General features: G+C 46.3%; 4 protein-coding genes and 1 long non-coding RNA gene across 6 annotated transcripts in view; 1 reads left to right on the forward strand and 4 right to left on the reverse strand.

Moving 5' to 3' along the window:
* The first annotated feature begins 2,842 nt into the window (after positions 1-2,842).
* Positions 2,843-12,023, forward strand: ica1 (islet cell autoantigen 1). The gene is made up of 12 exons (XM_056444220.1): positions 2,843-2,903; positions 4,535-4,826; positions 6,625-6,697; positions 6,806-6,929; positions 7,002-7,200; positions 8,767-8,892; positions 9,073-9,171; positions 9,283-9,365; positions 9,492-9,526; positions 9,958-10,182; positions 11,557-11,628; positions 11,812-12,023. The coding sequence occupies exons 2-12, from the start codon at positions 4,614-4,616 to the stop codon at positions 11,931-11,933; spliced, it is 1,371 nt and encodes a 456-aa protein (XP_056300195.1). The 5' UTR covers positions 2,843-2,903; positions 4,535-4,613; the 3' UTR covers positions 11,934-12,023.
* A 1,766-nt stretch (positions 12,024-13,789) lies between these two features.
* On the reverse strand, positions 13,790-35,625 carry LOC130212916 (glucocorticoid-induced transcript 1 protein). 2 transcript variants are annotated; one of them, XM_056444218.1, is made up of 9 exons: positions 35,498-35,625; positions 34,938-35,321; positions 29,512-29,660; positions 23,336-23,425; positions 20,042-20,161; positions 19,121-19,261; positions 16,913-17,099; positions 15,877-15,997; positions 13,790-15,664 (listed from the first exon to the last, which is right to left on the reverse strand). In XM_056444218.1, the coding sequence occupies exons 2-9, from the start codon at positions 35,260-35,262 to the stop codon at positions 15,415-15,417; spliced, it is 1,383 nt and encodes a 460-aa protein (XP_056300193.1). In that variant the 5' UTR covers positions 35,263-35,321; positions 35,498-35,625; the 3' UTR covers positions 13,790-15,414. The 2 variants fall into 2 exon arrangements, with proteins under 2 accessions (XP_056300193.1, XP_056300192.1); XM_056444217.1 differs by having other exon boundaries at positions 20,042-20,164.
* Positions 35,626-36,597: 972 nt separating this feature from the next.
* Positions 36,598-52,199, reverse strand: mios (missing oocyte, meiosis regulator, homolog (Drosophila)). The gene is given in 13 exon segments (XM_056444203.1): positions 36,598-38,165; positions 39,945-40,074; positions 40,296-40,500; positions 41,219-41,371; positions 42,496-42,654; positions 43,114-43,179; positions 43,431-43,540; positions 43,543-43,599; positions 46,577-46,831; positions 46,997-47,091; positions 47,937-48,430; positions 49,732-50,592; positions 52,109-52,199. Coding segments are annotated over 12 exon segments (2,634 nt in total). The 5' UTR covers positions 50,551-50,592; positions 52,109-52,199; the 3' UTR covers positions 36,598-38,074.
* Positions 52,200-61,750: 9,551 nt separating this feature from the next.
* Positions 61,751-63,910, reverse strand: LOC130212929 (uncharacterized). Its single transcript, XR_008835426.1, has 2 exons — positions 62,854-63,910; positions 61,751-62,367 (listed from the first exon to the last, which is right to left on the reverse strand). It is a non-coding gene; the product is annotated as an uncharacterized LOC130212929 (long non-coding RNA).
* Positions 63,911-65,708: 1,798 nt separating this feature from the next.
* The window catches only part of si:dkey-256h2.1 (uncharacterized protein LOC337520 homolog), a 7,343-nt gene continuing 1,496 nt past the window's right edge, over positions 65,709-71,555 (reverse strand). Inside the window, exons 2-12 of the mRNA XM_056444212.1 lie at positions 71,313-71,452; positions 70,540-70,715; positions 69,735-69,895; positions 69,310-69,450; positions 68,506-68,627; positions 67,625-67,793; positions 67,362-67,507; positions 66,986-67,110; positions 66,752-66,878; positions 66,539-66,672; positions 65,709-66,444 (exon numbers count right to left, since the gene is read on the reverse strand). Of these exons, the coding sequence (XP_056300187.1) occupies positions 66,319-66,444; positions 66,539-66,672; positions 66,752-66,878; positions 66,986-67,110; positions 67,362-67,507; positions 67,625-67,793; positions 68,506-68,627; positions 69,310-69,450; positions 69,735-69,895; positions 70,540-70,715; positions 71,313-71,452 (1,567 nt within the window). The 3' untranslated portion in view covers positions 65,709-66,318. The remainder of the gene's footprint in view (positions 66,445-66,538; positions 66,673-66,751; positions 66,879-66,985; positions 67,111-67,361; positions 67,508-67,624; positions 67,794-68,505; positions 68,628-69,309; positions 69,451-69,734; positions 69,896-70,539; positions 70,716-71,312; positions 71,453-71,555) is intronic.

A 71,555-nucleotide genomic window follows, 5' to 3' on the forward strand; every position in this document is an offset into this window, starting at 1 on the left:
CTTTACATATTTCTTACTCATGCAGATTTGCTAAATTAAGGGACTACATTTTATTTACGCTTTTTTAATAAAAGCACTAAAGGCCTCGGAGGAAATCCTTTATTGAGAAACGCTGTGCGGCTGCCCGAGTCCCACCAAAGTACCCACGTGTTCAGCATATGTCTTCTGGGCCATCACGGTTAGAGCCATAAAACAGTTACCGGGGCACGAGGACCGACTGAAGTAGCGCGAATACATTAGAAATAAAAATGCATAGTTTCAGATTAGAATTTCCCGGGTGCAGAAGCTATCTGCGAGGTATATAACTTATTTCATAAATCTAAACTTCCTTCCACTTCATCGAGACGTGTCGTCCATCTATCTCGGGGCCTCCGGCTGCAGCAGTCTGCTGCTGCTGCTGTATTTCAGCATGTTGAAGTGCATGGAAAATTCTCCATGAAGGAGAAGGGATTATGGATTTTGGCCCTCTAAGCTGCCCGGATGCCCAAGTGAGGATGTGTCTGTGAGAGAGTGGTAATCTTCAAACACCAACGCAGAGTGATGAGTGGGCACTGAGGAGTTCTACTCAGGATCTAAATGTGTTCCAGCAAGTTACTGGGGATGGAGGGATGAGTAGGGGGGTGGGGGGAGAGAGAGAGCGAGAGAGAGAAAAACACCATTTTGGTGCAGAAATGGAAAGGATCGATTCAGTGCCTCCTTGAGGCGAGAGACACTTTTTGATCCCGCAACCCCGTTTTGAGCTTCGGTCTGTGTCGGAAATAAAAAATGTTGGCGGCGAGCAAGAAGGGATGTAAATGTCACGGTTCCCCGTCGCCACACATAACTGCGAATTGAGCAATTTTTGAGGTCAAGTCGGGCGCTCTCGGAGGGAGACTTTCATGAGTCTGGTTGAGACTGTGTCCCCGGAAAGATGCGCCTCAAAGTGTTCCGGGGGAATATGAACAAAAAGTGTCTCTGAAGTGCAAAGAAAAGAAAGAAAAGCTCTCGAACGAGGAGCTGGAGTACGGAAATGTATCGCAGAGGAAATCAATGGTGACGCACGACCCCGATCAATATCAGAAAGGAATTTCTCCGACTCTATCCTGATTTAATTAACCCCCCCCCAACAGAATCACTTCATTTAAGGCCCTGATTGTTTTCCTCTCTTACTTAAGTGAACTCAAATTGCTTCGATACCATCTCGGATGCGGAGATAAGGTGGGCGAGTGCAGCAGGAGGAGGAGGAGGATCTGATGAGGTGAAGGACGCCAGTCGTTATGGAGATGATATCCTCTCTCCCCATCTGTCTGCCCCGTATCGCACAAGCCTTGGAGACGCCATCAGAGGTCAGGGGTTTTCGGGGGAAAAAAGGGGGGCGCCGAGGCCCCCGCCGGAGGACCTGCTTTCGGTAATCGGACCGCGTCGACGATGCCGACGATGCAACCACAACGCGCCCGCTTCCATATTTCACGAGTGAGCTGCATTGTGCGGATCGTGACCCGAGGTTCAGGGATCAAAGGGTTCCCCTGTTCCTTTGGTGATAATCAAATTACGTCTGCAAAGCTCCACAGAAATAAATTTAAAAAAAACACTTTCCAAATATAAATCCACAATCCCCACCCCCCTTCACCCCAGTTTAAAAAAAAGGTACTCCGGCGTGTGCTGCTCACTCTGCTCGTGACGGTGCAGCTCAAACACCTGTCCGACAAACAGGTACATCCATTTGGAGCGTGGCCCAGGAGTTCCCCTCGGGGGACAACAACATGTACATGCTATTAGATCAGCTGCAGTACAGTGTGATGAAATAAATGGAAGCCGAGCGGATGGAAGCTCCAGGGGCCACAAGCAGGAGAGAGGAGACTGTGAAGAGGTGCACGGCTCTGTGTGGTTGTGTTACACTGCCATCCTTTGGACCAGTACAGAACTGAGAGAACGGGGACAATGAACACATCGTTTGGATCGCATGGATCGAGTCGGGCTGCAACTCGTGATCGCGACTTCTCTGATTAATCAGTTCATCACTTTATTGCATAAAACAGTGAGAAACATGGCAGTTCAGTCCTTTTCAAAACAAATATTTTTTATTTTATTTTTAGAATAAGGAAACATCCAGCTAACAGATATTTAATTTAATATTTATATCTTCTGTAGACTTAAACATACAAGGTCTGTGGTTTCGTATTTTGTATTTATATTATTTTGATTGTCTAACTGTATAAGAAAAAAAGTTCTGGATGATAGAGATCATTATTTTATCCATAAAACAATGTGAAAAATGGCAGTTGTCCTTTCAACAAAAAATATTTTACAATAAGGAAACAACCAGACAACAGAAGAATGTAATCAAAACATTTAGTTTAGAGATAGTCCTGGTCATATTATGTATATTTATATAGTAAAACACCAAAAGAAACACTTACAAGGTCTGTAGTTTTGTGTTTGCAAAAAAGTTCTGGATGATAAAGATTATTATATAATATTATTTTATCCATAAAACTATGAGAAAAATGGCAGTTTAGTCCTTTAAAAAATGATATTATTATTATTTTATTTTTTTTACAATAAGGAAACACTTACAAGGTCTGTACTTTTGCATTTTGTATTGTTTTGATTGTCTTTTTGTTTTTGCAAAATAGCTTCTGGATTATAAAGATTTTTGTTATTTTTACTTTTGCTACTATTATGATCGATATAAACATCACCACGGACGTCATCATCATCATTGTTGTCGTAGACATTAATGTTGACTTTTCGTTATTGTTCTTTAGCCTCTACAATGAACCGCACGAGACTCGACGTCCGAGCGTGGGTGCGCGTCAATGACGTCAGCCGCGTTGCGTGAGGGAGCAGCTGTGTGTACCGACGGGCCGACAGCTGCAGCACCGACGGGAGGACCACCGGCAGCGCGTTGCTCATGCTAGCAGGTGCGTGCGACGCCGTTTTGTCCTTTCATATTTTTGATATTCTCTCATTTATATATCGTGATTATCGCGCGACGCTCGTCTTTACGCGCGGCGCGACGACCGCGGCGTTGTGTTCGCCTTGTGCGACGCTCGCGCGGCGCGGCGTTGTGTTCGTCGCGACGCGTCGCGGTTCAGATTCATATTTAGTGAATATTTGGGCTGCTTTATTCACACGTCAGTGCGCGTTCATCGCGATGCGTGTATCTCCGTTATTGAGGTGCATAAATAAATAATAAATAATAAATAAATAACCCATCGCTTGAAAACGAGCCGTGACGCGCGAGCTGTAAATCATGATTATTTATGTATTTATGTATTCATGCGGTCCGTGATGGACACCACGTGATGCTGCGTTTCTGAGAAAAAAAAAACATGTGGTGTTAAATTAATATAACAACAACCTTCCATGAGAAGCAGCGAAGGCAGCTGGGAGGGGAAAGACCTACGTCACAGCTCATTAGCATAACAGATGTCACATCTGTACAGATCAAGTTTTTAAGAACTTGACTTTGTATTTTCCTTTTTAAGATACTTGTATTTCTACTCTTTGTTGTACTCCGTACTCCATATGTACGTTTATTTCACAACATTATTTATTGGTTAATTCTCAGCTTTATGAATACTAAATATGAATCAATTAAATGAAATATTATATTAAACTATAAATTGATGTTAGCTTGGCCTTAACGAGCTGCACCGTTAAACACGTCATTGAATCAACTATTATAATCCGCTATCATATCATGATTCTGATATAATGAGTACTTTTACTTTTGGTACTTATGGTATATTTTTATGGTAATAGTTTTAAACTCAAGGGTGTGAATGTAGGAAGGTAGTTTTACACTTTATTATTATTCTTTTACTTCTATAAAATAAATCTAAATACTTCCTCCCCCACTGAAGGAGTTTCTGATAGTTATTCTTCAGTTATCATACAGTTTTTATTGTTTTACAGAAATTAAAATACATACAAATTAGGATTGAAGTTTATTTTTTTTACATTTCAAAATTATTCATATAATAAAAGTTAATTATATAGAAGATTAAATAAAAGAAACGTACAATTGTAAATAAACACAAGGGAGGTGTTTGGAAAATAAAAGCAACACGTAGTTATTAGTTTTTCAAGGGAACATTTAACATTTTATTGTATGTTCTTTATACATTTATAATAATAATATTAGTTAAATATTGATTTTAACTCGCAGCTCGAATCAGGTCGTTTTCTCATTTTTTTATTAAATAAATTGGGTGCAGATGAGAAAAGTGATCTGAGGTTTGCTTCCAGTGGAAAGTGTTCAAACTATAACTAATCAGAATTACTCGACTGCTAAACGGGTTCTAGTTAAAAGAATCATACGGAAAAATTCAACATGAATAGGCATCATAAAAAGTAAACGCTAGAACTGACAAAAGTTTTCCGTAACACAGGTTTTTTTACACACAGAAGACGTGTCGATGCAATTTAAGAAACACACGTGTTGTTCTGACTAAAATAAAAATTCTAAAAATTAAATAGTGCTACACCGGTTCCCAGACCTCCTCCATAAATTCTCTTTCTGTTCTCACTTTGTCTGCTTCCTCCACAGGTCATCTAAAAAAATGGAGGGAGGAAACTTGGGAGTACACCTCACCGTGTTCACAACCAATCAATGAGTTCTTCCCAGAATGCACCAGCCTCACAGTGCGTCTGCCATGACCAGCGGCTACCCCCAAGACTACCTGGACCGCTTCCTCCAGAGCCAGGACCAGGACTCCTCGGTGGTCAACAAGTTCCAGCGCCGCTACTGGAAGACCAAGCAGACGCTCATCAAGGCCACCGGGAAGAAGGAGGACGAGCACGTGGTGGCGTCGGACGCCGACCTGGACGGCAAGCTGGAGGTGAGGAGGAGGATGAGGAGGAGGAGGGGGAGGGTGTTGGGGGGGGATATTAAGATGCTCTGGAGATGCGTTTCCCTTCAGGCGGAGACTAAAATGGCTTTTTGATTCACCGATGCCAGCCACCGCTCGAGGCTCACAGCGTGCATTCGGCCGCCTCCATCCCTCCATCCCTCCAACCCGGGAGCCAAGTGGAGTTAATGGCAGGAATCAATACCTCATAGGAGGCGGGAACCTCATCCCAAATTAATTTAGGGCCTCGAGAAGCGTCGAGATTAAAACTGGGAATTAACGTGATCACAAGCTCGCGTTTCGAGAAAAAAAAAAGCTTTGACGTGACATTTTGACGCTTCTATTTTTATATATATGTATATAATAAGTTTTTTGTATCTGGAATACAAACAGATTAGCACCTCAGCGGCTCATACTTCTGGGAACTGTTCTGTCTCCCTTCCTCTTCACCCTGTACACCAGTGACTTCCAGTACAACACGGAGTCATGCCATCTGCAGAAGTACTCTGATGACTCTGCAGTGGTCGGGTGTATTAGGGATGGACGGGAGGAGGAGTACAGGGCAGTGGTGAGTGACTTTGTAAAGTGGGCCGATGAGAACCACCTGCGGCTGAACGTGGCCAAGACCAGAGAGATGGTGGTGGACTTCAGGAGGAAGGCGACAGCTCCTCCACCTCTGAGTGTCCTGGGAGTGGACGTGGACATGGTGGAGGAGTACAAGTACCTGGGCGTCTCCATCGACAGCCGACTGAACTGGAAGGCCAACATCAACGCTGTGTACAAGAAGGGGATGAGTCGACTCTTTTTCCTGAGAAAGCTTCGATCCTTCAACGTGTGCAGCAAGATGCTGGAGTTATTCTACCAGTCGGTTGTGGCCAGTGTGCTGCACTTTGCCATTGTCTGCTGGGGGAGCAGCATCAGAGCCGGTGACACCAGCCGTCTTAACAAACTGGTTAGGAAGGCTGGCTCCATCATCGGCTGCCAGCTGGAGCACCTGGAACAGGTGGTGGAGAGGAGGACGTTGAAGAAACTTGTGTCCATATTGGACCACCCTCTCCACCCGGACCACCCGGACCACCCGGACCACCCTCTCCACCACCTCCTACAGGGACAGAGGAGGACTTTCTCCAGACGTCTCCTCACGCTCCGCTGCCACAAGGACAGATACAGGAGAACATTCCTGCCGACGGCTATGAGGCTCTATAACAAATCACCTCTTGCCAGATCATAGTGCAATAACTGAATACTTACACTATGTTGATCTGCACTTCACACATCTCATTTGTTTGCACTACACACATACACACACATTTCATTTCATTTGCTCTGCACTCATACACACACTTTGCTTTGCACTCTGTCTATATTTAATATTTTTGTATTTGATTTGTCAGTGTTGTTGTGTGTTGTGTATGCATGTGTGTTGTATATTTACATATATATTTTGTTTTGTATTTTACTTTTATCTTACTTGTATACTTCTATATCTTTCATCCCTGTTTCTTATATTTTGTGTTTTGTTTTTTATTCTTGTGTGTTGCTGCTACTGTCTCGACAAATTTCCCCTTGGGGATTAATAAAGTATATATCTATCTATCTATCTATTTTTGGAGTTTGGCTTTCTTGATTCTTGGTATTCTGAGTTTGTTCTCGTGGTTGAATTCACTTCCTGTAAATCTCTTTTGGTTAAAAGTGTCTGCTAGATGACATGTGATGTTATGTCATTTATTAAAAACAACTCGTCGTATTCAGGTCTTATTTACCTCCTTTTTCACCGTCTCCCCTGCAGGTCTTCCACTCCGTCCAGAGGACATGCATGGAGCTGCTGAAGGTCATCGAGCAGTACCAGAGGAGGATCTGCTGTGAGTATAAAAATTAAAAAAACGGAGCCATAACTAATCGAGGTGCATGAGGGTTCATGTTCATCCCCTAAAACGAGAGTCCGTCCCTCCGTCTCTCCGGTCGTACAGACCTCTCCCAGGAGGAGAACGAACTGGGTCGCTTCCTGCGCTCTCAGGGCTCGCAGGATAAAACCAGAGCTGGAAAGATCATGCAGGCCACGGGGAAGGCCCTCTGCTTCTCGTCCCAGCAAAGGTAGACGCCACATACCAGAGATTCTTTCCTCAGGAGGGACACAGCAAAACCCTAACCCCCCCCACCCCTCAGACTGGCCCTGAGGAACCCTCTGTGCCGCCTGTACCAGGAGGTGGAGACCTTCCGCTACCGAGCCATCTCGGACACGTGGCTGACGGTGAACCGGATGGAGCAGTCCAGGACGGAGTACCGCGGGGCGCTGCTGTGGATGAAGGACGTGTCCCACGAGCTCGATCCAGACACCCACAAGCAGATGGACAAGTTTCGCAAGGTTGTACGACTCGCTCTTACGTCAGTGTGTGCACGATATATATATATATTCATATATATCTAATATATAAATATATATTCATATATATATATTCATATATATATATATTCATATTTATCTAATATATAAATATATATTCATATATATATATATTCATATATATTATATATTCATATATATATAATATATATATTACATAATATATAAATAAATATATATAATATATATATATCATATATATATAGAGATATATATTATATCATATCTATATATATGATATGATATAATATATTATATCATATATATATATATATATATATAAATAAAGCAGCAGTTTGATAATTATTTTTTGGGGTTGCTTTTTGTTCATTTATGTCAATCGCTGCCGGTCTCTCATAGAAACAGAAACCTGGCAGCACGATGTGGGAGAGAAGGGCAACATGATAACATATGTTCTAACACGCTATCTGCTATTTCTTTTATTAATTTATACGTCAATGTTGGAGAAATAACAGGAAATGGTGGAAAATGTCCATCAGAAGCGCCGAGAGCCCTGAGGAGGCGTCTTATTGCTTCACACACAAAGAGATGTGAACATGTTCTGAATATCATTAACTAAATGAGTCATTGACAAATTGTTTCATCCAATATTTGATGGAATACCTGAGGCCAAACAAAGCAGGAAAACATAGGGTTTTTCTCTCAAATAATGCCACTAGAGGGCAGAACACTCCATCAGATGTGGGTCCATTGATTTAAAATATAATGTAAGAACACAGCATGCTCTTTTCTTAACCTTTATACATATTTAATATATATAAATATATATATATGTTATGTACATTTAATTGTATATATATTTTTTTAAATATACAATTAAATGTACATTATATATATATTTTATTTACATATGTTAAATATATATAAAGAAATTCTAAAATATATATATACAGGACTGTCTCAGAAAATTAGAATATTGTGATGAAGTTCTTTATTTTCTGTAATGCAATTAAAAAAACAAAAATGTCATGCATTCTGTATTCATTACAAATCAACTGAAATATTGCAAGCCTTTTATTCTGATTTATTGCTGATTATGGCTTACAGCTTAAGAAAACTCAAATATCCTATCTCTAAATATTAGAATATCATGAAAAAGTATACTAGTAGGGTATTAAACAAATCACTTGAATTGTCTAATTAACTCGAAACACCTGCAAGGGTTTCCTGAGCCTTGACAAACACTCAGCTGTTATAAATCTTTTTTTTTACTTGGTCTGAGGAAATATTAAAATTTTATGAGATAGGATTTTAGAGTTTTCTTAAGCTGTAAACCATAATCAGCAATATTAAAAGAATAAAAGGCTTGCAATATTTCAGTTGATTTGTAATGAATCCAGAATGCATGACATTTTTGTTTTTTTAATTGCATTACAGAAAATAAAGAACTTTATCACAATATTCTAATTTTCTGAGACAGTCCTGTATATAAATACATTTAAAAAGAATATATATGTCAAAAAGTATGTATATAACAATTAAAATATCTATATATCTCGCTCTCAGGTTCAGGCCCAGGTGCGCACGACCAAAACCAGCTTTGACAAGCTGAAGACTGACGTGTGCCAGAAGGTGGACCTGCTGGGAGCCAGTCGCTGCAACCTGCTCTCTCACGTTTTAACCACATATCAGGTACCACGCACCCCACCTGTTCACACACACACACACACACTTATTGACCTTCAAAAGAGAGGCTGTTTTCCCCATATGTGGTTATTAAGCCAGATAAGACACGGCACGGAGACTTTAACTGATGACACACTCACCATGACCGGCTCACCGCGTGGCCTCCGCTTGCTCCGCCCACTACAGACGACGCTGCTGCACTTCTGGGAGAAGACGTCGCACACCATGGCGGCCATTCACGAGAGCTTCAAGGGCAGTCAGCATCACGAGGCCTCCGCTCTCAAGGTCAGAGAGGGCTCTCGACCTGCAGGGGGCGAGATGTAGAGGGGTTTCTACGGCGGCTTTGAGAGTCGGGCCGTCGACCGTAACCGTGGTTACTCTGTGCGATTCTTTTAGACCTTGCACGGGAAGAGGAAAGGGAAGAAGAAAATCAAAGCCAAGGCCGGAGACGGAGAGAAAGCCGAGACCACGGACGACCAGTGAGTTTACCGTCACACACACACACACACACACACACGCGCACGCGGTGTGAACGATGCTTCTACACAGCTGCTGCTTTGTGTTTGCGTAACGACGGGAATGAACCCTGTTTGTCATCTTTACAGACTCATCTCACTCGTGACTGAACCCACCAGAGAAGGTAAAAACATCAACACGGCGTTATTATAGTGTTCATATAATGTGTCAATGAACTGCAACTAACACATTTCTTTCATAAATCAAACGGTCCGCCCGATTATTTTCTTCATCAAGTGATCCGTGTCTAAACAATAAAAAGCAAAAAAGGTTTCTAGAGCCCCAAAAACCCAAAGATATTATATTTCACAATCACAGAAGACTAAGAAAATGAGCCAATATTAACATTTGAGAAGTTGGAACCAGTGATTTTTAAAAATGTTAAATAGTTCATCTAGAAATTACTTTAACAACTGGACTGATTCACAAAAAGCAACAAAAAAAGTAGAATGACGAACATAAGCTCTGAAAAATCAGATCATGATATTATTATTATTATTATGATAGAATTACTTCCCCTCGATAAATCTGAAGAGCGCCTCTCCGCCCTTCCAGAGCTGGAGGCCGACGAGGAGACGGACGGCGTGGCCTTCCTGAACGAGATCCTGGGCGGCGCGTCCGTGGACGAGGGCGACTTCTCGCGGGAGTGGACGGAGGTGTTCGGAGAACCCGACGACGGCGCGGCGTGGGGTCCGCCGGCGGAGGGCCGGCGACCAGAAAGCTCCTTCTTCCTCCCGTCGCACCTGTTGGACCAGAACGGGCAGCAGTCGTCCCTCTCAGGTCAGAACGTGCACAAAACCCCCCCAAAAAACTTTTGTTGTCAGGACATGAAGCTTTACGTGTCAGAACGAGTCCACTTGAGGCTTCCCACCACTAAAAACATCTAAATAAAACACCATGATACTAATTTAATTACTCCTGTAGTACTCGGGTGAAGTCAGTATGCCCGTTACATTGTTTTTCCATGAATGAGTTCCATAGACAATAAAAGGAGCTTTTTCCTCGGCCACTAAAGAGAGAAAAGTGGCTTCAGAACCGTTTATGAAACCCACGACTGTCCCGGCAGCAGGAGGCCGTAACAACGCGGACATCACGTCACCACGGAGGTGATCGCCAAATACCTTCCATTTCCTCCGGGCCTGGGCACTCGCTGCCACACCCTCATCTGGGTTTTGAGGATTTTCTCTGTTTCCAGCTCGGATGGAGGGCTGAGTGGCTCCAGGATAATAAATACATATAAAACGAGGTTTCAGGGCAGTAGAATCGGTCTGAGGAGGACAAATCACAACAAAGCCCTGAAAGAGTATAAATATTAAAATAACACCTGCTGATCTAGAGTTGATTTTGCGCTCAAGAGGCTTTTATCAAAAGTTTCTTGCGAGAGAAATCACCTGGAGACAGAGAGACGCTCACCACCTCGATTTGGACCTGACATTTAAACTGAAAACAATGGAGAAGATTAAGAAAACAGCTAGAAACATCTAAATAAACATCTAAATAAAGATCTTAATAAACATCAGGACTTGCAGAACATGTGATCGGGGCTTTGAGCAGAACTCTGCGTTGTGGCATGCATACATTTAATGACATTGATGCGTTTTCTAAATGCACAAAAGTAATAAAAGCAACAACAAAATTCCCACAAACCCAAATCACAAAAGTTGCAATCACTCGATTATCGCTCAATTTGATTATTGCTTATTTAGATTATTGCTCTTTTCCATTATTGATTATTGCTCGTTTTGATTGTTTATTTAGATTATTGCTCTTTACCATTATTGATTATTGCTCGTTTTGATTATTGTTTATTTAGATTATTGCTCTTTTCCATTATTGATTATTGCTCGTTTTGATTATTGTTTATTTAGATTATTGCTCGTTTTCATTATTGATTATTGCTCGTTTTGATTATTGTTTATTTAGATTATTGCTCTTTTCCATTATTGATTATTGCTCGTTTTGATTTTTGTTTATTTAGATTATTGCTCGTTTTCATTATTGATTATCACTCATTTTTATTTTTCTTTCATTTTGGTTTTTGCTCGTTTTGATCATCGCTCATTTGGCGGCTCAGTCTTCTTCCACAGCAGCGAGAGATGATTTAATCTGTCGCATCACGCCATTAATCAAAAGAATCCGCGTCCTACGTTTCAGACCCGCCCGCCGCCGCCCCGGCGCAGGACGGCTCATCTGGAGCCAATCAGAAGCCGTGTGCCGCAGCCAGAGGTACAGTAGGTCCAAACGGGTCCAGCAGGCGACACGTAGCCCTCTGGCTTCATGGGTTCTGTCAAAGAACCGGCGGGTTGTTTCCATTCATGATTCTGCATGTCAGCCATGTGCATGCAGACTCTTCAGGAGGAGACCTTTAGCGGCGCGTCGTCAGTGAAATCTTCTCGACTTCCTCTGCAGAGAATGCGGCGACGTCCAAAGACCTCTCGGCGTGGTTCAACCTGTTTGCCGATCTGGACCCGCTCTCCAACCCCGACGCCGTCGGCAAAACAGACGGAGAGCACGAACTGCACAACGCCTAGCCCCCCCTCACAGGGCTGGGCTGGAAGGGGAACCATGGAGGGGTGGTGGGGGTCTGGAAGGGGCACCTTGATGGGGTGGTGGTAGTCTGGAATGGGGCACCTTGATGGGGTGGTGGTAGTCTGGAATGGGGCACCTTGATGGGGTGGTGGTAGTCTGGAATGGGGCACCTTGATGGGGTGGTGGTAGTCTGGAAAGAGCAACTTGAGGGGTGGTGGTAGTCGGGAATGGGGCACCTTGAGGGGTGGTGGTAGTCTGGAAGGGGCACCTTGATGGGGTGGTGGTAGTCTGGAAGGGGCACCTTGATGGGGTGGTGGTAGTCTGGAAGGGGCACCTTGAGGGGTGGTGGTAGTCTGGAAGGGGCACCTTGATGGGTGGTGGTAGTCTGGAAGGGGCACCTTGAGGGGTGGTGGTAGTCTGGAAGGGGCACCTTGATGGGGTGGTGGTAGTCTGGAAGGGGCACCTTGAGGGGTGGTGGTAGTCTGGAAGGGGCACCTTGATGGGGTGGTGGTAGTCTGGAAGGGGCACCTTGAGGGGTGGTGGTAGTCTGGAAGGGGCACCTTGAGGGGTGGTGGTAGTCTGGAAAGAGCACCTTGAGGGGTGGTGGTAGTCTGGAAAGAGCACCTTGAGGGGTGGTGGTAGTCTGGAAGGGGTACCTTGAGGGGTGGTGGTAGTCTGGAAGGGGTACCTTGAGGGGTGGTGGTAGTCTGGAAAGAGCACCTTGAGGGGTGGTGGTAGTCTGGAAGGGGTACCTTGAGGGAGGGGGGAGGGGGGGTCTGGAAGGGGCACCTTGAAGAGGGGGGGCAGCCGATTATAGCTTCGAGCTGAAACAGTCAGTCGATATAATCTTCAGGTTGTGGACGCAGGTCAGAAAATAATAGAAAGAACATAAAGTTAATTTAATAGACAAAACAACTTATTATCATACTGGAAATCTTGTTATAACAAATATACGTGGTAAATGTCTTATTATATTGACACACGATGCCATAATATCTTATTATAAACAGTGTTGTGATAGTAAGATTGTACTACAATGACTTATTGAAGTATATTATAATAAGACAAATATATTGTTACGAGAAAAGTTCCCCGTATTACATGAAAGTCGATTAATCTGCTGAAACATTGATAAAATCAGACGTGTGACACTCAGCCTGGAGGAGAAGCCTCGACGGCAGCTGCCTTCAAGGTCTGGAGTCGAAGCGCATTCATTTTCTATTAATGATAATGATAATATAAATATAAAAAACTAAACTGAAATATATAAATATTTCTGCCATCGATCCGTTAGACTTTAAAGCACTGATCTACTACTCTACAAGTCCTGCTTTTAAAATGAGTTTTACATGCTGTATTTTTTAAATATGGTCCAGAAAAAACCCCAAAGCGCATTAATTTATGACTGCATGTTGCATGTTATCCAGTAAAAGTGAGATTGAATGAGAAACGCATTTATAACCAAGTGTGACATTTTTTAAATCAGTGCGTTATATTTATTTTGTCTCATTTATTTAGCTGTTTTTGGGCTTTCATGGGAAATATTCAGCATTTTCCAGCTTGTTTTGGGAGATTTGGATCCGATTTGACTACAATGCTGCATAAATGTAAGATATAAAATCAGAGTAAACGCCTTAAACTAAATCACAACTCTAGACTATAGAACCTCATAATAATTTGATTCATTATAAAGTGTATTTATTGTGAATGTATCTTGTTTATGTTCAAGCCATGTGACATTTGTTCATATTTAAAAATCATATCCAAATACATGAATTGCCTTACTGTGACTCCTATTTGATTACTGGTATAAAAGATTTGAAAAGATGATATATATACACACCAATCAAAAAAAAAATTGTTGTTGTTGTTTTCTTTATTGAAAAAGAAAAAGAAACACACAAAGATCTACATAAAAATGCGGAATACACAGAAGTGAATCGTCGCTGCCGGACGTGGCGACGGCTCCTCGACGAGCTCGTGAATAAAAACCAGAATCGGTGCGACTGAAGCTCCTCAAAGAGCCGCGAGCGGAGGAGAGTTCCTCATCGTGTGGAATGTGTTGCATGTGGTTCTTCTTACCGGCCGCGGCTCGAGACACCAAAAGCTTTGGAATGAAGCCGTGTAGTAGTTTAATCTGAGTACATGTGAATAATATCCGCGCGGTACGTCTGGTTGCATATGAATATTGAGCACAAAAAAAAAAAGTTAGTGTAGCTTTACTCCAGAAAAAATAAATCAATGATGCCTTTCTGATTGTTTTAACTTAGAAATTGGTCTAAAAATAAGAAATCGTGATTATCATCTCACTTCCAAGTAAGTGCTTCGGTTTGGTTGAATGATTATCGCCCGTGTCTGAAACACACGGCGCTCAACTGTTGATAAACCAAAACAAAAAAGGCAGATAAACATCCTGCTCCTCAATAACATGGCGCCTCCCCCTGAGTCCGAAATACGCGATGGGCCGGGCATTGTTTTTGCAATTTGATTTGGTACTCATTCAAAACCGACGACGTCGTCTCCGTCTCGGTTTGGTAGGCCGCGGTCGGCCTCTGGAATGTGTCGTAGCGCCTGAAACTCCGACCTGAACAGGTCTACGCGAGAAAAAGAAGAAAAAAAAGGGTCACGAGGCGCAACGGCCAATCGGTGGAGTCGGTCACCTCCCCCGCTCCGAGGGGGAAATACAAATACGTGTCATTTCTTCAGTGGACGTGGAAAGTGTTTCCGGAGAAGGCAACGTCGTCCGAGGCAAGTACACTCCACATGACCTGAGTTATGGTTCTCTGTAGTGTGGGGCATCGCAGCAAGGCATTGTGGGAGAGAGAGAGGGGGGTTGTTGTTTTTTTGGTGACTTAAAAACAGCTGGCATTTTTTTGCTTTTTAATAGTGATCAGACTAGAAAAAGCAGATCTGAAGCACTCGAGCCACTGCGGGTGTTCACCGAGACATAGAGCTACGAGCACTTTGAAATAAACTCTTAAAATGGGGCAACGTATTCTGACTATGACGTCCTGCTATGCTAAACACATGAAACGGGGCATTTCCCCGATCCTGTCAATAAAAAGCGTATGTATATGTATTTCAGATGTTAGCGCGCTGAATAAGCCGGTTAGATAACACGAGCGGTCGATGTTTCTCTGGTGAAAGACTTTTCTTTCATTTCATCGTGATAAAACTGCCGGTGTCACATAAGATTATTTAAGCAGTCCTTTTTCTTTTTCTTTGCGCTATGGGTGTTTCTCGCGGTACAGAGGAGAAGCCTAGCGATGGGTGGCAGGAGGCGGGTGTGCAGCAGCCGGTACCGTTAGCGTACGTTTGTCCTCTCTGGACCCGGGGCTCCACCTGCTGGCTGACGTTAACATTTAACGGAGTGCAAGGACCTTTTTTGTTGTTGTTGTTTTTGTTGTCGTCGTCGTCGTCCTGAAGCCGTACCGCCGCGACTTCGGGGCCGTCGGTGGTTTTTGGTTTGCGAATACCTGAGGACTAGCTGGTGAGGAGGAGGACTCGTGGCGAGCCGCCGTCTTTCCCCGCGTCGGCGTCGTCGTCTTCGTCGGCGGCGCCGGAGGCCGGAGAGATGGCGGGCGGCGGCGGCGGCGTGGTGGCGGGAGAGATGGGGGAGAACAGGGTGGAGCAGAGGAGTTTGACGGGGCAGAAGGCGGAGCCTCTGGGGATGAAGTTCACCTTGTTCTTGTCGGGGCACGAGAAGAGAGGGAAGCCTTTTGATCGGCCGGACCTGGAGACATAAAAAAAAAAAGCTCAATACGGATGCCCGTTAACCATTAAGCATTTAATCAAAACAGTCATAGAAATGCAAAATGTTTATCCCACACCAGGATCTTAGAGTATATGAAATAGAACAGGAAACTGTATCTATTGTTTTTCTTTTTAATGATCAGTGCACATTTAAAATAAAACCACCATAAAAACACGTTTAAATCTACTTACACCAGCTCCTCGAACACTTTGACCCGCTCGCAGCCCTCTGGAGGCTCCCGTTTGAACATGTAGCTGTTGTTGGGTTTGGGCGATGTGGCAAACTTGGGAAGAGGAGAGCTGCACAAACCGTCTGGAAATGCAGGAAAGAATCAAATTAAAAACTTGATTACTAAAAAACAAAAAAAAACCATCGTCTGCTCGGTCCAGGAGAGAAGTTAGGATGCTGTGAATGTCGTGTTCTACAAGCCTTGGTTGAGGTTTTCAAAATGACTCTTGGACTGTGTCATCATGTTTTATGACATCATCACCCCCCCAAAAGAAAGGTGAAAAACATGTGATATTGTATATAAATCTAGTTTGCGGTGATATAAAAAAGATAATCATGGAACATGCTGTGTAGTAGTCACACAAAGTCTTCTCACAGTAATGTTTAAACTTTCTGCAGTTTATAAAAAAAAGAAAAGAGGGTGAACCTTTTACCGTAAATAATTAATGGCTCTTTTAATTCCAGCACGAGTAACCGTAATAGGTCGACATTCAAATGGAAACAATAGGTACTATAACCATAAAGTACTCGATACCCTGTGGAAGCTTTTAGTCTGCATATTGTTGTCCGTGTCTCTTTGTCATTGTTCTTTAAGCCCAGCGTACAGCCTTTAAATAACAATTGAACAATAACACACCAATACTAAAATGAGTTCAAGTCACAGCAGCAAAAAATTTAAGAAACTTGTACTGCTTACATTGTTGTGTCTTAGGAGTTCTCCATTGTACTCATGTTTGAATTAGTTAGTTTTATTCCACACATTCTTCTTTCTTTTTAAACATTGTGCCTACATTACCCACAATGCAACTCTGGGCAGAGACTCAGGCGTGTTATGCTCGTAGCTAAGGCAGAAATGAGGAGCGGTCTTATAGTCTTCAGGCCTCACCAACGTCGACTCGAGTGACATCACTCGAGTCAATTTAAGGCTTCATACAAGTAAAGCAGCTTTGATGTACAGAACTCCCTCTAAAGTGTGTGTACACACACACACATACACACCTTTGTCGATCTCCTCTGCAGAGCATGGGCTCCCATCACCAGAGTGGGCGGGGTCAGAGCTGCAGGGGCGTGGCGACGGGCTGGAGTCGCCGCTCGAGGGCGCCTGCGTGTCCGTGTCGCGCGTGTCCCCGCTGCCGTAGTGGTGCGGCGGGAAGGGGGCGCGGCGGCCGTCCACCACGTCCATGGCCTGTGAGGTCAGAGGAGAGGCGGCGTGTTAACGCACATGGGTCCCAAGATGTCAGAGTGGTGGGGCGTAGCGCTCAGTGTCCTGAGAAACACTGTTGACGCGCTTCTGATGTCACTCTGGGTTCAGAGCATCAGCTAAAATGTCCTCAATTTAAGAACGACTGCAACTGAAGAGTCTCTGGTGTGTGTGTGTGTGTGTGTGTGTGTCCAAAAGGGCATTTGCAGAAGCAAGCACCACACGGTGACATGAACAGTGTGATGTGGCAGAACGGATGCAAATGGTCGAGCAGGAAAGTAAAACACAGCACGTTGTAAATCTGTAGTGGTGCGTATCTTTAAACGTGCATTCAAACTGTGTGTGTGTGTGTGTGTGTGTCCAAGAGGGGAGTTTTAAATACCTGCCAAGGTTCACTTCCCAACATCAGAAAAGATTTACGAGCGTCCTCGCCTCATGGCAGTTTAATTTAGTGAGGGCGAGAATATAATTCTGTGTGTGTGTGTGTGTGTGTGTGTCTTACTGTCAGACTGTAGGCACCATGCTGCAACTGTATTTACAAGAATGTGTTTGTGCATGCGATACATTTTAAGCACCGCCATCAGCAGGCTGAAATACGTTTCGCTGTTGGCCGAGCCAACGCTGGATACCGATTGGCTGCCGGGTCGATGCTCTCGTCTGCTTCTCCTCATGAAACACTTCAGAAACAACCACACCATCCCGTAAAGTAATCCAACGTCAACTTAGACGCCTGCTTTACTCCTTTATCAACCAACACGAGTCATTTAAAGTCTGCATGTATGTATGATGTCATGTATGTCTGTATGATGTCATGTACGTATGATGTCATATATGTCTGTATGATGTCATGTCTGTATGATGTCATGTCTGTATGATGTCATGTATGTCTGTATGATGTCATGTCTGTATGATGTCATGTCTGTATGATGTCATGTATGTCTGTATGATGTCATGTCTGTATGATGTCATGTATGTCTGTATGTCATGTCTGTATGATGTCATGTATGTCATGTCTGTATGATGTCATGTATGTATGATGTCATGTATGTATGATGTCATGTCTGTATGATGTCATGGATGTATGATGTCATATATGTCTGTGTGATGTCATGTATGTATGATGTCATGCATGTCTGTATGATGTCATGTCTGTATGATGTCATGTCTGTATGTCATGTCTGTATGATGTCATGTATGTCATGTCTGTATAATAATAATATACACTTTTATTAATCCCCAAGGGGAAATTAGTTCTCTGCATTTAACCCATCCTTAGTTATTAAGGAGCAGTGGGCTGCGGTGAAGCGCCCGGGAAGCAACTGGGGGTTCAGTGCCTTGCTCAAGGACACTTCGACTTGCAACTAATGGGGAGAGCGGGGATCGAACCCACAACCTTGCGGTTGCAGGACGGCCCTCTTACCCCACTGAGCTACAGCCGCCCCATGTATGATGTCATGTATGTATGATGTCATGTATGATGTCATGTCTGTATGATGTCATGTCTGTATGATGTCATGTATTGTTTCATCAGGTGACAGCTACTCTCTTTAGCGTGTCCACTGAGCAAAATGTGATGCTTTCCTGGAGAGTTGATGAATAAACCCCCTTTAATGTAAACTCACAATAATACACACTCATCCCATATTAGACGTTTTCTATTGCTTTACATCGAGTAGCAATTTCACGTTAACCCGATAACCTTTTAGACGACATATGTGTCGCTCATTTTTATATTAGCTGCACTTTGCAGACAATCATGCAGTCATCGTCGTCGTCAACACAGAAGGTATGTGACCCCGCTCAGAGGTCAGTCGACACCAACGACCTTTCCCCTCTCGGCTGCTCGTGTTTACAGTCGGAGTCTGACATTCAACCAACCGGAAATAAATGAGGTAGTGTTAGTTTAGATAGGCAAACTAAACAGACACATTTACAGTTCAACAAACACAGAAGCAGCGTGACCCCGTTCCTGGTGTGTGTGTGTGTGTGTGTGTACACATCCCTACCTTTATCCCCTGCTCCCAGTTCTCTCTGATAAACACGTTCTCCAGCTCGTGGCTGATGCCCTCCACGCTGCTCGGCACTCGGCAGATGAGGGATTTTGGCACGGGGATTGTTGACAGGGCCGATGATGACATTCCCTTGTACTGGAAAAACAACAACAACAGAAAGTTCAGATTAATTATGCAATGAAATGCATCTCAGAGACTGCGTGGCACCGAGGGCGGTCGGCGGTTATGGAATCGTCGCTGATCCGGTCGTGTGCGATATTTAAATGAGCGGAGGCGTTTTCGGGACTGAAGTGGGATTAAATATCGTTAACAACCGCAAACACGGCCGTCTGTCCGCCTCGTGCGTACGGGGGCAGAGCATTTCCCCGTTTTCCCACCGGTGGCCGATGTGTGCCGTTGCCGGGCATCTGTTAATGAATGAACTGCAAACAAGGAGAGGACAGGGCATGCCCGGACACATCACCACCCCTCTCTCTCCTCTTTTGACATAACTGGTCAGAAGGGACTCATTAACTAGACCTCCCCGGTCAGACACGGTGCAATTTACACAACATCGTAAACTGGGTTTACGATTAAAAAATACATACACGGGTCTGAAAGGTGCAAAAAAGTGCTGTAAAAAATAAATAATAATACAAACGGGCACTTTCACTCGCCGCCTACTCCTCGAGTGGCGACTGCATATTTATTGCACGCCGATAACCTCCAGCTTTGTGAACAACTTACACCGACGTAGCAAATGAAAAGGGCGAGACCCAGAGTAACCGAGCGTAATGAACCCTGGTCATGTTCATATTCTGTTATCCTCTACAGCTGTGACGCGTCCTCGTCACCATCGGCTTAATTTGTGAGCCTTCTGCTGAGCCGCCTCATGTTTCCACCTGTAGGGAGCGTAGCGGGGGAGGGGGGACTCACCTGCGGTGGGCAGGCGGCGGGGCCGTGCTGCGCCTGCAGCTGCAGGGAGCTCTGCTCCCGGTCTTTGTTCTGCCGGCTGACCTGCTTGCTGCGCTGCAGCTGCAGTCGAAGTTTAGCAATCTGCTGGAGGAGAAAGGAACGCCGCGTCAGCAAAACGACGGAGCGCCCCCCAAAAAGAGGCGACGTTTCGGTCTCCGGGGGTTATTTGAATGAAGCCGGAAGGCGATGAGACATATTTGCGGAGGCACGTCGAGCTTCAGAGCTGCTTACAGGGATGATTCATCATCAATTAATGTGTCAAATTTATGTTAATTAATGAATCACTTTAAGATCAAGGAGCTGTCTTCCAATACCTTGTCATCTTAAATCCCCAAAATATTCTATTTGTTGTGTCAAGGCAATAAAAAAGCTGCACATTCTCCTATTTGAGAAGTCGAAGCTATCAAAAAGTTGCATTTTCTCTTCAGATAAGTGACTTAAACAATCATTAGTTGCAATAAAAACATTGTAATCAATCAACTTAGCAATTCATTGACCAATCGCTGCAGCTCTACTTGCACGCATTTACATGTTGGCCTAGAAATTATTATTATGAGAATAGTTTGTCACACATTTAGTGTTTCGCTGTATATTTGTTGTGATTTTCCTCATTTTTCCAGCAGCTGACAACCGACATCGATAAGAATATTGTGTTTTCTCATAATTTAATCAATGTCGGCGGTCGATGTTTGTGGCGTGCAACATTAATATGTCACAAATTCCTCTGGATGGACTTGAACGGTGCTACAGGGAAGCCGGTGCGTATGATCAGCCACACATGTCCGATGAGGACGCCCGGCGATGGGCGTCACTGCATCTGGCCGTGAGACAGGATCCCCTTTGTGAGCCTGAACAGACGCAGTTGGACTATGCAGACAAGGTGTGGTCTCCAATGCTGATCTTGTAATCCCGGCAACACAGTCAACAAAGAGACTTGCTCTCTTCATGGCGCCACACACACACACACACACACACGCGAGTCCAGACAATCCCGATCTGAGGTTTTCCTGGCCGTGCTCCGCTTATTGATCGTGCGGCCCGAAGCCCGACGGCGTATCTACAGAACGGATCACAGTTCATTATCCTATCGGGCCTCGTCTTAGTGTATTACATGTCACATTTCATGACATCGAGTCCATAGGCAGAAGATGGATAGAGAGAGTCTCTTGTGGCTGGATCGATTCCAATGCGTCTCTCCCCGTCACAATAAAAGCTTGGATTTAATTTAATATGTGTGAAATATTATATACGATTTGTCCCTTAATGAGTGTGTAACCTCAGGTGACATGAGGTCAACACGGTAAAGGCTTTAGCCCGCTCCATTCAAAACCCGTTGCTCCATCCACCTACCACAGCTGCGTTAACAAATATTATGTAGTTCTGCATACTGGTCTTTACGTCAGGTTGAAGTATATTCTTTAAAACCCAGATTAACGGGCAGAGGAGCAGCAGTTTTCTCCATCACCCCGACACCCAGCACCCCACCCAGCTCACACCGGACAGTGAACTACTCTTTTACATGACACTTTTGAGCCATTGATGCCCATGTTTTATTTATTCTTAAATGTCTTGTTTTAAATTAGAAATGTCCCGTCTCAAATGTTTCTATACATGTTTTTACTGTTGCTGCTGTAAGTCGCCAACTTCATTTCATTGTACGTTTGTTTTTTACAATGACAATAAATTTCCTACTACCTTTAAAAGACGACTTGTGAATAACAAAATTACACAAAAAAAGACCGAAATTATCATTTCGATCGAGTCAAAACTAACAAAGTCTTATATTTTGGAACCCATCGTTGCTGACGCACAGTTACTGGATCTTGTGCTGGAAAGCAGGAAGACATTGATGTGTGTTGCGTTGCGGGGGGGGGCAGGAGTGAGGCTCTTAAGTAACACGAGTTACCGAGGAAGTTCACTGGGTGCGAGTTAATGAGGGAACAATACGACTGCGTCACCCCTTGAGAGGTGCTCCGGCACCGTCTCTCAAAAACAAACCGGCCAAAATGAGATGCGAGGGTGCAGGTGAGTGGGAAACCGAGGAGGGGGGGGAGTTGGAGAACTAATAGCTCCATGTGGTCCGCCGGTCGGCCACCGAGCCCGGCAGATAGACCGGAGTGGAAACCGACCTTTAAGCCTCCTGTTACCTTTCGGGTCAATTTGACCCCATTCAATGTTTAATGTCGGTAGGTAGTTAGGGCTGAATCAGGTTTGCCCTGGTCCAGCCCCTTGATATGCTGCTATAGGCTTATAGCTGCCGGGGGACGTTTTAGGATGCACTGAGTACCTATCTCCTCTTTTTTCTCTCCTTAAGGATGAATTTTCATCTCTCAATCACACGTTACTAACTCTGCTTTCTCCCCGGAAGTCCTTTTGACTTTACGTCTCATGGGGTCATCGGACCCTATGAGACGGCATAGATCCTATCTGCCTGATGGATCGTCTGGGTCGGAATTCCTGCTCATGACTACGCCACTGTCCTGTTGAGACTCTGCCACTCCTCCTCCCCACCGCCATCTGCCTGATGGATCGTGGAGGTCTCCATCGTGGAATATGCCTACTATGAACTATTCATACACTCTGTCATATTCATTGAATGTATTTAACTCTAAATCTGTCCTTCTGTACACATTACATCTATTGCATCTGTCCATCCTAGGAGAGGGATCCTCCTCTGTTGCTCTCCTCCAGGTTTCTTCCCTTTTTTTCCCCCTGAAGGGTTATTTGGGAGTTTTTCCTGGTCCGATGTGAGGTTTTGGGGCAGGGATGTCTATGTGTACAGATTGTAAAGCACTCCGAGACAAATTTGTAATTTGTGAAATTGGGCTATACAAATAAACTGAATTGAATTGTTCTTTCGGGTCAATTTGACCCCAGGCTGTTTTTCACTGTCAAACATATAAGAAATATCAACTTTTTTCTTTATTTAAATGGCTATTTAGGTAGTCAACAAACAAACATAAAGTACCTCACACTTAAACTTGGGAAACAATATTAATTCTAATAATTTTCTGGAGGTTTTAATTGCTGGGGTCAAATTGACCCCGAGGGTAAAATATGTTAGTAAATGTAAAGGTAACAGGAGGGTTAAGGAGCAGAATATTCAAGGCCGACCTCAGACCCCTGACAAACTAAAACACGTTTTTGAATAAATGGAATGAATCTCTCAAATGACAGAAACACGCTCTGTGAAGCGGCCGCATGCACGTTTCTCCGTTAGTCGCCCATCTGGGAGGTCAAGACAGGTGAATCTACCTCTTTGAGGTGGTCCGCGCTGCCCCAGGAGGCCGACCGCTGGTGAGGACTTCCCTGCTCCGCCCCCTCGTCGATCCAGAGACCCGGAGTCTGAAACACACGTTAACCACAGGTTACACAACCCATGCTGTATTGACACACGCTTAAAATCACCCCGTGTGACACAGTGGCCCACCAAGTGTTTTACTCAATAAGAAGTATGATGTAGTCCTGCGCAACAGAATAAACACCGCTTTCCACTGAGAGTGGATGCAAAGATTTATCTAAATAGAATCCGTTAAAGGCCCTCAAAGCCGAGGTCTAACTAAGCTGGGGTTTCCGAAATGTGTTTACGTGGCAGGTTGGCCTAATGTTTACAGAGATCAGATAGCTGAAAAGGTCACAGATGTAGCCCTTGTTGAGTGTATGCCCTTATTTATTTTATTCATTCATTTATTTGCACTATATAATATATATTCTAAACGACACATGCACACACACATATTGGTAAATACATATAGTGAAGATGAAGATGAATTTAAAAAAGAAAACTAAAAGCTTATGCAAAGACCTCCCCTAAAAACTGAAATGCTATTAACATTGTGAAGTCTCTCAAGATGCGAGCGTCAACTCAAAAGCTTAAAAGTAAAATGTTTGGATAAGCAGTCGAGAAGGGAGGTGGGTGAAAGCGGGAATGAGGGCCTCGGGCTCAGAAGCAAAGCGGAAAATCTGGAATCAATGAAAACGGTCACGAGATAGCATCCCGAGAGGAAATCTCTCCAAACAGGAAAAACTAAAAAGTCTTAAGTCATGTTTGATTGCTTCCATTAGTAAGCCATGTTAAGATAAATACATTGCGTCAGGTTAAGAGGAGAGGGAGCGAGAGAGAGACACACGCACACCAAAAAGAATTGAACCCCAAAAAATATTTTTACACACATATATATATATATAAAACATTTAAAAAATATTTAAAAAATTATAAATATAAACATATATATGCATTTGTATTCATGATATAATATATATGATACACATACACACATTATATATAAACTTTTTTTTTTTTATTACAAAAATTATTAATATAAACACACATATATGTATTTGTATTCATGATATAATATATATATATTACACATACACACAATATATATATATAGACTTTGTTTTTTAAATAAAAAAAATTATAAATATAAACACACATATATATGTATTTGTATTCATGATATAATATATATATATATTTAAAAAATATTTTATATACAAGTATAAAAATATATATTTTTTTGGTTAGAGATACCAATTTACATATGAATATCTTCCTTGTCAGTCACAGGTGACATAACCAAGCATTTGACTAGCAGCTGGTGCCAGTTTGAACCTTTTCACCTTTAGTTGGCCTACAAATAAGTGAAACTGTCAAGCCTTTCACACACCGCTGTGATTTGGCAGAATCTGCAGAGCACAACACTCGACGTAATAAATAAAAAATAAAAAAGGTCACCGAGTCTACAGATATGTTTTGTGTCCTTCGTTACAGCAATAATAAAAACATCAGATATACAAAACATTCCCTACCGGAGAGCAGAGGCCGTTCTGTCTCACCGAAGACGCCTTTTAGACCTCGACTGCATCAACAAGGAAACGGTTAAATCATGTAAATATCTGCAAAAGCAGAAACAGACGGAGGATGTTTCAGAGGGCTGTCTGAAACCACACACTCCCACCCGGATTGTGCACATCGACAGCGCCTCCGGTCCTCAGACATCCGACGCGTTACGCCCGGGACAGTGGTGCGAAACATCGGAAATGTCAGCGTCTTCACGTCTGACCCCACGCGCAACACAAAACCCCTCAGTGTGCCTCCCGACGAACGCACAGGCCATGCCCTCACGATATGGAATATCACACTGTGAATAATGAGGAACACCCCCCCCCCCCCAAGGGACAGCGAATTAAACGGGCGCTTGTGCTCGCTCGTAAAAAGGGCCCACTGTGCTCGGCCACGCTGGATGGCAGATGCGCGGCTCGCCCTTCAGCATTCACATTTGGAGCGAGGCCTCGGGAACGGCTCGAGACGTTTGATGCCGCCGCCGCTTAAAGTCGACTCGTGCAGAACGCCGATGGCTGGAGGGGAGGACAGAGGGGCTTCGTGGAGTCGTGGATTCAGCCATCGAGGGGGAAAAACTAAGTTCTCACGGATGTTCAACGACGTCCAATGAGGAACGGAGCGTTGCTACGAGGGGGACCTGTAGGTTCACGGGACTGGATAAAGAAAAACGGAAGAGCACAATCTTTCTTATAATCAAGAGAAAAGTGATCGCGGTAAGGGGCTGCGTCGTCACGCCGACGCAACTAAATAGCGGCGTTAGCCATATTTTAATACAATACCATTCAGATAATCAAACGTGGTATTTTTAAGTCTCGCTTTATTCTCATGAAGCTTAAAAATCACATTAATCCTTTTTTTCAATTTGCTTTCAGTCGAGACTTTTCGGTAAACACACACACACACAATGTTCCAACAGTTCAACGCGAGCCGCAGCTTGTACACTAATTGTTTTAATTTGAGCAAACATTTAAACAAATATCAGCTTGCGGGGTTTAGAAATCCATTCCAAAACACACACACAAAAGAGCCTTTTTACATTAATCAAAGCTTTCCTTTAAAATCCCAAACACGCTCACAACTTTGGAGAGGTCAATAGGTCACAGGAAGGTCACAGGAAGGTCACTGTCCTTTGGCGGATCTCTCAGTAAGACAGTTAGAAATGCTGCAGGCGACACCTTTCTTGGTTGACACAGCCCCCTCTGCCTTCCGCCTCAAACTGTCTGTTAACACCACCAACACACCCACCTTTATTTACCTCACCGCCCCCCCCATCTCTCTCTCTCTAGCTCTCGCTCTCTCTAGCTCTCTCGCACTCTTGCTCTAGCTCTCTCTCTCTAGCTCGCTCTCTAGCTCTCTCGCACTCTCTTGCTCTAGCTCTCTCTCTAGCTCTCTAGCTCTCTCGCGCTCTAGCTCGCTCTCTAGCTCTCTCTCTAGCTCTCTCGCGCTTTCTCTCTCTCTCGCGCTCTCTCTCTAGCTCGCTCTTTCTCTCTAGCTCTCTCTCTAGCTCGCTCTCTTTCTCTCTCTAGCTCTCTCTCTCTAGCTCTCTCTAGCTCTCTCTCTCTCTAGCTCTCTAGCTCTCTCTCTCTCTAGCTCTCTCTCTCTAGCTCTCTCTAGCTCTCTCTCTCTAGCTCTCTCTCTAGCTCTCTCTCTAGCTCTCTCTCTCTCTCTCTCTAGCTCTCTCTCTAGCTCTCTCTAGCTCTCTCATGCTCTCTCTCTAGCTCTCTCTAGCTCTCTCTAGCTCCCGGCCTGCGTTGTGTGCTTTCGTAGACTCTGTATAACCGTGTTGCCGTGCAGCTACAACTCAGGTTACCGTAGCCTGCAGCGTGCTTCCCACTGTGATTCCCACCCAGCGGGTTAACACGCAGGCAACATCCTCAAGAATCCAGCTCGGTTCCAAAGCAGGAAGTAACGGCCGCGCTCCAAGAGGAACGTTGAGCCGAGCGTGTGCCGGTTTGTTTGGAATGCGTGTCGAGGCGTGCGAGCAGCGGAGAGCCCCCGGTTCCCGTTTGGAGAGTTGGATTTATCCCTCTTGAACTCACAGGGAATGCATCAATGCAGCATTTGTGTCGTTTGTTCTCGCTTCATATTATTTATATATTTCTCATAAAACAAGATAAACATGAATATAAAAAAAGATGCAGTGATATCATCAGGGTTTATATGGTGCGATCCACCGCAGGCCACTTGGTTTGTTTTTCATCTTACAAAACGCAGACTCCAGATCAGTTATTCCGTGTCACTCAGACAGAGGCCGTACGTGCGGGACTTCTAACAGAAGACGCAAAGCGGGCGTCAGAGCGTTCGATCGGCCTCGCCTTCTGTCGGGTTCTCGCTCTTTAATGTCGGCTTGGTGTGCGAATGGGCTCTAATCTTCACACAGACACGCTCTGTGTTGTGTAACCACGGGGCCTAGGACTCTCGGACCTATCCCGGAACAGCGATTAGCATATGTATGGGCCCTCTGCTCCTCGACTCCCACACAAAGGGGCGGGCGGGCCGTGCGCTCCACGAGGGCCAGGTGGCAAGCAGTGGGATTTCTCCTGCACAGAGCCGCGGCCTGGGGGACAGGTGCAAACAGCTTCACCTCCATGCGAGGCTGCATAACAGCTCCAAAAAAAGAAGGAAAAAGAAGGAGAGGCCGTCTTGAACTTGTGTAACGCACAACAAAAGAGGGCCGGGGATCTTTTGTCCGCTGCTCTCTGCCCTTGTTGTCTTATAGAAAAGAGCTGAGCCCAGGCGTGTATTATTATTTTTTAAACAGGAAGTGGTCTTTCGCTATCCTTGGGAGGCTTTGTGCATTTAATCGTTCAAAGATTTCCAAGCGTGTCACTCTCTCCCACATCATTACGACATATGCCAAATGTTTTGCCGCCCACGATCTCAAATTTCCACAGCTTTGAAGGACGTGAATCTCTTGAGCAGGATCCTTTTCATTCTAGTCTTTGCTGTGAAATATGGTCCCCCCAAGACGATTTTTATTTCTTTCCTATAAATCTATTCAAGACCTGATAATTACCAAATAGATTTTCCATACTTGTCCGGTCTTTCCAAGGCTGCAAAGGAACCCTGTAATAATAAGAGGCATTTACTCTGTGTACTCTGCCACTTCAAGAGATCTTGGAGGCCCTCCCACCACTTCCTCAGCCTACACACAAAGAAACGCGAGACAAATGAAGGGTTAAAGGTATGAAGCCCATGCAAATTAGGCTCGGCCGTCTTCATTCAGACGGATGAAAGGCTCCCGGCGGCGAAGAGGGAGCAGCCCGTGTCATGATCACACATAGTCAATATTCTTTTACAGCATAAAACCCAAAACTAACTCCCCCCCCCCAAAAAAAGGTTGAGCTCTTAAGAGAAAAACTGCATTTAGCAATCAGCCACACGGCAAGATTAGTGGGTGAAGTGTGAGCTGCTGTTCGCTATGAAATCCATGTGTTATGTGTCATAATGTATTAAATGTGGCCGTGAGGGAATTATGTATAGCGAAGAATACGAGGTCTGTATTGGCACCATTCTTCACCACCAGGGTGACCGTAACCAAATAGTTGGTCACAGCTTGTAAATATGTCTTCTTCACTCGCTGCGATGTTGGAAACAGACAATTATGTCTAAGTCCTGTCCTGTAATTTCCTGGAGGGGGGGAAATGAATCAAGTGAGCTTCTTCTCAAAACATCCCCTTCATGACTACGACTGCTTGAGCTATTTGACCCGTACCGTTCCCCGTACTAGATGCATGTGGCCCTTGGTAGTGTGATGTAGCCTCTTTTCTCTTCGTCTCTGGGAATAAATGGAAAAAATTTATATACACACTCTCTTTCCATATTCAAGTCTACGGGGGAAAATAAGTGTTGGGCCTAATGGCGTCACGTGATCCAGAGTTCCCCAGTAAAATTTGTCAAATTAGCTTCATAACCCGGCGCTCTTCCTGGAGGCTTGATGCACACGGGACGGGGGTCAGAACGAGGGCGCTGTAATGCATCTATTCAATAAGTAAATGGCACACTAGCCCAAAGAAAGCAGAACATAGGAGCAGGAACGACAGATAATCCTCTACCAGACATTTTCTTTGTAAGTGGGTCGGAGCCGGTTCACCAAGCACCCAGATGCTAACGTTCATATACAGATATATAAACTATTAACACGCAGGTTGTGTGCGGTAGCCCATCTGCTGCACGCACCGACGAGTGGAAAATAAATAACACACAATTATATAGTTAGAAACAAACTCACTAAGTTTTATTTTGAAACCTGATGCAACCCAAGAGCCCTGGTGAGATCGGGACTGTATCGGGGTTTGAGCAGAAGCTGGTGGGGGTGCCTCGTGTGTGTGTGTGTGTGTGTGTGTGTGTGTGTGTGCGTACCCAGGCTATAGGCTATGATTAATTAGTACAATTATTATTGTGAAAAATTGCACGCGATTTTTTGCAAAATTATTATTAAGAAATATAATACAAAAAAATAAGTTTTCCAAAGCCCTCTAAAGACCGAGGGGCAACCGTGTGTTGAATAATATGACACCGCCCACCCTTATTCCAGCATAAAGCCAAACTGGTGGAATAACTTTTTCCGAATGCCGTGTACCTGAGTGGCTTTGTCTTTCATGCAGGAAGGGTAGGGGCCATGGGAGTCCCGGGGCCACTGGCCAGTGAGGTACGGTCCTGTGATGGCGTCCAGGGAAGATGTCCGCCGGATGGCACTGGAGCTCCGAACCTGTAGCTTGGACCTTTCTGCTGTGGAAAAGGAACAAAGAGACAGGATGAAGCACACACACACACACACACACACGTGACAATATGTCCCGACTCTCCGAGGCGTCTTTCAAGTCGACGTTCCTGTGACTTCACTGATCGCGGCGATAAGACGGTGTCGCTGTGGAATACATTCCACAAAAGGGATCGTGGCGAGATCGTCACATGACAAGGATAGAAATGGATTTTTAAAAAATTACAGAATAAATTCTTACTCGGGTCCCTGAAGAACAAAATTGACGAGAACCTCCGAGAACAATACATCATAATCAACGCTTCCCCCCCCCCCTCCACCTGTTAAGCACCGCAATGAACCGAGAGACTTGCTTCGCAATCCGTTCCTTGGTCTCAAAGAGTGGACGTTTTGTTTCTAATCTCGTCAGTATTAGTGCGGGGCAAACAAACGGGCTCGAGAACCGAGGCCCGAAGCAAGTGGTTGAGCAGGAGTATCTGATGTTATGAGAGCCGTGAGCCAAAACAGTTAAGCACACACACACACCACCCACATAAGAAGTCATAAACAACCACAGCACAATGCACATCAATACTGCCTGCATCTACTCCACATTCCTGCAGTGACATGCAGTAAAACCCCAAAAAAACACAACAAGAAGGCTGACGGTGGCTCTTTGTCCGTAGGACACACAGAGCCGGCCACCCAAAGGTACTGCCTAAGTAAGCTTCCTGGGCTACAGTAAAAATTATGTGAAGCATTGTAGACAAAAGGAAGCGGGCTAAACTTCCATCAATATTGATATAGGCCGAGCCGGTGCTCTCCGAACTGGGATTGTGGTTATTTTCCACCCCCCCCCCCCTCCACTTGCCAGACTAGAATAATCTCCTGATGATAAAAAAAGAAAAAGACAAAGACAAACCGTGTGAAAGAAGCCAAGACATCAAAATGAAGGCATGGCTCAGATTTAATCAGCCCTGTGACCATTAGAGTTAATCCGCACGGTATACAAATGTCCTAAATGCACCTTTTTATTAATCTTCTTTTCTTCTTTTGTATTGGTGTACTGTCATTACGTGTGAAGTGATGTGCTTTCTATTTCACTCTGCTTGTATTCTTAAACTACATCAACCTGCCAAGGGACTACAGATGGAAACTAGCCTATAATCTGTCATATTTACATGTACATTGTACTGTCTATCAATATGCACTGTCCCTTATTCTCTAAATAAATAAATAATAATAAAAAGAGGTCCATCTGCTGATTTCCAGGATCAGTGAATGTGAGATTTTAAAAAGGAGGAGAAAAAAAAAAGGGAATATTTTGAGGTTGGGTTTTAAATCAGAACTTTCCTTCATCGGATTAAATGGGTGGTTCATTAACTGCGGAGCAAAACAAACACATGGTTCAGATCAGTAAACCGTAGCAGAATGGTTCTCACGCAGCACTGGAGAAGGGAAATCACAGACACGTCGCTTCATTGAAATCACAGAGCACATTCACTTTTGGCATCTGAGAATTTATCGATTAGATAATAGAGTTTGAGTCTGTGCTAAAGCTCGAACTTTGTTTTTTTATTGTTTCAAATAAACTTCATTGCGATTGCTCGAATGAGGTCCACAGGGAATAACGAAACGTGGAGTTGCCACGGCTAAGCGGTGCTCGGGTTATATCCAAACAATGAATAACTTCTGCCCCTTTGTCAAAAGTTAAATATTATTTGATATATTATTCACAGTAACATTAACCACTGATACAAGTGGTATAATCTTGCTTTATGTACTATCAGGGTTCTTACACATTTTGACCAGTGGATTTCCAGGACTTTAAATGAAATGTCCATGACCAAACTGAAATCTCGGAATAAACATGAACAATTTAGTAAATGTTGCGTATTGAGAGCGTACGCCGCCTTATATTTTGAGCGTCTTTCTTTAAAAAACATATTATTTCAAACTCGACGTAAATGAACATGTGCTTATAACACATTTCCATGACTTTTTCAAAACTTTTAGGATTTAAGTTTTTTCCATGACTTTTCCAGGCCTGGAAATGACCATTTTAAAATTCCATGACTTTTCCAGGTTTTCCATGACCGTACGAACCCTGTACTATTAAAACAAACGACACACCGTCATGGAGGAATCCCCGCTCGCCCGCCCTGCGGTTCACGTCCCAGTCTTGTTCTACACGAGTCGCTCCAGTTAAGTGTGTTAATTGGAAGCAATAATTCAAACAGTGACTGGCTTTCATGCAATATTAATCTGGGCCTTGACATGGTAGAGTTATGAGTTTCAGCCCCTCAGCTGGTCAGGAAATGGCTCATCAGTCAACGACCTCCCACAATAAGATAGCTTGGACTAGTCTCGGTGCGTCTCAATCAACGAGGAGGGGATGCCAACGATTCCAACGAGAGGTACGGTTCAACGAGACGCTGGCCAGACGCAGTTGTGCGCCAGAGACGAGCGGCGTGGACAACGTCTCCTTTTCACATTCGGTCCTACGCTGCAGTTTGAGACGGGCGACAGTGAAGCGGGGGGGGGGGGGGGGGGGGCGTTTCATCACAGCTGGCGATTTGACGGAGCGCGGGACCGTCGCTGTTGGGACGGTGTGTTAAGTGAATGATGTCATGCGGGTGAACCTAAAAATTAAAAAAATAAAGAAAGAAGGTCACGATGGCGAATATAATTCTCTTCGCTCCGTCTTTCGGCACCATGCTGCGAGCCGAGCGCCGACGGAGGCGCCGTCTTTGGACTGGATCTCCCGCCGAATCCCAGGCATCGTGTCTGCGATGGGGTTCAAAATACTACAACGCATGATAACAGGGTTCTTACACATGTTGACCGATGGAATTCCAGGACTTTAAACCAAATTTCCATGACCAAACTGAAATCTCGGTGTGTGCATGAAAACTTTTTGAAAATGTAGTATTCAAACATTGAGAATTACAAAGCATACAATATACCTAAAATGAAACAAATGAATGAGAGACAATAGTTTGATTAAAAGAATAAACATTACTATACATGTTTATTCTTAGAAACACTTATATAAAAGTTTATTCTTTTAATCAAACTATTATCCTTTAAGTGCAAATCCATCTGTTTGGACTTGGCCTATGCCAGCTTATAACTTAAGTGTCCTTTCAAAAACATATGAATTATTTTAAACTCGACGTAAATGAATATGTGAATATAACAAATTTCCATGACTTTTCCAAAACTTTTGTGATTTAAGTTTTTTCCATGACTTTTCCAGGCCTGGAAATGACCATTTTAAAATTCCATGACTTTTCCAGGTTTTCCATGACCGTACGAACCCTGTGATAAATTACAAAGTGCAAAGCCCCCGGCTTCGATCACAATGAAGCTGAGGCCTCTGTGATGAAAGATGAACATCACTAAATCGCATTTGCATTTTTTGGGACTTCGAGTAGCCGGCGGCGACCGCGCATCGATGCGATCGCGGTCGTCATCGTACGCCTTCTCCTGCGTGTTTGGACTGCGAGGTCACGGCGACGGAGGGGGGGGCGGAGCCTCCGTCGTCACCACCGCTAACGCGAGCCGCTTGGCCCGGGTCAGAGGTCGTCTCTTGCAGAGAACCGAGGTATGCGCGGCATGCCGCTGGGGTGGGAAATCAACACCGAGCGCAAGCCAAACACAGGAAGAAATCTGTCGTGCCGGGCATGTCAAGTCTGTTGTGGAAGAGACTTCGTTTCCTGCCTCGCATGGCACACCGGTCGAGGTCGGAGGTCATCTCATTCAAAGAACTGAGGAATGTGAAGCGCGTCACAAAAGTCCACATTAACTCCAATCTTGCACTGAAATAAAAGAGGGCTGCTACTTTGGCTAAAGGGTATAAGAAGGGGAAGCTATTCACAGGGTTCTTACACATTTTTACCAATGGATTTCCAGGACTTTTCCATGACTTTAAACCAAATTTCCATGACCAAACTGAAATCTCGGTATAAACATGAACATTTTAGAAAATGTTGCGTATTGAGAGCGTACGCCGGCTTATATTTTGAGCGTCTTTCTTTAAAAAACATATTAATTATGTCAAACTCGGTGTAAATGATGTGATTATACATTTCCATGACTTTTTCAAAACTTTTATGATTTAAGTTTTTTCCATGACTTTTCCAGGCCTGGAAATGACCATTTTAAAATTCCATGACTTTTCCAGGTTTTCCATGACCGTACGAACCCTGTATTCAAGAGGACTACTGACGGTAACATGGATCCAGCAGTAGTGTCGAGGTTGCTCTGCTGCGGGTTGCGATATGCGACCTAATCTCGTTAAGTGCAGAATACTCGGTGCTTTTCATGGGAACCGATTCACCCACTGGAGGTAAAAAAAAAAAGTCTCTTGTTGTTTCCACACACATGAAAAACAAGCTCAGACATTTCCAGAATATGTAGTGCTTAGATATCGTGGGGTTTTGTAAATGCATTTGACATTAAAAACACAGGATTGACAGAAGAAAAAGGAAGAAGAAAAAAAACAGCATTCTTCCAGCAAAAAAGAAAGAAAAATGCCGTTCTGGACCACCAAAAAAAAAATTCTTCCGGTCTGGAAAACCAGCCACGGCGTCGGTACTTGACAGGAAAAGCTGTCACATAAATGAGATTTAGTGACACGCTGGGAAATGCAGATTCAGGGCTGCCTGGACTCCTAAGTCCTCCTTCAGTTCTTTCTTATCACGTCCAAGGAGCAGCTGTGCATGTCAGGAAACAACATGGCAGTAGCCCGTGTTATCCATGTGCAAGGCAACGTGGTGGAGCTCAGCATGTGAATGTGCTACGAGGACTCCATGCTGTATGTGTGGAGTGAGGTCAGGATAACAACACCTGACTTATTTGCTCAGCACTCTCTCGAGACTGACGTGGCCCATTTTACAACTGAAAGCATGTCTTTCTAGCAATTCTCCCCCTGCCCCCCCCCCCTCTCCTGTCAAAAGTCCATAGGAAATAAGAGACAATAGTGCACTCTATTCTATTTATCAGTGCCTAATTGTGAAAGGGGGTGGTATGCTAAATAGTTAATGCATCAACTTTCTGTAAATCAAGTAATAACTTTTCTCCTGACATAAAAAGGTGACCACCTAAAACTAAATATATAACATTTGACCCACATTTTGCACAATTACAACATTAAAACCGTAATTACCTAATAGTTGGTTTAACAAACACAACTCAAACTTAAAGTCACCATGACATCGTATCAGATTAGCACCAACACGTGGTGACATGGCATTTCTTGGCCTATGTAAAACGCAAAACAGGTGGGCTTTTATATGTTTTACCTCTGGGGACCGGAGAGTCCGGGGGACAGGACGAGTCCTTGTTTTCGGGGGAAAGTCCATGCTTCGCACTTCCTGACGGGCTGGACGGGGGGCTCGAGCCTCGGCTGTTCGCGGCTCCACCGTGGAGGGTCTGCGCCCGCGTCGGGCTGCCGGGACCCCCGCGCAGGAGCTGGTAGGGCACGGTGGCACGGATGGGGTGCAAACGGCAGCTGTTGCCGCCGCCGCCGCCGCCTCCTCCGCCGCCGCCGCCGCTGAACGAGCCCGGGGAGCCCGCGTTGCTGCGTCTCACCCTCGGCTGCTGGAGCGAGTTGCTCGGGGCTGACATCCTCGGAAACCGGGTGCAATTCCTATCGCGGTGAGAAAGACGGAGTGCCAAAAGTTTCTCTGGGAGGAGGAGCCGAGGGAAGAACGGGGAGATAAACATTAGCTTGTTAGCAACAGACACACACACACACACACACAAAGCGTTAGCTTCCTTTTTGTGTGCGTGTGTGTGTGTACGTTTCGACTCGTGCGCTCGAGGGACCAACAAAAACACGCATTATTTGGCGACAACTCACCTGTAAGATGCTAACACATGCCGACGTGAGCTTGAACCTTCACTCGAGTAACTTTAAAAGTTGTTTTTGATACTTCTTGAAACGTTTAATTCGTGTTTTCCTGCTCTCGCGGTGTCTTCCCCATCATGTCCACTCTGTAAATGACAGTTGGTCCGGCCAGACCACTGGCTGATGCCTGTGGGCGGGGCTACGCTTCTCACTCCTGGGCTTCTGATTGGATACTCGCGTTGTACAGTAATGTCGCTGATTGGCGCAGGTTTTTCTATTGATCGCACTTTCGTCCAATCAGGTGAGACATGTCTTCCGACTGTGGGTACAAGTTTATTTGCTAAAATTAAGATGTGAAAACAAACTTACGGGATAAAACATACTATTGCACATGAACGATACCTCCATGTATATTGAATAAAGTATGATCAAATACAATATTACAGGAGGGGAAGTACATTAGCAGCCGTTAAGGAGCTCTCAATCATTATTACACGACCAGATGGCGTCTGCTTTTGTGGAAAAGTAGATTCTCGGCTTCCTTTTTTCCCATTGCGGACCAATAAGGGACTAACACATTTATTCCAGCCTTGTAAACACAATTTACATTGTTGTATTAAACAGTTACAATCTTTGTTTAGCCTCGTTTGAGCTGTAAAGTTCATTGTGGTGAGATTGTTGATGTATTTTTTGTTATTGTTTATAAAAGGTCCAGGGTGATTTTCCCTCTTAACATCCAAGCGTACATTCACAAGAAGAAGAAAAAAGGAAATTTGACTTCTGGGTAAACTATCTGGTCAGGATGACTGAGAGCTCCAGAAAATATGAATAGTCTTTGTGTAGAGATGGTTGTGTTGACTGCTGCTATGAAGGTTAAGAATGAACTTTTAATCCAAGATCAAGAGATGTACGACCACATCTGATCCATCTATTGTTTTTTCCACCGGTGTCCATCTTGCAGCCTGCACTAACAATCTGTGATTCTGTGGGAGTTCCCATGGGAGAATAATGTGTGACTCAAAATGCTTTCAAGCGAAGATAAAGAACGTACGGGGTAGAGAAACCCACGCCATCTGGGTCTCTGAAACACCATAATGTAAAAATAAACCATGTAACCTTATGGAAAACACCCCATTCAGCAGTGCTCCAATTTGTCATTCGGACTTTATTTTTTTTAAAGGGGCAAAAACAAGACAAGAAACACTGAAAGGATGAAATTCCAGCCACCCTGTACTTTTCGGGACGCTACATGGCTCGCCAATTTGTCAGCTCCACTCCAAAATAGTTCACAAAAGGGCACGCAGGCCTATGAAACCTCCCACCGGGTAGAGATCCTGGTGAAAGCGGCATACAGTAGCTCCTGTGGCCCCCCCTCCCCCAAATCCTCCTCCTCCACCTCCTCCTCCTCCCTCCATGACTAAGTGATTTAGCCAGCTCTGGTGCAGGCCGCCTCTCACTTACAATGCCTCCCTGGGTTAGTGACAGCGCGGGGAGAGTGGCAGCGAAAGAGAGAAAAAAACATTTACAATGCGGCTTACACACGGCCGGCCGGCCCCCCCCCCTTACCCCAAAGACGGCGCCCATCCTTGGATTGATGTGAGGTATGCATAGTTTTTTGGGGTTGCAATTTGGGCACCGCAGAGGGAGAAAGAAAAAGAGGGCAAGTCTGTGTATGTCGGAGGGTGTAAAGGGGGGGGGGGGGCTCAGGCTGTGTGTTCTCTCGCCCTCCTCTTTGAGTCAATAGTGTTCCGGCAGCTGAGGTTCTTTATGAGGGGAACAATCTGGAGGGTCTTGTCAGAGTGCCGAGCAGCTGCTGTTTTCTGGCGAGCTTCTTTCATGGACCACAGGCCTGGAGTGGGCTGGTGCATACAGACGAAAGCCTCCCGCCTCTCGCTCCTCATCACCCATCGCACCCCCGTCTCCAATTCCTCATCCACCCCTTCAACACTGGAAGCCCTCGCACACACGCACACACAATGCCAGATGAAGAGTGGCACAGAGGAACACGAAGAGAGCAAGAGTGTGGTTATTGTGCGCTCCACTCCATCACCCTCCCTCCCTTCCTGCCCAAAACAATACTTCCACGAGGTATGTGAAGATCCTTTTCGTAAGACAAAACACAGCACGTTAAATAGCGTGTTAAGACACAAGCCCGAAAAATATACACACATTGGCACCTGCGATAACAAGCTTTACAACCCGATGTGTGAGTGGACATTTTTGTGTTAATAGGTCACAATAAAACTAGAAAGCCTGATTCAGGTTAGATGGGAAGAGGCCGATTAAAGCCGAGCCTCTTGTATTACATTAGCGGAGCAGTAGAGTTTGCATTTGCTCCCTTTTTTTCCCATCATTGATTCAGTTATTTTTAACACACACACACACCGTCTGCCTTCTTCTCACAGGGCTCCGTTATAACATTAACTTCACGAGACTACATCTTAAGCTTGTGTGTCGCTCTCTTCAAGCAGCCGCGTCGGGAGAAGGACGCTGCTGCTGCTGCTGGCCTCCCTTTGTCCGCGGCGTGCACCGGGGGGGCTTCTGGCTGGTCGCCGCTCCTGGCTTCGCTTCCCGACGAGCGTCTCCCGTTTAGCTGCCGTCGGAAGGCACCAGGTTGCCCGTGGTGTCCAGCTGCATGCATTTACACGTGCACGCAGACACTGGGCACTCCGTGTGGTCTCTGTAGCGGACACATGAAGGTTAATGAAAAAATGATATGTATATACTACTAAAGTTTGAAAATGTCCATATTTTTCAGAGTAAAAGACTGTTTTTGTCAATGAAGATAACATTAAATGAATCATAAATACTTTCTCTACACAGTTAATGTGTAGATGACTATTCTCTGGTGTTTAATGAAGTCTCTACAGAGGTGTGTAGAGGCCCATCTCCAGTGTTCTAGTGGTACATTGTGTTATCGCCTTAGAAGACTAACGGAGGGGTAGAAAACCCTTGAAAACCCTTTTTATGTGAGCGCAGCTGAAAACAGTTACGCTGGTGAGAGAAGCTATAAAACTGGCCTTCCTTTGAGCCACAAGAAGAACTACATTAATATTTACAATAAAAATCATTATTTATAAACTTGTTAATGTCTTGACTATATGTTATATTCATCTTGCAATTAATTTGATAAATAAAAAGTGAGTTTTCATGGAAAACACAGAATTGTCTGCCAAACAAAAATATTTGAGGGGGGAGAAATTTCTCTTTTTGCCTGATACAAAAAAAGAGTTTAAAGAATTATTACTTAATTTTCTGTGTTTTCATTATTTTTTAGCTTAATAATAAAGCAGAGTTTTTTTTGCCACAGTAAAATGATTTCTACTCAACATTGCTTTAGTACACGCTACTGTTGAAGGAAAACAACGGGATCAGAGAGGACTGCCTCCAAACCACCAGCCATCCTTCTATAACAGGATCCCCACAACATTACGTACACCTTTCTATTTAAGGGATGGTGTCTCTGAGTAGAAGTGACTTTTTATAGATAGTCGAATCACTTTGCCTGCCACGATAATCGCAGAGCGATAACCTAAAGTGGGATAAATAACTCTCGTCATCTAACTGCCTCTTAACCCTTGTGTTGCCTTAGGGTCATTTTGACCCGAATCAATATTACACCCTCCCCCCGCCTTTGGGTCATTTTTACCCGATTCAATGATTCACCCTCCTGTTACCTTTATATTTACTAACATAGTTTACCCTTTGGGTTCAATTTGACGCCAGCAATTAAAACCTCCAGAAAATTATTAGAATTAATATTGTTTTCCAAGTTTAAGTGTGAGGCACTTTATGTTTGTTTGTTGACTACCGAAAGAACACCGACATTAAACATTGAATGGGGTCAAATTAATCCTAAAGCGGGGGGAGGGTGTAATATTGATTCGGGTCAAAATGACCCTAAGGCAACACAAGGGTTAAGGACATAAAGAGTTAACAATAATAATAATAATCATTTATTTTATATAGCGCTTCTCAAGGCACCCGAAGTCGCTTTACAGAGTCCAGCAGTCACACACACACAGTCATCCCGGTGGTGGTAAGCTACATCAGTAGCCACAGCTGCCCTGGGGCAGACTGACGGAAGCGTGGCAGCCAATCAGCGCCTCCGGCCCCTCCCCCACCACCAACATTCATTCACATCCATACAAACCGGGGTGAGGCTGCGGTGCATGTCTTTATGATGGTGGGGGAAACCGGAGTACCCGGAGGAAACCCACGCAGACACGAGGAGAACACGAGGAGAACATGCAAACTCCACACAGAAAGGACCTGGAACGACCGGGATTCGAACCCAGAGCCTTCTTGCTGTGAGGCGACAGTGCTAACCACTGAGCCACCGTGCTGCCAGTTGACAGAAAAAAGATCAATCGTCCTGATTTGCGCTAATATATTGGATTATTTATTTTGTTTTGGTTCCACGTATCCACACCCGAGCAGCATCCAGCGAGAGCCCCACCTGAACCAGCTGAGCATGTGTCCGGCGTGGCCGCCGTGGCGACAGTTGTGACACCAGGTGAACCAGTTGTTGAACTGAGCGAGCTTGTTCTCCCTCGTCAGGTCCCCCTTCTCCTCCGACTTCCCCGTCACTGGCGAAGAAAGAAAAAAAAAATAGAAAAAGGATTTATCCACAAGTCAATATTGGCAATCAATAAAGTTTGACTGTCGTGAGACAGATAGTCCGTCACGGCAATAAAAAAAAAAACCTAATTTAAAAAAAAAGGAACTGGATCGGGCCGATGAGCGTCCAGGTGCAACCGCCTCTGAACGCCGGTCAAAGTCCACGCCATCCCCTCCGGCGCGCGCTCACCTGGGCAGTTGGAGACGGGCGTGCCCATGTTCATGAGGCAGAGCGCGCAGCGCGGCAGCGGCTTCCTGCAGCCGGGGCAGCTGGTGACCTTCGACTTGGTGGGCGAGCCGCTGACGCCGTACTGGCTGAAGCCGCGGCCCTGGTGGGGCATCGCCGAGCAGCTGTAGGAGATGGACTTGCCGCAGAAGTTGCAGCTCACAAACACCTGGCGCACGGGAACAAAGACAAAGGTCGCGGCTTGATAAGGGGGCCGGCGAACATGAAGGGAAAGAAGAAGAAGAAGAAAAAACACAACGCGCGCACACACGCTCGCCAGCTGTCCCGGTTTGCACTGGGAGGCCGATAAGCAGCGGGGACAACGCTGCAATGATCCTGGTGTGCTGAACCGTGAATATTGGAACGGCGGCTGCGGTTTAGGGGGGGCCGAGGTCATCCTCGTGCTCGGGACACGCTCTCAGCATTCCGCTTCATAAAAGGATCTGTTTTTAAGTACTCGTGTGCTATGTGGAGCGGAGAGAACAACAGAGCAGCTCATGAGGACACAGGTTTTTAAGAGCTTGGCACAAACACCACCGGCAACCGATAATGAAGCAATCATCAAAGACAAGGATTTATGGCTGCAGCTTACCACCGTCTTCATTAATAATTTATTCGCTATTTTGCGGCTTTTAAAAACTCTAGTCGTGAATAATTTCCCAACGTCCTCGAGAGAAGCCGGAGAATGTTTGAGCTTTCACAGACGTACAATAATCAGAAGAGTCGTGTGAGAGCTCTGCAGGTCTTCAAGATACACACCGTGGAGTCTCTTGAGAAGGAACCCCTATTAACGGTTGCACCACCGCACGGCATGCTGGGTAAAGCACGCAACAATATTACCTGTTGTTACTCTACCAAACGGCATGCTGGGTACAGGTGTCCGTTACCTGGGCCAGGGGCTTGGAGCTGGGGTCCTGCTTCCCCCGGTGGATGTCGAACTCGGCCCGCGTGTGCCAGAACCGCCAGGCGTCCAGCAGGTTGCGGTAGTTTTCGATCCAGCACTGCACTCGGGGATCTTTCAGCGCGTCGCCCGGGGAACCCTGTGGGAGGACCGGCGTTACGCCTCAGCCGCACGGTTCACACGCTCACGGCGGCGTACGCGTCGGCACCGGGAAGTAGGTCACGGGAAACAAGGAGGCTCGCCCGCGCTGCACCCGTCCCTCGGGCGGAATGTGTACATGTCTGCGTAAACGTATGCGAAGGTGGCGGACGCATCGAGGCGAACAGACATCTGTTCAGCGGCAGGTGAGGACAGGAGTCGTACGACAGCGCGTTCAATACGCTACGGACCTGTTCCCCCGCTTGAGTTTACATAGCCTCCTTTATAGAAACAAGTGCGTGAGAGAAAACCACTCATTGTTATGGAAGCTGGCGATTGTGTCGCCGTGGCGGCCTTTCACAAATGAGGAGGCAAGTTTTAGCAAGAGCCTTTACGATTCATCAGAGGATGCGATTAGTCCGACAGGTGCGGGTTTTTCCCCCGCCTTTTGTTGCAGTTTTGCGTTTAGTTTATTGAGGTGAATGATTGAAGCTTTTATTTTGGGGTCACTGACTGCCACATGTTGTACTTTCAAGCAGACATCTGCAGTTTGAATGGCACAACGTACGTTTAATAGGGCATTGTTATCGCCTCACAATAAATGGCACGGGGGGGGGGGGGGGGTTGGCCATTCAGATTCCTCTATGGGCAAGTCTTTTATAACGTTATTCAAAAGGAGGGCAAGTAGGACTAGTTCATTTAACAGTAAATTCGATTTTTAAAACAAACCTTTTAAGAGAGACAGATTAACCCCAAACAAACAGTGGCCCGCTTCAATTTCTAGATTGTGTACCTCCTTGTCTCCTCCGGCCTGTGACTTCTCCTGAAATGCACCTCGAGGAGCGAAATACATCAGTAAGGATAGATGAAATAAATAAAATAAATAAAATAAATGAAATAAATAAAATAAATAAAATAAATAAAATAAATAAAATAAATAAAATATTACATTTAAAAACTAAAAATTACAAAAGAAAATGTCAAATGTAAAAAAAAATAGATTTAAAAAAAATAGATTAAATAGATAAAATAAATAAATAAAATAAATAAAATAAATAAATAAAAATCAAATTAATCAAGTTAAAAAAAGACTACGGTGCATGAATTCTGTCCGAGTCTGTATACCTTCAGCATGCAGAAGCTGGCCGTCTGGACGTCCCCGGTGCGGTCCACGTAGCTCTCCATGAGGTCCACGCCATCTTTGGTCAGACCGGTCAGCAGGATGCCCTCCAGGTTCCCCGCCTCCTTCATCTCGTTGGTCAGTTTGTCGATGTAGCGAGGCAGCTAGCGGATATTGAATAAATGCAAATCACAAATCAGAGAAGAATGTCACAAAATCAAGCATCAATATCTACAGGGTTCGTACATGTCGACCAACGGATTTCCAGGACTTTAAACTAAATTATTAAACATTTTGTGGAATCTCGGCGTATACACTAGTATATATGACACAAATGAATGGGAGACAATAGTTTGATTAAAAGAATAAATATTGATATAATAAATGTTTATTCTTTTAATCAAACTGCGTAAATGAAAATGTGAATATTACACATTTACATGACTATTCCAAAACTTTTGTGATTTCATTTATTTTCAAGGTCTTTTCCAGGCCTGGAAATAACCTTCTTAAAATTGAACGTCTTTTCCAAGTTTCCCCATGACCGTACGTACACTGAAATTAGGGAATGGTGTTAACGGAAGTGACGGCGTGTGCAGGGATTGGCTTTAGTGTGGCGTTACCTGGGCGTCGCTGAGAAACATGCAGGCGAAGGCGACGCGGTCACGCACGGCAACGCTGCTCTCAAACTGAAACGCAGACAAGAAAACATCTTTAACAGTGTCACTTTAAACGTTACCTTTGATGTTAAAATGTCAGACAGTTCTGCAGGGAAGTATTTCACGCCTCAATTCTAAGAAGCAACGAACTTAAATGTTCCAATTGTGGAGTCACATCCCTTTTGGTCTAAAGAGATGAATGTGACAGATCACATGTGAGGCGTTTCATGACTTTCTGTTATTTCACATTATTATTTCCTCGACGGCGAGAGATTCCATACCAGCACGCCGTCGTAGGCTCCGGTATCGCTGGTGAGGAAGGCGAACATGACGCAGAGGTAGGGGTTCTTCAGCTGCAGCCGCAGAGAGCTGCACATCTCCCTCCACAGGAGGACTTCTCGTCGGTGTAGCCGGACAGCGCCATGGCAACCACGTTCAGGTTCAGGTCGCCTGGGAATAAAAAGGAGGACGATAAACACGACATATGAGGACGATAAACACGACATATGAGGATGATAAGAGGACGATAAACACGATATATGAGGACGATATACACAATATATGAGGACAAAATGCACGACATACGAGGACGACATACACGACATATGAGGACGATAAACACGATATATGAGGACGATATACACAATATATGAGGACAAAATGCACGACATATGAGGACGACATACACGATATATGAGGACGATATGCACGACATATGAGGACGATAAACACGACATATGAGGACGATAAACACGACATATGAGGACGATATGAGGACGATAAACACGATATATGAGGACGATATACACAATATATGAGGACAGAATGCACGACATATGAGGACGACATACACGACATATGAGGACGATAAACACGATATATGAGGACGATATACACAATATATGAGGACAGAATGCACGACATATGAGGACGACATACACGACATATGAGGACGATATACACAATATATGAGGACAAAATGCACGACATATGAGGACGATATACACGACATATGAGGACGATATATGAGGACGATATACACGACATATGAGGACGATAAACACGATATATGAGGACGATATACACGATATATGAGGACGATATATGAGGATGATATACACGACATATGAGGACAAAATGCACGACATATGAGGACAAAATGCACGACATATGAGGACGATAAACACGGCATATGAGGACGATATGCACGACATATGAGGACGATATGAGGACGATATACACGATATATGAGGACGATATACACGACATATGAGGACGATATATATACGTTATATGAGGACGATATGTACGATATATAGATGTATGAGAGCGATGTAGGAGGACGGTGTATGAGGCAGTCATTTAGCTTTTTAGCTTAATAGAAATAAAGTTTAGAAGAACCGGAATTACTTTTTTTAAACAGGGTTAGCTCACATTCAAAACCACTTGATCTCTATTTGAGTAGATTTCTAAACTAAAGTTTAAAAAGGGAGATGGCTTCAAGCTTCATCTGAGCCAAACGAAAGCTCAATCTCTCTGAGGTAAAGCAGACGTCTGGTGTGTTTGGTTTCACATAAAACACCTTCAGTGATTTAATGCGCGAGTGGTAATAAATAATGCTGATCCGTTATCTTGCCAAGAGCTAGATTAGAAAAATGTTATAACACTCTCGTGTGTCTGCACGCCAAGTAAGAAGCTAGTTAGCTTAGCATAAAGACAAAGGGAGAAACCAAAGGGTTGTTAAAGCAACAACAAAAGAAAAGAAAAAGCTTTCAATCATATCCAAAGCACATTTTTGTAAACAAAGGAGCTGTAACATGGCTAATTAGTGAGCTTTAGAGGTGCAGGTAAATTCATCTTTTTTAAACTGGTCTACCAGGTTTAGATCGAAGATAAGCTCAGCGTCTCGTGGCGGCAGCTTCATATTTCTTTCACGCCTTCGCCTGCAGATTGTAAAACCCTCCCAGGCACATTTGTACATTTGGGATGTTTGGCTATAAACTGAATTAAATCAAATATTTTGTGGATAGATACAAAAGTTACTTTGATGATCTCGTCAAACTCTGGGCAAGAGAGAGTAAGCATTCAAAATAATCTAAAAAATCGGTTGAAAGCTGGTCAGCGCTGAACTCATCGAGCAAGATATATCTATTACTCACTTTTAATGTTTTTATTACTTACTTTTAATAGTGTGTATTACTTACTTTTAATAATGTGTATTACTTACTTTTAATAGTTTTTATTACTTACTTTTAATAGTTTTTAATACTTACTTTTAATAGTGTGTATTACTTACTTTTAAGTGTGTATTACTTACTTTTAATAGTTTTTATTACTTACTTTTAATAGTTTTTATAGTTTTTAATACTTACTTTTAATAGTGTGTATTACTTACTTTTAATAGTTTTTATTACTTACTTTTAATAGTTTTTATAGTTTTTAATACTTACTTTTAATAGTGTGTATTACTTACTTTTAATAGTTTTTATTACTTACTTTTAATAGTGTATTTCTTCATTTTAACGTTTTTTATTACTTACTTTTAATCGTGTATTACTTCATTTTAACGTTTTTTATTACATACTTCTAATAGTGTGTATTACTTACTTTTAATAGTTTTTATTACTTAACTTTAATAGTTTGTATTACTTACATTTAATAGTTTTTGATATTTGCTTTAAATAGTGTGTATTACTTAATTTTAAATTAGCTAATGTGTTTCATAAAAGTAAAAAACACAGCAGATTATCACTTTACTAGATATTGGTGTTTTAGAAGCGACTTTATTGTGTAGTTGGCAGATGTTAACCAGGACCTGAGGTCCAAGCTGCTGTTTGATGTGCTGATGCACCTTATCTCAAGCATCGCCCCATCAATCATGTTCAGAAAACATTAGAACCAAACATTTGACCTACATTGGTGGAATGTTTTGTTCCTCCAGTCACGATGTGGGTAAACAATCTTTCTCTATGTGTGTTAATCCTCAGTGGGAAAAGCTGTGCAGGAAAAGTGTTGTGTGGAAAACAAGGAACTCCTGCTGCTACATTTCTTAAATTCCTTCAGACCTCCACTTCAATTGTTGAGAGACTCTGAAGGGGAGAAACACACACACACACACACACACACACTTCGGCCTCCTAGGGCGAGGAGGGGGACCTTTTTGTGGACCGACCAGCTAGAGACCTGCTGGTCGCAGACAAATAATTAAATAGTTTGGGGTTTTTGGACAAAACAACAAGACGCCATGTTCTCCAGGACATACTGTGACGAGTATTCTTCAAACTGTTTCCTGATGTTTTACAGACCAAAGCATTACCGATGAAGCAAGACAATGAATCGGAGAGATTAAACGAGCGCGTTTGTCCTGCTTCCTTCCTTCCTTCCTTCCTTCCTTCCTTCCTTCCTTCCTTCCTTCCTACCCACTCACCCTCGTCAACGGTGGCTCCCTTGTTGAGGATCTGGATGGCCCGCCGGATGTCCAGGTTGAACAGCGCCACGGCGGCCGCCCGCTCCCACTCGCGCTCGTGCTCCAGCGATCGCAGGAAGACCTCCACGTCGATGTCGGGCCCGCGGCTGATCCAGCCGCAGAGCCGCAGGGCGAGGCAGCGCTCCTCGCTGTGGTACCGCGGCACGTCGGACTGCCGGTCCGAACCGCTCCAGCACTTGTGGCTCTCCGTTGTGCCTGGTGGGGAAGCATCCGCAGAGTATTCAATGAGCCCATCAATGTAGGATAACACCAATATGAACCATCACTATCTAACCGGGGTCCGATTCTTCCTCTCAAAAGAGTGTTTCGTCACATTGGACATTCAGCCGGTTCCGACGATCGGCGCCTCGGCTGACTCACCCGAGCTGGTCTTCACGATGTTCTTGATACCGGAGTAGACCACGGCCTCTTTGTTCCCCTGCAGCTTCAGCTCCGCGTCGTCCGCACACTGCTTCATATGTGATGCTGGGATAGGAAGTGTAACTGACTTTGACGGCACAGAACGGGGCGGACCCGAGGTGCTCCGGAACCACGATGACGACAGAACTTCACCACATTACTGAGATGCTAACGGGACCAAAGTAGAACAACGACTGCAGCTGAATCCAAGAAATCCATTTGACATTTTTACCATCGAAACAAGAATGAGTCAAAACTACAGAAGGCAAACTTTCAAGTTTAGGATATATTAAGGCTGACTGAATGCTAAATAAATTCATATATATAAATATATAAATTTATATATAAAGATATATATATACATAAATATATATGTATATATAAGTATATATATATATTTATGTCTTTATAAAAGAAAAAATAATAATAAAATACAATGTCAAATTAGAAGTCCTTGGCAGAAAAAAAACAGCAATTGTCATCGGGGTCATCTTCTTTTTATAACTATAGGAAACTTCTATACAGCGACTTTAATAATATTTACCTGCCTTAAAAATTGTATTTAAATATTAAGGTGTAAGGTCCTGGGACAGGGATGTCATGTGTGTACAGATCGTAAAGACCACTGAGGCAAATTCATAATATTGGGCTATATAAAATAAACTGAATTGAATTGAATTAAGTATAATAATACTATATATATATATATATATATATATACACAAAGGGCAAAACGACTACTCTGCCTGCACATGTGCCCAGCAGCTGTGAGGAAGGAGAGAGAAAACTCCAGAAAAGAAAGATTAAAACTCAACTATTTAACATAGGCTGAGGTGTGTGGCCGGGGTCCACCGGGTAGTTTCAGGGTGACTGTATTTCCACCTCGTCATCATCAGAAAGGATATAAAACAGATCAAACCACAGACACTTGAGCTGGGAGTCCTTCCCGCCCGCCAGCAGGTGGTTCCTCCACACCTGGACGGTGTCGTGGCCGTACCTGGACTGGGCCCTCTGGCTCATCTTGGTGGCGATGTCTCTCTCGATGGCGCCCTGCGCTCCCTCCGCTCCGTCCTCGGAGCAGTCGTACAGGTGGCGTCCGCACGCCCACATGAGCGAGGTGGTGGAGCCCCAGGCGAGCGAGATGCGCTCGAACACGGTGAAGTCGGTCATGACCCGGTTGGCCGCCGACACCACCACCATGCGGTTCTGGGAGGACGGGTGCCAGGCGAAGCTGCCGATCTGGCTCTCGCAGGGCTGCACGCTGCGCTCGATGATGGTGGGCTCCGCCTCGTCGCCGATGGGCGTGGACGTGTGCTGCATGTCGTACAGGCGGATGATGTTGCTGTCGCGCGTCAGCGTGGCCAGCAGGCCGTTACGGGTGGGGCACCAAGCCACCTGCAAGGAGGAGGGAGAAATCATCAAGAACAGACCTTTGAGAGGGGTTCATTGTTTGTTATGCATGTTTGGTTTGTGAGACTGGTGTCGACACATCAAACCAGGGTTCATACCCATGTTGACCAATGGATTTACAGGACTTTTCCATGACTTTAAACCAAATTTCCATAACCAAATATGATGTGAAATCTCAGTGTACACATGATTGAGAGACAGTAAGAAGAATAAATATTGATATAAATGTTTATTCTTTTAATCAAACTGTGTAAATGAACATATGAATATAACACATTTTCATGACTTTTCCAAAACTTTGGGGATTTCATTTTTTAAGGACTTTTCCAGGCCTGGAAATAATCATTTTAAAATTCCATGACTTTTTCATGGCCTTACCATGACTTTAAACCAAATTTCCATAACCAAATATGATGTGAAATCATATGTCATTTGTCTCTCATTCATTTATTACATGAATGAGAGACAATAATTTGATTAAAAGAATAAATATTGATATAAATGTTTATTCTTTTAATCAAACTGTGTAAATGAACATATGAATATAACAAATGTTCATGTCTTTTCCAAAACTTTGGGGATTTCATTTTTTTCAAGGACTTTTCCAGGCCTGGAAATAACCATTTTTAAATTAAATGACTTTAAACAAAATTTCCATAACCAAATATGATGTGAAATCTCGGTGTATACATAAATGAGACAATAATTTAATGAAAAGAATAAATATTGATATAAATGTTTATTCTTTTAATCAAACTGTAAATGAACGTATGAATATAACAAATTTCCATGACTTTTTCAAAACTTTCAAGGACTTTTCCAGGCCTGGAAATAACCATTTTTTAAATTCCATGACTTTTCCAGCTGTTCCATGACCGTACGAACGCTGCCATACGCACGCAGCAAAAAGCAACCGCTACGTTTTTAAATGGAACCTCATATCAATCGTTCTTTTTATTTTATAAATATTGATATAAATTATTTACACACAAGAAACCAACTCCTTTTCCAGGTTTCTCAGGACCGTACGAACCCTGTTAAACATCTGAATACATTCATTCATCAAGAGTGCCTACTTAGCCACGGTTCTATTAATATTATTAATACAGCCACTTGTTCTGTAACTATAACCGTCTTGGCGTAGAAAGAAAAAATTAAAAAGAAATATAGCCCTCCAGGTTAAGCGGCAAACAATTAACACCAAAATCACTATTATTTATCTAATCCGTAAAACACAATTATTATTAAAAATGTAACATGTTGCTCCTCAAAGAAAGGCTTCCTACCTTCGTGAGCGGCTTGGGCTGCTCGGTGAGCGTGAGCACGGGCTTCTCAAACTTCCTCAGATCCCAGATGGCCACCTGGCCCTCGAAGAAAGACGCCACGCGGTCGTGGACGTGCGGGTCGACCGTCACGCCCTGGACGGCCTTGGTGTTGACGAATGTCTTCTGGCTGGTGTTCCTCAGGTCAAAGATGGCGAGGTTCCGGTGCATGCCGGCCAACAGCAGCTTGGGGTCCCGGAGCAGCCAGCAGAGGGACAGGCAGGCGTCGTTCTGGCCCAACTCGTACAGCGGCTTGGTCACCACCGCGCTCGAGTCCAACTCCGCGAACGGGAGGCGGATCTTCTCGGCGGCGACGGCGGCCTCCGGGGCGAACTTGCTGCTGATGTCCCAGATGAGGACGGAGAAGTCGGCTCGGTGCTTGTCCAAGCCGGCGGCCAGCAGGTTGCTGTCCACCGGGTTCCAGGCTAAAGTGTTGCATTGCCGGGCGTGCTTGGGCACGAACTCCTTCCCCACCAGCTCTTTGCACGCGGTGTCGTGGCTCGGGCCCAGGCCGGCGAGCACCACTCTGCCGTTGGCCTGGCCCACGGCGAGCAGACACTCCGGCTCGGCCTTCGGGTACCAGGCCACGCATTTCATGTAAGGGGTGTCGGAGTTGATGGCGAGCAGAGTGGCGGCGGTTTTTTCGGAGAGCGGGAGAGCGCCGGCCTTGGTCTCTGAGCCGCCCGCGGGCCCGATGCGGTACAGGCCCAGCTCAGAGTCACAGATCACGTAGCGGTCCGGGTGGTGGGGCGACCACAGGATGTCCGGCTTGGAGCCGCTCATCACTCGGCTGGACGGGGCTCGACGGAACCGGCCTCCTCAAACCTGGAGATGGACAGATGGCAAAGAAAAAGCACGTGAACAAGTTACATGTACATAGACAAGTACAAGTACATAAACAAGTACATGAAGAAGAAGTACATGTACAAGTACATAAACAAGTACATGAAGAAGTACATGTACAAGTACATAAACAAATACATGAAGAAAAAGTACATGTACAAGTACATAAACAAATACATGTACAAGTACATAAACAAATACATAAACATGTACAAGTACATAAACATGTACATAAACAAGTACATGAACAAGTAGAAGTACATAAACATGTACAAATACATAAACAAGTACATAAACAAATACATGTACAAGTACATGAACAAGTACATGTACATAAACAAATACATAAACAAGTACAAGTACATAAACAAGTAGAAGTACATAAACATGTACAGGTACATGTACACGAACATAAACAAGTACATGTACAAGTACATGAAGAAGTACATGTACATAAACAAATACATGAAGAAGTACATGTACAAGTACATGAACAAGTACATGAAGAAGTACATGTACAAGTACATAAACAAATACATGAAGAAGAAGTACATGTACAAGTACATAAACAAGTACATTAACAAATACATGTACAAGTACATAAACAAGTAGAAGTACATAAACATGTACATAAACAAGTACATGAACAAGTATAAGTACATAAACATGTACAAGTACATAAACAAATACATGTACAAGTACATGAACAAGTACATGAAGAAGTACATGTACAAGTACATAAACAAATACAAGTACATAAACAAGTAGAAGTACAAGTACATAAACAAGTACATAAACATGTACACGAGCAAGAAGAAGTACAGACACATGTACATGTAAATAAACAAGTACATAAACATGTACAAGTACATGTAAATAAACATGTACATGAACAAGTACAGAAACAAGTCTGTGTACAAGTACATAAACAAATACATGAACAAGTACATACCCATTTACATGAAAAAGTACATGTACTAGTGATATTGACAGCAAAATGCACATGCAGATGAGAAAGTACATGTACATAAACATGTACTTGAACGAGTAGCTGTAAATAAAAAAGTACTGGTGGTATTGGCACACAAAAAAACATGGTGAACACACTTGTTGTGTTTAGCATATTTGTATTGTACATTTGAATATGTTTGAATGATGTCTCGTATTATTGCATTGTGTTTATATTTTTATTTTTCTATTAGTTATCTTACTTGGCAATAAACAGTTCTGGTTCTGACGTCACCTCTAACGTGTATGTCAGCTAAAAACGTCCACGCTGAAGATTTCAACCGAAGGCCAAAGAGCTAAAAGACCCACGTGACGTAAACGACCCAGATAAAACACTACAGTCCAAAGTTTGTTGACATGCTAACGAGCTGAGCTAACGGGTGAAGGGCGAGCTCCTATAAAAACCGTGGAGCTCGCGCGCATTCAAGCTAGTTGGCGGTAAACGCCGTTTTCCGAGACGTCACAATATTCACGAAGCTGCGTCACTTACACACGTGCAGAGTTTAAATGAGCCGGGGAATCGCGATTTGTCGGGCACATGTCGAGCAGAGGGGACACTCCGAGCTCCTCTGATTGTTGTGTGTTACACCAAAACACGTCCGTGTGGTTGAGAACCTCAGATGCTCTAAATGGTTCCGGTCACGCTGCGGTTCATCCACCAGAGGGCGCCGTAACCAAGAGTGCGTGTGAGAATACACAGAAAGGAGAGCGATGGAAATAATTTAAATATTTTACATGATCGATTAAGATTTAGCAGATTATTTTTAACATATTATTTCCGGAAGGTAGCCAGTAAACACGGATCTGTAGGCTATAAATAAGGTTAATTTCTGCACTAGGAATCACAGCACATCTGGTGTTTGCATTAATGGGCGAAAGTGGAAAAGTTAAACAATCTAATTTGGGACTTTTACGCACAGCATCCGAACTATCTGCAGGTGCAACTTCCCAAAACACAAAGCAATGACTGTGTTAATCCTCCAACTGTAGTCCGTCCATGAGAAGAAGAACAAACACTCCAATGCTGCTTTAATATGCGTACAGAGCAGTGAGTTAGTGATTGATAGATAGATAGATAGATGGATAAACTGCTTCATCTGAAAGGATGGAAATGTCTCTGAGGGGAAACCTGAAGGTCATTTCTTATCCACATCAGGTGGTGCAGGTCTGACGTTGGGATCCTATGGGCGTAGCCGACGCCCAGTAGGAGTCACTAACCCTAACTAAACATCTGGCTGACATGTAAAAGTGAAATATTTGACCCTGCTGACCCCGGTGGTGTCACAGCCCCTGAACACACAGTCCACGGCCCGCTGTTGATATTGATACCCAGACATCACAGTCTCTCTCCCCGATATGAAAAATGGAAGTGGTGGAATTTGTCCCTTTTTTTTCATCTTTGCACTCATGGAATGTGAATATTGGATTGGTGCCTCCCCCCCCCGCTTCCACCCCCTCTGCCCCCCCCCCGCATCCACTCCCCTCTGGCACCTCCACCCCGCATCTACTCCCCTCTGGTGCCTCCACTCCCCCTCTGGCACCTCCACCCGCATCTACTCCCCTCTGGCACCTCCACCCCGCATCCACTCCTCTGGCGCCTCCCCCCTCTGGCACCTCCACCCCGCATCCACCCTCTGGCGCCTCACTCCCCCTCTGGCGCCTCCACTCCCCCTCTGGCACCTCCACCCCCGCACCCACTCCCCTATGGCTCCTCCCCCCCTCTGGCACCTCCACCCCGCATCTACTCCCCTCTGGCGCCTCTATCCCCCTCTGGCACCTCCACCCCCCGCATCCACTCCCCTCTGGCGCCTCTATCCCCCTCTGGCACCTCCACCCCACATCCACTCCCTCTGGCACCTCCACCCCGCATCCACTCCCCTCTGGCACCTCCACCCCACATCCACCCCCTCTGGCACCTCCACCCCGCATCTACTCCCTCTGGTGCCTCCACCCCTCTGGCACCTCCACCCCGCATCCACTCCCCATGGCGCCTCCACCCCCTCTGGCACCTCCACCCCGCATCCACTCCTCTGGCGCCTCACTCCCCCTCTGGCACCTCCACCCCGCATCCACTCCTCTGGCGCCCACCCCCCTCTGGCACCTCCACCCCCACATCCACTCCCCTCTGGCACCTCCACCCCGCATCTACTCCCTCTGGCACCTCCACTCCCCCCTCTGGCACCTCCACCCCGCATCCACTCCTCTGGCGCCTCCACCCCCTCTGGCACCTCCACCCCGCATCCACTCCTCTGGCGCCTCCACCCCCCTCTGGCGCCTCCACTCCCCCCCCTATGGCACCTCCACCCCCCGCATCCACTCCCCTATGGCGCCTCCACTCCCCCTCTGGCACCTCCACCCCCGGATCCACTCCCCTATGGCGCCTCCACTCCCCTCTGGCTTCTCCACTCCCCCCCCCTCTGGCACCTACACCCCCGCATCCACTCCCTCTGGCACCTCCACCCCGCATCTACTCCCTCTGGTGCCTCCCCCCCCTCTGGCACCTCCACCCCGCATCTACTCCCCTCTGGTGCCTCCACTCCCCCCCCACTGGCACCTCCACCCCCGCATCCACTCCCCTATGGCGCCTCCACTCCCCTCTGGCACCTCCACCCCGCATCCACTCCTCTGGCGCTCCACCCCCTCTGGCACCTCCACCCCGCATCCACTCCCTCTGGCGCCTCTCCCCCCCTCTGGCACCTCCACCCCCACATCCACTCCCTCTGGCACCTCCACCCCGCATCCACCCCTCTGGCGCCTCCACTCCCCGCCCTCTGGCACCTCCACCCCGCATCCACTCCCTCTGGCGCCTCACCCCCTCTGGCACCTCCACCCCACATCCACTCCCTCTGGCACCTCCACCCCGCATCCACTCCCCTATGGCGCCCACTCCCCCCCTCTGGCACCTCCACCCCGCATCCACTCCTCTGGCGCCCACTCCCCGCCCTCTGGCACCTCCACCCCGCATCCACTCCTCTGGCGCCTCCACTCCCCCTCTGGCACCTCCACCCCACATCCACTCCCTCTGGCACCTCCACCCCACATCCACCCCTCTGGCACCTCCACCCCGCATCCACTCCCTATGGCACCTCCACTCCCCCTCTGGCACCTCCACCCCGCATCCACTCACCTATGGCGCCTCCACCCCTCTGGCACCTCCACCCCCACATCCACTCTCCATGGCGCCTCCACTCCCCTCTGGCACCTCCACCCCGCATCCACTCCCTCTGGCGCCCACCCCCTCTGGCACCTCCACCCCACATCCACTCCCTCTGGCACCTCCACCCCGCATCCACTCCCCTATGGCGCCCACTCCCCCTCTGGCACCTCCACCCCCACATCCACTCACCTATGGCGCCCACTCCCCTCTGGCACCTCCACTCCCCACATCCACTCCCCTATGGCGCCTCCACTCCCCACATCCACTCCCCTCTGGCACCTCCACCCCCCACATCCACTCCCCTATGGCGCCTCCACTCCCCACATCCACTCCCCTCTGGCACCTCCACCCCCCACATCCACTCCCCTATGGTGCCTCCACTCCCCCGCCCTCTGGCACCTCCACCCCCACATCCACTCGACGGAGGCGGTCGCACTTTTCTCCCCCTCTCCTCCCCATGACCTTCCCCTCGCTGCTTGGCTCTCTCGTCATGTCTTGTCTGTCTCTATACTTGTGAGACTCTCTCCGCATCGCTCTTCGAACTAAAAACCATGGACGTAATCAACTGGTCCTTAAACGCAATTGACACCATCTTCTCGACGAGAAGCTCGGGTTCGGGGAACCTGCCTGTCCTGCTGGGACGAATGTTGCTGGATACACGATGGACGCGATGGGCTAGGCGGGTCTTGTGCTTAGCACCACTCTCCGTGGAGGACGTAGAAGACATCTACATATTCGAACTTTGATTACAGGATTTCTGCTGTTTGGATTTGGCGCTGCCCTGGTTTATCGGAAAATTAAGGAACGGTGACAGCCGTTAAAGCCCCTAAGGCTGCCCGACATGATTGACGCTGGGCAGAGTTGTTGGCACTCAGACTTTGGCATTAAACCGTCAGAATGACAACATCGTGGAGAAGCTGACGGCTCTGCAAATGAAATTGGATCGATTTGAAATCCTATTGGCAAACGGGAGGAAATTGGAGGAATAGTGGGTGCGCAAAACTGAATTGCAGCTACTGGAAGACCAAACAATCCCAATCTTATCTGCTTCGGCTCCTCTACCAGGACGGGCCCAAGGCCGTGACTGGAACAACAACTCCCGAAGATCACTGGCGAGACTCTCTCATTCCCATTCCTTCCCCTATCCACAGACACCTGTGGTTGTTTTCTCCCAGGCCCTTCAAGGCCATCTCCATGGCAACCACCATCTTGTGGACTGAGAACTTTGTCTGTTGTGGACTGGGGGAGGACGATACACCGGGCCATTCACACACGAACTTAACAAACTGAAATGCACTCACTACCCCATCCCACGCCTTCGCCTGCTTTGCCCCCAGGGTGACAGGACGGGGTTCATGTCCGCGCCCGTGACGGCGATGGACCCTGGCTGCTTGTCGGTGCTGGTTACCTTCTGCCGCCAATGACGGGGCTGTCGCCCAGTCTTTGGATTACCTCCTCTCCCTCCCTTCCTACTCGTTGCAAGTCATGTCTAAGATGTATGTGCTTATGTGCAATGGTGTTTTTTGTTTCTCCTGCTCCCACACTGTACCCCTCTAGGGGCATAGTCGGGGGGTGGCTTTTTCTCGCCTCTCTTCCCTCATGTTATGCTGTCATCTTTCATCCACCCTTTCCTAGATGGCGCCATGGACCGGTGTCTTGGTGCCTTGTGTCTTGCACCTTCCGCCAAAAAAAGTTCCTCGTTTGTTTGTGTTTTAATATGAACATTCTTTGGCAATAAACCTGTTTCTGATTCTATGGCGCCTCCACTCCCCCCCCTCTGGCACCTCCACCCCCGCATCCACTCCCCTCTGGCGCCTCCCCCCCTCTGGCACCTCCACCCCCGCATCCACTCACCTATGGCGCCTCCACTCCCCCCCTCTGGCACCTCCACTCCCCCCCTCTGGGACCTCCACCCCCATCCACTCCCCATGGCGCCTCCCCCCCCTCTGGCACCTCCACCCCCCGCATCCACTCCCCTATGGCGCCTCCACTCCCCCCCCTCTGGCACCTCCACCCCCTGCATCCACTCCCCTCTGGCACCTCCACTCCCCACATCCACTCCCCTATGGCGCCTCCTCCCCCCTGGCACCTCCACTCCCCACATCCCCCTCTGGCACCTCCACTCCCCATCCACCCTATGGCGCCTCCACTCCCCACATCCACTCCCCTCTGGCACCTCCAACCCCCACATCCACTCCCCTATGGTGCCTCCACTCCCCCGCCCTCTGGCACCTCCACCCCCACATCCACCCCCTATGGCGCCTCCTCCACCCCTCTGGCACCTCCACCCCGCATCCACTCCTCTGGCCCTCTCCCCCTGGCTGGCACCTCCACCCCGCATCCACTCACCTATGGCGCCTCCACCCCTCTGGCACCTCACCTCCCCCCTCTGGGACCTCCACCCCGCCTGATCCACTCCCCTCTGGCGCCTCCACTCCCCCTCTGGCACCTCCACCCCAAGATCCACTCACCATGGCGCCCACTCCCCCCTCTGGCACCTCCACTCCCCTGGCACCTCCACCCCGCATCCACTCCCCTCTGGCCTCCACCCCCTCTGGCACCTCCACCCCGCATCCACTCCCCTCTGGCGCCCACCCCCTCTGGCACCTCCACCCCGCATCCACTCCCCTATGGCGCCTCCACCCCCTCTGGCACCTCCACCCCGCATCCACTCCCCATGGCGCCTCCCCCCTCTGGCACCTCCACCCCCGCATCCACTCCCCTATGGCGCCTCCACTCCCCCGCCCTCTGGCACCTCCACCCCCCACATCCACTCCCCTATGGTGCCTCCACTCCCCCCCCCTCTGGCACCTCCCCCCCCACATCCACTCCCCTATGGCGCCACTCCCCCCTCTGGCACCTCCACCCCGCATCCACTCCCTGGCACCTCCACCCCCCACATCCACTCCCCTATGGCGCCTCCACTCCCCACATCCACTCCCCTCTGGCGCCTCGACTCCCCCCCCCCTCTGGCACCTCCACCCCCACATCCACTCCCCTATGGCGCCTCCCCCCCTCTGGCACCTCCACCCCGCATCCATCCACCCCTCTGGCACCTCCACCCCCCACATCCACTCCCCTCTGGCACCTCCACCCCCCACATCCACTCCCCTATGGCGCCTCCCCCCCTCTGGCACCTCCACCCCCATCCACTCCCTGGCGCCTCCTCCCCCCCTCTGGCACCTCCACCCCGCATCCACTCCCCTCTGGCCCCCCCTCTGGCACCTCCACCCCGCATCCACTCCCCTCTGGCACCTCCACCCCCCGCATCCACTCCCCTATGGCGCCTCCACTCCCCTCTGGCACCTCCACCCCCCGCATCCACTCCCCTATGGCGCCTCCACTCCCCCTCTGGCACCTCCACCCCTGCATCCACTCCCCTATGGCGCCTCCACTCCCCTCTGGCACCTCCACCCCCCTCTGGCATATATACATATATTTACATGTATCTAGCATTGTATTCAGATATTTCACTGCTTTTGTGAACCTATGACATTTGGTAAACCAATTTTAAACACCAAAACAGTTGGTCCACATGAGTAACGGTGTGTTTTCAGAAGAGATATGAAGAATTTTTAGAAATTGTTAAGTATTCAGAAACCCCCTGGTGCTGAACCGAAGAAAATGTCCGGAGTCGAAAAGTTCTAATAAAATGTATTTAATAAAAAGTATGACCAATCGTTGATAATAACTAATAACTGTTCAGATACAGAGTATAACTCAGCTGAGGGAGCATGAATCACTGCATCCACAGACCGCCAAAGCAGTTAACTGTCTAACAGTGAGTCAAGCTCACTAAATCTAATCCTCAGCTGAGGGCTTCTCACAGGATCAACGGCCTACATGCAGCTAACCTGCATGCAGTGCATCTCCTCCGTCATCCAAAGGTCAAAAAGCCTTGTCTTTCTGGTCAACATCTGTTTTTATACCTCCCAGGTGTCCCGGCCCCAGGGAGATATTCACTTCTCATTGGTTAACCTATCTAGGTAAAACATTAGTCCTGATCCACCTCCACCCCCGCATCCACTCCCCTCTGGCGCCTCCACTCCCCCCCTCTGGCACCTCCACCCCCGCATCCACTCCCCTATGGCGCCTCCACCCCCCCCTCTGGCACCCCCACCCCACATCCACTCCCCCATGTGCCTCGCGTGCCTCTGGCACCTCCACCCCCATCCACTCCCCTATGGCGCCTCCACCCCCTCTGGCACCTCCACCCCCCGCATCCACTCCCCCATGGCGCCTCCACCCCCCATCCCCCCCTCTGGCACCTCCACCCCCGCATCTACTCCCCTCTGGCGCCTCCACTCCCCCCCCTCTGGCACCTCCACCCCCGCATCCACTCCCCTATGGCGCCTCCACTCCCCCTCTGGCACCTCCACCCCCGCATCTACTCCCCTCTGGCACCTCCACCCCCCGCATCCACTCCCCTCTGGCGCCTCCACCCCCCTCTGGCATATATACATATATTTACATGTATCTAGCATTGTATTCAGATATTTCACTGCTTTTGTGAACCTATGACCTTTGGTAAACCAATTTTAAACACCAAAACAGTTGGTCCACATGAGTAACGGTGTGTTTTCAGAAGAGATATGAAGAATTTTTAGAAATTGTTAAGTATTCAGAAATCCTGGTGCTGAACCAAAAATGTCCGAGTCGAAAAGTTCTAAAATGTATTTAATAAAAAGTATTACCAATCGTTGATAATAACTAATAACTGTTCAGATACAGTATAACTCAGCTGAGGGAGCATGAATCACTGCATCCACAGACCGCCAAAGCAGTTAACTGTCTAACAGTGAGTCAAGTTCACTAAATCTAATTCTCAGCTGAGGGCTTCTCACAGGATCAACGGCCTACATGCAGCTAACCTGCATGCAGTGCATCTCCTCCGTCATCCAAAGGTCAAAAAGCCTTGTCTTTCTGGTCAACATCTGTTTTTATACCTCCTGGTGTCCCGGCCCCAGGGGAGATATTCACTTCTCATTGGTTAACCTATCTAGGTAAAACATTAGTCCTAATCCACCTCCACCCCCGCATCCACTCCCCTCTGGCACCTCCACCCCCGCATCCACTCCCCTATGGCGCCTCCACTCCCCCCCCTCTGGCACCTCCACCCCCCACATCCACTCCCCTATGGCGCCTCCACCCCCCTCTGGCGCCTCCACCCCCCGCATCCACTCTCCTCTGGCACCTCCACCTCCCGCATCCACTCCCCCTCTGGCACCTCCACCCCCGCATCCACTCCCCTATGGCGCCTCCACTCCCCCCCCTCTGGCACCTCCACCCCCACATCCACTCCCCTATGGCGCCTCCACTCCCCCCCCTCTGGCACCTCCACTCCCCACATCCACTCCCCTATGGCGCCTCCCCCCCTCTGGCACCTCCACCCCGCATCCACTCCCTGGGCGCCTCCACTCCCCTCTGGCACCTCCACCCCCCACATCCACTCCCCTATGGCGCCTCCACTCCCCCCTCTGGCACCTCCACCCCCACATCCACTCCCCTATGGCGCCTCCACTCCCCCCCCTCTGGCACCTCCACCCCCGCATCCACTCCCTGGCGCCCACTCCCCCCTCTGGCACCTCCACCCCCGCATCCACTCCCCTCTGGCGCCTCCCCCCCGCATCCACTCCCCTACCTCATCCCCCCTCTGGCACCTCCACCCCCATCCACTCCCATATGGCGCCTCCACTCCCTTCTGGCACCTCCACCCCGCATCCACTCCCTATGGCGCCTCCACCCCTCTGGCACCTCCACCCCCTCCCCCCCTCCCCTCCACCCCTCTGGCACCTCCACCCCCGCATCCACTCCCCTCTGGCGCCTCCACTCCCCCCCCTCTGGCACCTCCACCCCCGCATCCACTCCCCTATGGCGCCTCCACTCCCCCGCCCTCTGGCACCTCCACCCCCCGCATCCACTCCCCTCTGGCGCCTTCACTCCCCCCCCTCTGGCACCTCCACCCCCCTCTGGCATATATACATATATTTACATGTATCTAGCATTGTATTCAGATATTTCACTGCTTTTGTGAACCTATGACCTTTGGTAAACCAATTTTAAACACCAAAACAGTTGGTCCACATGAGTAACGGTGTGTTTTCAGAAGAGATATGAAGAATTTTTAGAAATTGTTAAGTATTCAGAAATCCCCTGGTGCTGAACCGAAGAAAATGTCCGGAGTCGAAAAGTTCTAATAAAATGTATTTAATAAAAAGTATTACCAATCGTTGATAATAACTAATAACTGTTCAGATACAGAGTATAACTCAGCTGAGGGAGCATGAATCACTGCATCCACAGACCGCCAAAGCAGTTAACTGTCTAACAGTGAGTCAAGTTCACTAAATCTAATCCTCAGCTGAGGGCTTCTCACAGGATCAACGGCCTACATGCAGCTAACCTGCATGCAGTGCATCTCCTCCGTCATCCAAAGGTCAAAAAGCCTTGTCTTTCTGGTCAACATCTGTTTTTATACCTCCCGGGTGTCCCGGCCCCAGGGGAGATATTCACTTCTCATTGGTTAACCTATCTAGGTAAAACATTAGTCCTAATCCACCTCCACCCCCGCATCCACTCCCCTCTGGCGCCTCCACTCCCCCCCCTCTGGCACCTCCACCCCCACATCCACTCCCCTATGGCGCCTCCACCCCCTCTGGCACCTCCACCCCCGCATCCACTCCCCTCTGGCACCTCCACCCCCGCATCCACTCCCCTCTGGCGCCTCCACTCCCCCCCCTCTGGCACCCCCCCCTCTGGCATATATACATATATTTACATGTATCTAGCATTGTATTCAGATATTTCACTGCTTTTGTGAACCTATGACCTTTGGTAAACCAATTTTAAACACCAAAACAGTTGGTCCACATGAGTAACGGTGTTTTCAGAAGAGATATGAAGAATTTTTAGAAATTGTTAAGTATTCAGAAATCCCCTGGTGCTGAACTGAAGAAAATGTCCGGAGTCGAAAAGTTCTAATAAAACGTATTTCATAAAAAGTATTACCAATCGTTGATAATAACTAATAACTGTTCAGATACAGAGTATAACTCAGCTGAGGGAGCATGAATCACTGCATCCACAGACCGCCAAAGCAGTTAACTGTCTAACAGTGAGTCAAGTTCACTAAATCTAATCCTCAGCTGAGGGCTTCTCACAGGATCAACGGCCTACATGCAGCTAACCTGCATGCAGTGCATCTCCTCCGTCATCCAAAGGTCAAAAAGCCTTGTCTTTCTGGTCAACATCTGTTTTTATACCTCCCGGGTGTCCCGGCCCCAGGGGAGATATTCACTTCTCATTGGTTAACCTATCTAGGTAAAACATTAGTCCTAATCCACTCATTGACTGAGCAGTCTGTCCGTCGGTGTTGAAAGCGTGTCCACGCCTCTTGACACTTGAAGTCATCTGTCCCTCTTCCTCTGCGTCGTTCTGTCCCCTGCTCTGAATGGCATCGCAGGGGTCCTCAGGATGCCTCTCCGTCTGCTACTCAGTCTCTCCGAGCCAGGTGTGAACTTCCTTTCCGGCCCCAATTCGCATGAATGGGGTCTCTCCATGTCGGGGGAAGGGGATCCCTTGCTGCAAGTGATCTGTTTCATGTCACACAGAAAGATTCATTTTACCAGTGACAGTAATCCATTAAATAATAATCCACAGACATTTACCAAACAATATTGTAAATTATTAAACAATAACACACATTCTATAACAACATACATGAAGTTATGGTATATTAGTAAATCCTAATTTACATATTGCTTTACTAAATTGTCTAATTCAACAAAATCGAACTTACATTTTCAGCTTTAGGGCCATGTTGTTTCTTTCCACTTGTACCTGAGGTCAATTGTGCCTCATTATATAGAGAGCTGAGATTGTTCTGGAATTTTTGATGTATAACACATGGGTATGTGTCATTTGCAAAAGCCTTTTAAAGGTGAATTTAATTTTGTTTTTAAAATCGAGAAAATGACCCCAGAGGGTTAATGTGTTGTCTGGAGCCAAAAGACACTCGTAAATGAACTTAGAAAGCCTTTTTGTCTTTGATCTAGTAAATACAGAATGACAGCACTCACCATATGTTGAAGTCCGCTGGATAAAGTAGATCGTGTGGGAGTCCTATATATAGAAAGTCGTGCCTTTAAGGTGTGACGTAGGTGCGACGTCACATTCCTGCCTCTGATCGTAAATGTTGGCGCTGTATTCTAGAGGAAAGCCCCGCCCCGCCCCGCCCCCCCTTTCATTGCCCAAAATGGGTCCTAACGGTATAGGCTGCCTAATTGCCTGCCTGCAGTAAACTCGGGGGAAAGGCGCGTTCGATTTGAGAATCCGCCGTTTGACGGTCCGCGATCCGTGGGCGGGGCTTATCGGGTGCGCGCGGCCGAACCGAGGGCGACAGAACCAACGGATCCGCCCCGGAGTCGATGCTATCTGGGGAAGAAGACTCGAATCAACGACACTCACCCGCCAACACGTCCTCGCTCACTGACGCGCGAGCGCTCTGTCTACGTCACTAAACGGTGCCCTTTGATTTACGATAGCTAGCTAACCGTTACGTTAGCCTAGCTAAGGGGTTCTCAAGCGGTGGGACGCGCCCCTCTAGTTTCAAAGTACACGGACGTTAAACGAAGTCATTCATACATAAAGAGTGACATGCCTGTACTTTCGTGTGAATGGTTACGCTGCGCGAGACGGCCGAGATCGGCTTTTCCGCCGTTCCCTTTCAAAATAAAAGCTCAACAATGAGCATTGAGAGTGGCCGTATCAAGCCTGCAACCCCGGTTTAAAAAGCTCATTGCAGCTATAATACCGGTAATGATAACACGTGATGACTCGCATATCTGAACTCGTTTTGTTTTGGTTTCATGTTATTGTGGTTTTGAAAAAGATATGCAGTGTAAAACACAGTAAAACTCTTTAATGACAAATATTTGAACTTTTTTGTCTTAGTTTTTCACAGGTTGCACTTTATTGTTGTCATCTTGAACAGATATTCAGTGCAAAACAGGTTAATGACTGTCACAAGAAGCCATTTATTGCCAAATATTCGGATGTAGACGGGGCCGGTCCGTTGTAGCACGGGAACCAATGTTGTGAAGCGGATGCTACTCCACCGGGAAGAGCCTGGACCAGAACCAGAACCTGGACCAGAGCAAGAACCTGGACCGGAGCGCGCTGTCGCAGTGATGTTGGCTGTCAGAGAGTCGACTGTCACCCCGAGGTGCCTGGCCGTCAGGGGGCGGGGCTAACAGAGCTGTTGAAGGTGGCGGTCAGGTCGTGGGAGCCTTTCCCTGGAAGGAATAGTAGCTCGGTGTCGTCAGGGTTGATTCTCAGCTGGTGTGCAGACCTCCACTGAGAGATGCTGCTACCTGTGTTTCAGACGGTGGAAACGAGAGGATCGGTTGGGTGTCATCGGCATCGCGATGGGAGGAGAAGCCACGCGAACGAATGAGAGCCGAGAGGATCAGTCAGAGAGAAGAGGAGGGGAAGCGGTCTGGATATTCTACTGTGACAGGGAAGTGTAACTTTAACCATGTTGGCACTCTGTGTGGGAGCAAAACATTAGACATGTAAACATGAGAGAGGCATTCATGAGTCATGCTAATGGTAGCGGACATCAGAGCGCTGCTGCTAGCGGAGCTAGAAGCTAGAGCTAGAGCTAGAAGCTAGAAGCTAGAGCTAGAAGCTAGAGCTAGAAGAACCCTGGTTTGAAAGGTTCTGTGTGGAACCAGAAATGGTTCCTTTGTGGCATCACTCTGAAGAACCATGTTTGGTTCCAGACGCACCTTCAAGTTTCCATGTGTAGAGACTCGTTTTTTAACATTTCATGAACTTGTCGTGACATTAGTAAACAGAGTCGTACATTATTGTCTGTCTCCTCTCCTCTTCTTCTTGGTGGAAGTGGAGGTTTGTGTCGCACTGGTTTCCACGACAACGAGCCGATGTTTCCCTTTTAGCTGGAAATAAGCTTAACAACTTATTAAATAGTTCAATTATAATTCAACTTGACTATGGTGCGGATTATGTGGATTTATTTAAAAATATATTATATGAATAAATATTGTATTAATTTGGTTAATATACAGGACTGTCTCAGAAAATTAGAATATTGTGATAAAGTTCTTTATTTTCTGTAATGCAATTAAAAAAACAAAAATGTCATGCATTCTGGATTCATTACAAATCAACTGAAATATTGCAAGCCTTTTATTCTTTTAATATTGCTGATTATGGCTTACAGCTTAAGAAAACTCAAATATCCTATCTCTAAATATTAGAATATCATGAAAAAGTATACTAGTAGGGTATTAAACAAATCACTTGAATCGTCTAATTAACTCGAAACACCTGGAAACACATTTTCAAATGTTTGATTTTGTTTTGCTGTTATAAATCTTTTTTTTAACTTGGTCTGAGGAAATATTCAAATTTTATGAGATAGGATTTTAGAGTTTTCTTAAGCTGTAAGACATAATCAGCAATATTAAAAGAATAAAAGGCTTGCAATATTTCAGTTGATTTGTAATGAATCCAGAATGCATGACATTTTTGTTTTTTTAATTGCATTACAGAAAATAAAGAACTTTATCACAATATTCTAATTTTCTGAGACAGTCCTGTATATATTATATGAATATATTAGATTAATTAAATTAATATAATCCGCACAATCGGTCTGACATGACCAGAAAGAGACACGCAATAACCAATATGAATTTAAATTGACAATAAGGGCCCGCAAAACAACTTGGATGCAAAATAACCATGCAAGAGTTGTTAAATCATTCTGATAAAGTGTATCATTATTTTAAAGTTTCTCACGACAATGACTTCCAGGATCCTGTTTCCATCACAATGTTGAACATACTTTCTTTACAGTAATATTTAAAAGTGTCATTTCAAAAGCAACAAACCCCATTTCACTCCTCGGTATCATCACAGGTTTATTAAGTGACTTTGTACAATACAAATGAAAAACAAAATGAAAAATACAGAAGTGGAGGACATAGCAATCACACAGGAGGAAACCATCAGGAACAGGGCAGCCAACCACAGGGACAGGAAGTGCAGGGAGACAGAGGACACGAAGGACAAGGACTTCAAAATAAGACTCCAAAACGTCCGGATCGTGACAGTGATGTCGTACTGTTACACACATGCAGAGCACTTTTCAGAGCTTAATGCTCCTCATTGATGAAAATGAGCCATTTACATGGCGGGGTCGATGCATTTTACCCAAAACTCTGCGGTTTAGTTACTCTTTCATCTTTTTACGTGCATAACATTTTAAGGAAACGGATTGTTTTTGCGGAGATAAAGTTGTTTCTGCTGATAGTGAGAAACTAACGGCCCCCACGGAGACAGCATCCATATTAAAATCAGGGACGACCCGGTCCCGGAGGTCCGGTTGGTGCAGGTCTACGAAACCGCGGCACGAGAAACGGGGACAGACGGCGAAAACAGTCGGACAAAAAAATCTACATTTAATTTAGACTTTTGGAGTGTACGTTCACAGAGGAGAGGGGGGGGGGTGGAGGGCATCATTTATAAAAGACGAGAAAAGAAGACATGATGATGTATCCGGGCTCCTCGGATGGATCGGGGTCCTTCCCTCGGAACAAGCCGAAGTAGACGACGGCGTTGGACTCCGACCCGCTCATGTTCATCTGAAAGAGGACGGGAGCACACGGAACAACACTGGCTCCATCTCGTCCGTCTTTATGTGGTGAAAGGATGAGAAAAGGACGAGCACATCTGTACCTGTTGGGTGACGTCTGTCCTCCAGGGGTCGACCTGGAGTCCGTCGCACCAGCCTCCTCGGCCGTACAGCCACGTGCCGTGTTGGTTCGGCACGGCGCCGTCTTTCACCCGCAGCGTGCAGCCCAGCGGCGTTCCTGGCGGTGAAAGGGTTTTTTGATCGGGATGTGAGGTCAAAGGTCGGCGGTGTCGCGCGTGTACGTATGCGTCGCTCACCTGCCGAGTGGAAGGTGAGGGTGTTGTTGAAGACGTCGTTGATCAGGAAGTGGTGGGAGGTCACGCAGAATTCTCCGCAGCCGTTGTCGTCGTAGCCGTGGGCCGTGATGACGGCGTACAGCTCCACCTGGGCACACGCACACACACACACACACGCACACACGCACACACGCACACACACACACACGTGAGCATCGGCTACGCGGTCGGGGGATGGGGCGTCACGCGTCGTACCTTTCTGGTAGACGGCGGGACGGACAGGTGGGTCGGCCGGTACCGCTCGTTATAGCTCTTGTCGAAGGTTCCCCCGCTGTACAGCGGCGTCACTCGGAAGGGGCGGAGCTTCTCGATTTCAGAACCTGCAACATAAAAAAAGGGTTTTACTGAAACTGTGAAACCTACATTAAAACATAAATGACCAATGCAAAGTCTCAGTGACTCTTGGACTATGTGAATACTTGTTGGTATCTAAAGTACCTCAAGTGCCATCGTAAAGCAAAATCAGTGTTAATCACCATTAACTGTTTCTTTCTAAGGCCCCTGGAGCCCCTGGAGCCCCCCCCCCCCGCTCGGCACGATCCACAAACACAACGCTTTTTTTTCTTTCTACCCGTCCGATTGCCGACGCTGAATCTCAGGTTGAGGGAGACGATCCACGGCATCGCCCAGGGGACCGTCTTCATGGTCAGGGTGCACCTGCTGCTGTCCAGCAGGGGGACGAGGGGGGTCACGTCCGTCAGCCAGCGCCCGATTCCTCTGCAGGGACACCGGGTACGGGACGTCGTCACACACGGCGGGGAAATGACACGAGGTCACATCTAAAACACGGCGAATTAATGAGGACGTGTCGAGGTGTCGTCGTCGTGCTCTTACCTGCGGAAGGCGGTGACCCAGCGGCCCAGCTCGGCGCCGCAGGACGGGCCTCCGGGGTCGCAGCAGACCAGCAGCCGCACCGCGTGGTCCCAGTGGCCGCAGGACGCGTCGCGGCCGCCGGGACACGACAGAGACGCGTCCAGCTGCAGCGCCGAGACGTCCCACAGCGCTGCGGAGAGACGGCGAGTCGTTAGAGGGGTCACGCGGGGGAGGGGCCTCGTGGAGGGCGTGGGAGGTCCTCGGGGGACGCCCGTGTGAGGGGTCCAAGAGGGACGCTCGTGTGAGGGGTCCACGAGGGACGCTCGTCATGATTCCTTCCGCTCACATGACGTCTCTTCTGCTGTCCATCCTGAGAGGGATCCTCCTCTCTTGCTCTCCTGAAGGTTTCTTCACTTTTTCTCCATGTGAAAAGGTTGTTTATGTTTTTTGGGGGAGTTTTTCCTGATCTGATGTGAGGTCAAAGGTCAGGGATGTGAACAGATTGTAAAGTAACACGAAACTAGCAAACGATTAGGAAACAAACTTAAAACCTTGATGCAGTTGATGTTCCCCTCTAATCCTAGAAACAATCTAATTATGTTGCACCAGAACTTTAAATTCCAATTATCCCAAAATAATCAAGTTCCTTAAAAAAAAAAGTTAATTGAGTTTTTTTTGCCAGTTGCTCTCAGCTTCAATCATTTGGTCGAGTTTCTTATCAAATGAAGAGAAATTAGAGCTCGCAAATATGTTCATTTAATCCATATTGATTTAATTCGATTACAACAATGCACTCGGATTTAAATCATCCGCTTCATTTGACGTCTCATTTTAAACCTAGTTTTGCTAAACTCTGGTAAAAACTAACGGTGGATTAAATGAGTCCTCGCTGGTGAAGTTACCGATGGGCAGGTCCACCGTGGCCACGGCTCCTTTCTCTCCGAGCATCGGGACTTTGTCGAAGACAGAAATGACCTTCGCGGGACTCTGAAGTTTGACCTTTAGCGCTGCGTCGAAATCAAACCTTTAGAGGATAAAGAGAACAAAGTCAGAGCGAAAAGGAAGAAAGACGTCCGGTACGTTCCGCACGTTAACACGGCGTCAACGTCGATCCTGGAGACGCCCGGAATAAAAACAGGAAAGAAAAGATAAGATGAGATGAGATAAGATGAGATAATCCTTTATTAGTCCCACAGTGGGGACATTTCAGGATCACAGCAGCGGGTGCACATAGAGCATTAATTAAAATAAAAGATCAAATAAAACACAAAACACAATCACGATACTAAATACTAAAATACTAAATAAACAGAGGAAACAAAATATAAACACGATCCGGATGTAATTGCGAAAGCGGAACAAACGATAATACAACTGGGAAAAAGATATGGGGGGGGGAGGGGGGTTAAAAGATGAAGTTGTCCGCTTCAAATATAAGATTTTAAAGACTAAGAGAATAAAAATCGGATGATGTGAGGTGGATCCATTTTGGGATTCCGTCAAAAAAAACGTCCTGAAAATATTTGCTGTATTTTGGGTAGTTTTCTAACTTAATGACGACTTCCTGGTTAATCAGCCGGATAATTAAGCTGTTTATTAAGAGACGGTCAACCCCCCCCCCCCACCTGAAGTGATCTATTCTTCTGATAAGTTAATGAATAAACAAACTAACTAAATGAGCTCTTCTGCGGAGTGCGCATGCTCACCACTGCGCCTGCCAGTTGAGGAAGCTGAACGAGGGGTAGGTGAACCAGCCCATCTCGGCCAGCGCCCCCTGGTGGTCAATGCCGATGAAGAAGTTCGGGGACGGGGTGTTCTGGAAGGACGCGTACACCGGCTGTCCAACCCTGCACACACCGCAGCATCACACCACAGGGAAGACATCACGTGACATACAGGACCAATCGGATGCTCTGTTCTTTAGAGACACGGAACGATTTCAAATAAATAATAATAATCCCCTTGAAGATGTCATATTTTGGAAAACGTCACCCTAAAGCTGTGAAGAGAGGAAGCGAACAGACTTAAGAGGATCATCAGGTTAACCTTTAAGTGTCAGGTGATCCGTGCACAGAGGAAGTTAATCATCAAAGTGAGGAGGCTCTTAATCCCTCGGCTCGGCCTGTCTTACTCGAGCGCCCGAGCGACCGGCGCCTCCCGGTGCACCATGGCAGCCGGGATGGCGAGCGTCGTGTCGCACTCGGCCCCGACACAGTTCATGTCCCGGATCGGGTTGCCGGGCAGAGCGTAGACGAGGACACCGGAGGCGTTGGACCGGGCCATGCTGTGCACCTGGAGGATGTCAGGGCGGATGAAAACATGGCAGATTAAAGTCAATGTCCTTTCTGTGTGGGAGGGAAACCGTGGCCTGGCTGCAAAGTATCATGCAAACAAGAGATTATATTTATAATCTGTTGGTTGTTCTTTCGAGTTCATTGATTTATGGTTTGCCAATGTGTTATTTTCTGTGTTTTTTTGTTGTTCTTAACCTTTATTTCATTCTCCTTTTCCTCTTTATTGTATCCTTAAAGTCATATCTTGTTAATTTGTAAAAATCTAAATAAATATAAAAAAAATGTAAACAAGAGAATTGAAGATTTGTATTGCTGGTTTTGTAAAACAAAATCCAAAAATACTCAATTTACAATGATATGATTTATTTTTATTGATGGATAAAATGATTAGGAATGATGTAAAGTGACATTAGGGTTCAGTTAACAGCAAAAAACACGAAAACATATTTAACACAAACATACGTTTTAATTAAAATGTGCCTTAAAAAAATAATACTGCATAAGGGGTCATGTTGGTTTTGGACCAGTGAGGGATCGATTCAGTGTGAACTGGTCTGTGTGCAGTGATGGTACCCAGTACGTTGTATGTCAACACGACCTTTCTGGACTAGAGGTCAAAACCTTTGGCACAACAACACCGACCTTGGTGAAGAACGAGCAGTTCCCCTCGGACACCCAGGCTAGAGCTCCGGCCACCGAGGGGGAGGCTCCACACCCGTCGCCGGCGTCCACCAGCCGGTACGACCTCGGCTCGCCACGCGCCATGAGCCAGTCGTACCGGGCATCTAGTCTCTTGACCACGATGGGGATGTTCCACCCTGAGAGGACAGAAAACACACATATACATATATATACACACATATATATATATATACACACATATATATACACATATATATATATACACACATATATATATATAGTATATATATACACTATATATATACAGTGCATATACTATATATACAGTATACTGTTTATATATACACACACACACATATATATATATGTATATATATATTTCCACAGAAAGGGTCCAACATTCATGTTTTTTTTCCACCTGCCAAAGTCCATTTGTACTTTTTTCATCACTATTAGTTTGATTTATTTGTGGTTATCAAATAGCAACAGACACAAATACCTCAATAGATTGGTTCGCAAAACGTTTACATGATGAGATTTTTGATAATAATCATCAATAATGTGGATAAAAGCAAATAACGGAGCAGCGGGAACGGTCTTGTCCATTCAGAAGATTACATAAGTGCAATACCACTTAAAAACTATATGTCGACTCACATCACGATATATTATTGATACATTATTGATATTTTGTGTTACTACTATCGAGGAATAAAAGACCGTCCCGCTCCCCAACAGTCAGTCACAGAATCGGACCCCGACCCTCTATATACCCTCGGATTTGAAGACGACCTGGGAGAAGACGCAGCCGCGGCCGCTGCAGCGCCAGTAGTAGAGCACGTCGGGGATCCAGTTCCCCAGAGCGGAGACCGGCACCGGGGAGAAGTGCAGCCGGGTCAGAACCTCCTGGTTCCTGCAGAACACATGCAGGAGGTTCCATGTGGTTCGTCAAAGTGGTCACCAAACCTGTTTTTATGAATCTACTATTCAGAATTCAGGAACATAATATTCTGAAA

This window comes from Pseudoliparis swirei, chromosome 22 (assembly GCF_029220125.1).
Source record: "Pseudoliparis swirei isolate HS2019 ecotype Mariana Trench chromosome 22, NWPU_hadal_v1, whole genome shotgun sequence".
Taxonomy (NCBI): domain Eukaryota; kingdom Metazoa; phylum Chordata; class Actinopteri; order Perciformes; family Liparidae; genus Pseudoliparis; species Pseudoliparis swirei.

Bases quoted from the DNA above. Each gene is read 5' to 3' on its own strand.
- LOC130212916 (XM_056444217.1), bottom strand. From the start codon at position 35,262: ATGTCAGCCCCGAGCAACTCGCTCCAGCAGCCGAGGGTGAGACGCAGC. The intron at 19,262-20,041 runs GTGAGTCCCCCC...TTGTTTTTCCAG, and splicing joins CCGCCGCCTGCCCACCGCAG to TACAAGGGAATGTCATCATC. The intron at 17,100-19,120 runs GTAGGGATGTGT...CTGACCTCACAG, and splicing joins ACTGGGAGCAGGGGATAAAG to GCCATGGACGTGGTGGACGG.
- ica1 (XM_056444220.1), top strand. From the start codon at position 4,614: ATGCACCAGCCTCACAGTGCGTCTGCCATGACCAGCGGCTACCCCCAA. The intron at 4,827-6,624 runs GTGAGGAGGAGG...TCTCCCCTGCAG, and splicing joins ACCTGGACGGCAAGCTGGAG to GTCTTCCACTCCGTCCAGAG. The intron at 7,201-8,766 runs GTTGTACGACTC...TCTCGCTCTCAG, and splicing joins AGATGGACAAGTTTCGCAAG to GTTCAGGCCCAGGTGCGCAC.